We start from the raw sequence: 72,089 nt of genomic DNA on the forward strand, positions 1-72,089 counted from the left end.
GCCAGAGTGTTCTTAGTTTATTGGATTTAGATTAATGATCGTAAAGTTCACTTTATTCAATAACAATTTATTACTGAATAAACATCAATAATAACTTTATTGAAAATAGAATATATCTTTGTTTACAAACTATGAGTTTTAGGATATAAAACCCAACACGCAGCACTTTCTTTAGATGATGAAAGAGTGGGTCGTAGCTTGACCAATTACTATTGTCCATCACTAGCCAACCATGAGGGTTCTCCAACCTTGACTTTGTGAACATGCTTGTCTAATGGTGAGGACGGCTCAAATCACAGTCATATAATCTTGATAACTACGTGCTGCTACTAAGCTTGAACCTCTCCTCTAAAGTCTATAACAAATTCGTCATCTCTTCTGAACCAAGGATGCTACCCAGAACAAGTACTTTTTGAGACTCTGCAGCTATTTCTATGTGCTCCTATTGTAAATGAAAAAATATTTTGTTATCATGAATTTTAATATTTTGACAACTTTATTTATAAATTACCTTTTTTCCGAGTTCATTGAAAAAGATTGAATCAATTAACGGGTTCTAACAGTTATCATGAGGTGGGGAAGTAATCCTATCAATACCCTGCCAATCTACGATGACAAAACCCTGAAACACAGTGTTAGTGGGTTATCAACTCAACCTCTACTGACATAACGCATGTCACCTCCCTCAACTTGGTTTTTTCACTAAAGTTGTGGAGTTTAATCCATCTTTCCATCAAAATTAATTTTGCATTAATCAGTTAATTATACATAGCAAAAACTCATCCAAAGAAGACTCAAAACTGTAAAACTTACGATTCTTGGCATTCATCGGAACTTCGACTTTCGAACTGATTAACCAATGTTCATAACCTAATTTCTAAAAATTGAAACCTTATTGCTTTTCATCGATTATTAATTGTTTAAGTGATTCAAATGCGCAAAATATTTCTTTATGAGAAGAATCTTTGGCCAAATTCAGACTCTATTGAGTAGGTTCGAGCAATTTTTATTTTTTTCTCCTTTTATTTCTCTCTCTCAAACCCTAACTTCACAACTCTTTCCTTTTTCTTCTTCATCATTTATTATTTTTTTTTTCTCCTTTTCTCCTTCATTGTTAATTAGTTTAGGGTTCTTACCCGTAGAAAAAGGGGTTGAAATGACCATTTTGCCCCTTCGAGATTGACTTTGAGAACTTTTTCTAATTTTCACTATTTTCTTCTGTTTTTTTTAGTTATTAGAATTTTTCTAAGAATTTTTATCTTTTATATCAAATTCGGCTTCTATGGCCATTAATAAACTTCGTCCATTAGAAGTGTTAACGAAAATTGAAAATAAAGATATCCACAAAGGAGACAAGTGAAAAAACTTCGTCCATTTGATCGGCTACTTCGTGATTTTAACTTGTGGCAATTACTCTGTAAGACTTGAGTTCCGAGGCGATTGCAAATAAAGATATTCACAAAGGAGACAAGTCGAGAACATGATATGTGATTTTTAATTCTCGAGTCATTATTAATCATTGAGTAAAGGGGCGGTGTGATGATATGTTTAAAAAATGGCAAAATCATATAGGAAGAGTCCTAAGTTCCATCATAATTTAATTAACATCCCAATCTTTTTAGATTATTATTTTTTAATCATTTGTAGAATAGAAAAGGGTTGAAAGGAGAGTGCAATTGTGTTTATTAAATTGTATAAATTTATAGTTTTTCATAATGCCAATTGTCTCATTTGAAAAGCTCACTTCCTATAATCTCAAATAATAAATGATTGGATGTCCGACCATTTCCTACCCTAATAATCATTGGAATTAAGGTTTGATGTTTCTAATAATTGTCCAAACAAAATGTTTTTTAAAACTCAATCATTTGAAAAATTCGATCAATCCAACTTAACTCTGCACGGTTTTAGTTTGGATTATGAACTTATTTGAGTTAAACTTATTCAAATAAATAAAAAATTTATAGATTGAGTTGGTTCATGTATTCCCTTAGATTAAATTAAACTGAAATATTTTTATAAATATATTTTTTTGTCTATGATAAAATTATATATTATGTTCTTATTTTTATTTTTATTTAATTTCATAATTTTTTTATTATTTATTTTTCGAAAATTCTTTAAAATAATTATTTTTTTAACTATTTGTAAGACAATTTTTCAAAATGTATACATTTTTTTTTTATTTTAATTTGAATTAAATTTGAATAAATGGCTAGAATAACCCAAATCAACCCAACACAAAAAAAAAATTATGATCGGATTGAGCTGAAATATTTATAACTTGAATAGGGTTGGGTATAAAAAACGTTCCAATCCGATTCAACCCAACCCAGGAACGGCTTTATATTTAAGAAAGTTGTGTACATTTTTAAAAAGTTTCTCGAAATTTGACAACTAAGGATAGTTAAGTGTACCTACAAAGTACAAGCTTACACGGACATGAAGTAGTTGAAGTTGATGAATTCTTTTTCAATTTTGTGTCGGTTTGTGTGAAAAGTATGTAGGATTAGGGCTCAATCCACCTTAAGCTATGGATCGAGCCTGTTCTTAAAGCATAGACTCTCGTACCAAATTCTATAAATCAGCCTAGACCTATAATTATAGAGAATATCCAAAATCTTCCTAATGATCAAATCAATTATCAAAGACTCTCTACTAGAAAAGCCTAACCCATACACCAAAAACCCTCCTCTCTCTCTCTCTCTCCCTAAATTATGTCTAATCGCAAGAAGTTCTCCATATCCATTTTCTCTCCGACCGCCGGCTGCGGTGGCTGTGGTAAGCCAAAACTCTCCGATATTGTCGAACCCGACAAGAAGCGCACCGCCGCCTTCTTTAACCCCGACCGCCACCACCCAAAATCCCGATTCTCCTCTTCCAGCTCCGGCGGCCAGAATGGCGGCCTCTCTCTTGACGACGAAGACTGCACCTCCACCACCAGATCCACCGGAATCCAAAGCCCGGTAGCGATCAGCATCCCGAACAGCATCGCAATCGAGAAGAATTCCGACGACCCATACGACGATTTTCGCGAATCGATTCTTGAAATGATAATCGAGAAGAAAATTTACTCCACCAATGGTCTTCAAGAGCTTCTCAATTGCTTCCTCCAACTCAATTCTCCTTATCACCACGAAATCATCGTCCGAGCTTTCACCGAGGTTTCGAATGAATTTACGTCGCATCGCCTCTGAATCTCTAATAATACTGACCGGAAACAGCCGCCCGCCGGTGAAGGTTGATGGGTTGAAGAGATGCCACTTGCAGAAAGCCATGTGAGGGGCATTGAATTGGCCACATGAAGGATGGAGGAGGGCACAACATGGCGAGGGTAAAATGGTCATTTCGTGTAGAGTTAGGTCAATGATTTAATGCTGGTTTTTCTCTGACGATTTTGAATTTTTTTTTAATTCATTTCTATTTTCTATTATCTATTTTTCTATTTGCTGTAAATAGTTTATTTATTTATAATAAAATTATATATTTATTTATTTATTTATAAAAATTTTAATATTCTATTTTATTTAACTCTTTGACCAATGATATTTAATCAAAATTTATTTATCTCGAATCTAGTGCCTGACATAAAATTATTTTCTATGCAATTGTTCAAAAATTAAAATAAAATATTTGAAAATTTAAAAAAAAACGAAAATTAAGTTGGGGTCAATATAAAATATTTAAACAAAATCTAAGTATTAGTATTTGTTTTTTTTTTTTTCTATAAAAAATAAATATTGATTTTTATTTTGTTAATTATTTGTATTCATTTTTTTATTCCTCATAATTATTTGTATTCATTAATTGTTAAGAGTATTAAAAATGTCAACAATAGCTGCCTAGCATTACCAACGTGCTCTCCACATTGGATTTCAAGTAATAAAATTTAAATATTCCCAAATAAAATATAATAAATTCGATAATTTATTCGTAACAAATACTAAACGTCAAAGAAAACCTCAAAAAATAAATTCTTTGTAATACCCTAAAGTAAAGGTAATTGATTCCAATAGGATTTAAGTAGTTCACATCAAAGGATAGAAGGAAAGTAAGGGATAAGCAAGGACAAGACTCCTAAACGAAAGGGACAAAAAAAACGAAAGGGACAAAAATGTCATTTTTTTTTTTCGGAATGTCGTTATCTAAAAAAAATTTCAAGATGGTCAAAGGGATAAGCAAGGACAAGACTCCTAAACGAAAGGGACAAAAATGTCATTTTTTTTTTTTCGGAATGTCGTTATCTAAAAAAAAATTTCAAGATGGTCAAGAAGGGGAAAATGTCCAAAGATGAAGAATGTTTAAAAAAAATTTGGATTTTTTAGAGAAAAATAATAATAAAATATTCTAAAATGACAAATTACCAAAATACTCTTATTACGAAAATACCACGGATCAGAAAATCAAATCCGCTAAAGTGTAATGTCACCAGAAAATCCTTCGGATCTTCTAATCCAACTGTTGGATCTTCACCAAATTTGAATAGGTTCTAGAGAACTCATAGCTCACCACATCGAATGGCTAGAATTAAAATTGGAATTTGATAACTCGTTGATCGAAGAGGATATTTCTGACGGATAATCCAGAAAACTCATTCTCCCAACTACAATGATTCTCGAGACTTCAATATCGGTTTAAGCTTCCTCTATAAGTTTGAAGTTGGGGCATTCATATGGATCAACAATTGAGTTGAGTCGAGCTCCCAATCGCAAGTAATAAGCTTTTAGATTTTGGGTCTCCTACTCTCGAATTTAGAAATTCAAGAGTAATTGTCTACCATTTTTCTTTATACTTGATCCTACAACTTCTAAACAAGATTACCCACAAGTTTTATGAAGGAATCGATTGCTGAAAGAGCACAGAACCTATTCCCCAGTAGTGATAGTCCTTGAAGAACTTCAAATGTGAGCTCAAAATATGAATCTGAGCCTACATGAAAATTCGTTGAGCAAGGATGATCTCATTCGGTTTATGCACCTTCAAAGAGTAATTCCATAGAAGACCTCGAAGAGAAATAACCTCAACAACGTGCCGAGTTGAAGAAAATAAATTTCGGGTAGAGTTTGGGGGTAAGTATCGAACACTTCTTGTAACTAACCTAAATTTCTACTTACCTAGAGTTGCTACTAACATCTCATACTCAACTCATATGCAGAATATTATTCTTAAAAAAGAACATCATTTATAGCAAAATCTTGAGAATTTAAAACAATTACATCTTTGAAAACACTACCATAGTCTTGCGTGTTCAACACATAACAATGAAAAATGCAAATAAAACAAATACAAAATAATTTAAAACATATGAAATGCAAGACAACATATTCTAACCTAAGTTTAGAAAATTAAATATTCTTCTATCCTTATGCACGTGTCATGGTCTCTGCTCGCGATATCGCTTTCATCCGTACATGGGTGCCTTGCTTTTACCTGAAAAATGATGTGACACACGACCTAAGTATTTCGAAGAATACTTAGTAAGTGACCCCACTATAGAGGTCATGTTGAATGCAAACACATGCAAATATGCTTTAGGGACCCATCTATCTCATACTAGGGGTGGCCTCCCGTCCGAACTAACTATGGGTTTGTAATACTTCCTTACACAAGACCCACACATGCGAGTGTGAATCCTCAGGCGGTTCGTACCCCCTGGACCCATCATCGTCAGACCCTTGGGTGTCATGCTCAATATGATCACTGTCATCGTCATACTATGTGAGTCCACACTCATCATCGTAGAGGGGAAGTATCTTGATGCTTATGTGCACACAACATGCATGAGGTCCCTCTAGTTCTCGTCTTAAAACATATTTCTGACACAACACTACTCTCATCTCTATATTACATTTAGTAATACACGCTCATTAGATACTTATGTTAATATCGTTATTCATGTTCTTAGGGTTGTGTCCTAGGTCAATCTCTCGAAATTATGCAACATGGCATTCATCATCATGCAACATGCTTAATATGGCAAACATCATCATATTAAAGTAAATGTCATGCATCATACACATCATAGTCATCATAACGCCATCAAATACATCAAGTACATCATGCATCGTCATATACTCACGTACGTCATCCTACATCATCATACATCATAGCTCATACATCATTACATAATTCAAGTACGACATTATATGTCACAACTCATACATTGCATCATATAATTCACATACGTCATCATACGTCATCAAAAGTCATCATACATCGTAGCTCGTACAATTTTTCTAGCCTATCCTATAGTAAGGTCGCTTACTTGGTTGGCCTTAGCCGACGTTCTCTCTAATTATTATACGTTAGCTCTCGTTCTTCGAGAGCTGCTCCAAATGTCGTCAGGGTTCGTTTCCTATTACACCGTTTGTCACATTTCGTTAGTATTTCACAAATTAATAATAATTCAACTATCATATGTGAAATACGACACTAAAACGGCCTAAATTACCTTAATTGAGGCCAAAAATAGGTCCAAGAGGGTCGGAACAATGGAAATTGAGCTAAAATAGGGGTACCCGAGCCGAATAAGTGGAGGAGCCACGCCGAGCTGTTTTTGCCAAGGGTCGACACATGGTAGACCAGGCGTGAAGCATACCCTAGGTGAACATATGGTGGTCAACAATCTCTTTCATGAAGTGAATCGAGTGATCTGATGTCGGATTTGATCGTTTTGGTTAAGGTTTCTTGGATTTGGATCTCGCCAGAAACATCTTTTTGTTTCCCTCTCTCTCTTCTGTCCTTCTCCTCTCTCGTTTCTCCTTCTTCTGTTTCCTTCCTTGCATGTGGCTTTGAGGACGCGCAGACGTCGTGAGGTGGTCTGGCATGTCGTGGAGCGTGGGTGCGTCCCTCTAGAAGGTCTTTAAATACGATAACCAAAATTGAAATAAAATAAAAACCTATATACTACACATTTAAATGCGTACTAACCTATACTAATAGTTTACGAAGTTTAAGTTGCAAACTACCCTATGTATGTGTCATGATCTTCTAAGTTGCGATGTCACCGTCAGCTGTATAGGAAAGCCTTGCCTTTACTTGGAAAATAAGAGTATAATATGACTTGAGTATTTTAAGAAATACTCAGTAAGTGACTCCGCTATCGATGTTAGATGCAAGCACATATCATAAACATATCGTGTCTTCAACGTATCGTATTTCATGTCAATCATATCATATATTTCATTATGTCAAACATATGTCATATCATAAACATATTGTGTCTTCCAATGTATCGTATCATACATGTTCATATCGTATCCTATATCATATCACAACATGTATCGTATTGTCAATCATATTACACCATAACATATATCATATCACGAACATGTTATCAGGCATATGATATCATATATATCATATCATTCACGTACCATAAACATATCATTTCATAACCTTTCACATATAACAAGCATATGACACGTGCCAAGCCATAAGGCACATTTCATCATACAACATATAATTTCTAACTCCATGAACACAATTGGGGCGTTGGTGAGGCCAAATGACATCATACAAACTCATAGTGACCATACCTTGTTCAAAAGGTTGTCTTCCGTATATCTCCTTCTTTGATCTTAATCTGATGATAACTTATCGAAGGTCTATCTTAGAAAATATCGTCGTATCTCGGAGTTTGTCGAACAAATCTTCGGTGTGAGTGAGTGGGTACTTTTTCTTTACTGTTCTCTTGTTTAACTCCCTATAATCAATACATAGGAGCATCGAGTCATCCTTCTTTTTCACAAACAATACCGACACACCCCAAGGGGATACGCTAGAACGGATGAAACCTTTATCCAGTAAAGCTTATAATTGTACTTTAAGTTCCTTTAGCTTTGTTGGTGTCATGCGGTACAGTGCTTTAGAGATGGGTCCAGATCCTGGTTCGAGTTCTATCCCAAAGTTTACGCCTCGAGTAGAAGGAACTCCTAGTAAATCCTTTGAGAAGACGTTTGGGAATTCATTTACTATTGGTATCGTATCCATAGCCTTCTTTTTCCCTTTTACGTCCACTACACAAGCAAGTATGGCCCACTCTCTTTGTTATACTAGTCTTTTGACTTTCATCATCAACACTATCTTGGGGGTAACGACCGTACAGGTTTTCTTGAACTTGAAGTTGGGTTCGGTTGGCCGCGAGAATACTACCTCCTTCTTGTGACAATCTATACTGACATAATTCTCGACTAGCCAATCCATTCCTAATATGATGTCAAAGTCCGTCATACCTACTACTTTCAGGTCTACGCCTATGGTTCGTTTGACTACTATTACTTGTCTGTCTTTTATCCTATTTTCAGTGACTAGATCTACCCCGCTAAATTACTAACCGTTAACACATGCAATAAGGGTTCTACTTTGAACCCTCCTTGACTAACAAATGGCATGGATATAAAAGAATGCTTAGAACTGGAATCAAACAATGTTAATGTGTAGTGTTCCAGTATGGACAGTGTACCTGTCACCACGATGTCAGATGTACCAGAGTCCCTACTAATAGATGCATAAGCTTTTTCTTGTGAGTGGGTTTTCATAGTTCTCTCACTCCCTCATGAACCTCTAGGCAGCTCAATTGGATTCTTAGTGCAATGACTTGGCAATGTGACCCTCATGACCACATCTAAAACAGGCCCTAGATCCGACCAAACATTTGCCCCAGTGCTAATTCTCGCATTTGCGGCATAGTGGTTTCTCAACCCAACCTCTTGACCCTCTCCTTGTCTCTAGGGTAGATGTCCACATGTCTAGCAGAATGCCTGTCAGCTTATTGAGGCCTTGACGCTGATGGTCGCGGTCTGACTCCCTTGGTTCATATGGTCGTTTCTCTCTATCAATGAGGCAAATTTTGAGTTTCTTTTTTCGGTCTGCAACTCAATCCAGAACGAGTTTTCTCCCCTCTATTGGGCAGCTCGACTTAGGTCGAATTAGGCCTCGATTTCTTCATCAAACATACTCCATTTAGTCCCCTCAAACTATTGGAATCATTAATTTTGGGCATTAAGGACTGTAAGCAAAAAATCAAGTTTTACCCTAAATATTACCCGTTATGAAATTTCTTCGATTACGCACATTTCCAAGTTCGTCTCTATTCGAGACCTTCTTCAATAGTTATCCATAAAGATCAAAGAACTATTTCAAACCATTTTTATTTTACCATATAATTTTTATTAAAAAATATATATATACCAAAATTTAATATAATATTCACAAACAAAAATATAATATAATATTCACTTCTAAAAATCAAATTTCAATATTATAACATATTTATTCAAATATATATATATATATATATATATATATATATATATATATATAAAATTAAATACAAGATTGTAATATATAAATAATAATATTAATTTATAGATTTGGGCATGTTTGCAAAAATAAAAAAAAATGACTGAAATAAAAATTTAGGCTCGTTTATTATAATTTATTATAATTTGTAAAAAAGTGGGGACGGAGAATTGAGTGAGGGTGGAGAATACAATCCCCATCTTTAGGCTCGTTTATGTGACGAGAAGAAATCTCTCCCTATTCCCTGTTTAAACGAAAATTCTCCACTACATTCGGAACGGATCCTCGTAGGCTCCAACCTCATTGGGTAAATTCATCTCTAAATGAGATGTTCTTTTTAAGTCCGCTCGTAAAGTTGGTCTCCAGGCTACTAAGCTAGTGTGAATATGTGCAATTAGTAGAGAAAAATGGTGGGTTGTGGAAGGTCGTATGTATTTCTGTTTTTTTTTTTTTTTTTTTTTAGCATCATTTTGTTACTATAAATGAGATTAGCGAATGACCTGTAACGACCCAAATTTTCTACTAACCTAGAGTAGCTAGTCATATGCCTGACCTAAAATCGCTACCACATGTCTTACGTAACTTCATAAAACAATCTCATGGACTATACGTTTATGAAAAGATCTTAACAACATAAGGAAAAATATTCAAAGGAAAATATTAAAAAAAGTAATGTCTTATACTAACTTAAGATCTATGGAAATAAATGCAATTATCCTATACAGGTTCTATGGTCTTTCGTGTGATGTCGCCGTCAACCGTACAGGGGTGTCTTAACTTTACTTGAAATATAAAAGTAGAATATGACTTAAGTATTTTAAGAAATACTCAATAAGTGACCCACTGTTGTAGTCAAGAAATGCAAACACATGAAATCAATAATAGAGACCTATCATTTAAAATCATAATCTCTTAAGTGGCTTTCAATTCGAACAAATTGGATGTGTAGTACTTTCTTACACACGACCTACACGTGCGAATGTGGGCCCACCAGACAGACTCGCACACACCCTAGGCCTACATGGTTCGGCTATATGGCTGTAGTTAGACAGACGTCTGGAGGTACAATGATCGTCGTGTATCATGTCAAGCATGATAGTAGTCTTCATCATCATAGTATACGCATATGTACTCATCATATAAGGGATAGTATCCCGATGTAAATGAACATATAATATGCCTGAGATTCCTATATTTTTTATCTTAAACATTCATGCGGCACAACTCCACACATTATTCACCTATTATCCTAGGCAACATGCATAATCTTTCATACATTCATCATTCATAATATTACTTACAGTAGTAGTAGTATATCAGTCATACATGTCGTAGCATGTCATATAATAGTGCAACATGACATCTTATACATATCTATCATCGTAACATGAGATAACGTCATAATATATCATATTGTCATACATCTGATGTCATCATAGCATATTACATCATCATAACATATCATACCATCATAGCATATCACATCATCATAACATATTACATTATCACAATATATCACGACATCATAACATATCACAGTATCATAGTATATCACATCATCATAACATATCATATCATTATACATGACATGTGCAAGGGGCCACTAGCCATGCATCATCATACATAAGATAAGTCTTCGACCGGATCGATAGTAGGGCCACTTAGTTCGCAGAGCGAAACTACTACACCCATTAATGCAAGCTTAACGCTGCTATCTAAAACTTATCATACCCAAGCTAGATCAGCCAAAATGCTCGCCTGAGCTGTCAAAAAATGTATTCTCCGACTAACTTCTCTTTTTTAAAATGGAGTCCAATTTTTTTTTCGTCCTCGTCGTCGTCATGATTACATAACCATCAACATTGAAGGTCAATCACTACAATACCTCAATCACGTTAATGGCATTCGATTATATGCGAGATTGCATCTTCAAAACACACATCTAAAAATGCGTACATTGGAATGCAATCAAGACCTAATTAACTCCACAAAAGTTGAAATATGCTTGAAAATATACCCTAATAAGTATTTTTTTTTATGATATGATCTATTTATTTACTTCATTTTTCCCTACTTTCTCTTGGATTTTGGAGTAGTTTAAAAGGTTGATCTATTCGGGAATCTTCGGATCTACGCTTATTTTCAACTCCTCGAAGCATTTCGTTGTTTACTACACCCTTCCTCGTCTCTGGGTGCCTAGGTATCCACTGTAAGCCTTTCTTTGTTTGAGCCTCGCCCTTAACTTTAAGGCTATGCCATCCTAAAGTGCTGCTAAATGAAAAGATCTTATCAACGTCCATGAATGATAATCCTCATCACTTTTCTTCTCTATTCTTTTGTTCTTTCATTCTCTTCTTTTTGCTCTCTCTCTACTTAACCCACAACCATATTTTGAAATTTTGTACCGTTTGAAAATGACTAAAGTTGAGAATTTGACTTAAAAATATAGAGAGAGAGAGTTTTCGGTCTATCAAATCAACTGTCGAGCAAAAAAAATATATATCTTTCATTATTATCAATTGACATGATTTGAAGATATCTAGTAATATCAAATAGTTTCTTGAACCATGACATAGAATGAATTGAAAAAAAAGTGCTCGAACAAGGAAGCTAAATTAAGAATTAAGAAACGAAGTAAAAGAGTATACATAAAGGTAAAGAAGGTAACTACAATGGGCATGTCGATAAACTCCTCATTTAGCAACGTCGATTGACATGTCAACAAGATTTTTCTTGGATGCTTGATTGGCCAAATTGTGAACATCGAGCAACGTAGTGTTATTACATTTGGGACACTTGAGATCGAACTTCGACGACATGACGTACATGAGGCATTGAGTACATCCCAGTAACACCATGACCGATGTCGTAGCGTCCTCGGTTTTCGAGCTAGATCCTGCCAAAAACAAATCTTGCAGTATCGGTTCTGACTTTGGATGGTTGAAATTTCGACCCATAATTTAGAGTTCTTCAATGGAAAAACGGAGAAAAGAAGAAGAAGAAGGAAGAATTGAAAGATCAAATCTTTGTATCAACAATTGGAAGATGTATATGATTTATAAGAGATGAAAGACGGCCAAACATGGAGTATACAATTCACAATGTCTAAGTTATCATTTAATACAAAGTTTGAACATTGACCTTTGAGTTTTGCCGGTAGGAATATCCAATTTTGTTTTGAAAATCAACTCATTAACTCCTTTGATATGGATACAATATGACTTCTGATTCACAAGTTTATGATATGACTTGTCAACCATATCAAGTTCAGTGACCTACCACCAATCATACCACAAATCAATATCCGAGTTCATCTTATTTAAATAATGTGTTCTTCGCATCTTTTTAAAAAAATTTAAAATATTCAAAATGTTAAAATATCGATTAGTTTGACCCTGAATTTGTTTGAATTTTTCAAAATTGACGTATTTATTGGACATAGTGTAAAATTCAAATTAATTTAAAAAAAATTGAAATTTTCATAAAAGAACGTCCTTCAAATGTGAGGATTTTAGGTGTCTCCAAAAGGCGAACAGCCAACCCCTCCCCCCAAACTAGTCGTATGAGGTGGGGTGGGTAAGCAGGTTTGAATAGTTTCAACCATTACAGCGAGCATCGACTAGCTTTGCGATGGCAATCACTAAAAAAATGGTTAACTATTGATTCATTGGATTCCGAGCCGGATGAATCCAGTGCAAGACTAATCCATTACATAATTGAAAGTTCGAGGACTATAAAACACAGCAACAACAAAAAAATATATTCAAAATGTTCGGAAAGGAAAAAACAAACTACTAGAAACGTATCAAATTCATTTTTTTAGAAAAAAAAATTATATCATTAATTATAAGAAATTAATTGAGTTTGAATTTTTAAAAGTTGTACACAACTCTTTCTCACTCTCCAGAACCAGAAAATGGTTTCATTCATCAACAAACTCGATTAATTTTCATTGTCTTATCAATTTATACATTTAATTTTTCTTGTTTGGTACTAGACTTGTATAGATATGAACATCAACCTCTAGCTTGGACCATTTTAAGAGACGTGGTGTTATTGAACAAGAGCAGAGCATAGCCATAAAGATGCGTGTAAGCATTCCTCATCAAAGCAAAGCTGGTTAGGTGTGTTAATATGCAATTGAGTGGTGTTTGTGGTACGAGTTCGTTGAGGAGCTTCCATATGCTGATGATAAGATCGGAAGATTTGCTTTAAATGATTTGCTCCCTACTTTATTACACCAATTATTGTGCCATTTGGCGTGCTAGGCAGGAATTTATGTCCAATGTCGTGACATCTAAATCACATGTTTCAAAATGACATTCCCTCTACAATAAAACATGTTAGGAGGTTCATGCATCCTAAGTAACCTGAGCTTCCTGTAAATTCTATTGGTTTTAAAGTCTATTTAAGAGATCTAGGATGTCAAATTCAGCATGACCAATAGAATAGGTTCCGAAAATAAAAGATAAAAGACCGAAGTTAATGAGGGTTTGGTTCAAGAGAAAAATGAGATACTCGGAATAAACTAGATATGCATTAAAGGACAATATTGCTTCGAGACTCAAAAATAGGTCACTCATTTGCTCCTATGGCCTATCTTTCTGCAAGGTCAGACCCCTATGGAAAGTTCAGGATTTAAGGCCTAAACGGCCTTCTAGAAGATCTCTTAATTGTTCCAGAGCAACTTGAAAGAGATTCTTTAACCAAAAAGAAATCCGTTCAGATGTGGGATACCTATCCAAAAGCTTCCGAAAACAACCAAAACAACAGTTGGAAAAGAAATCTGCATATATACGTCTTAACAAATGATAACTTGGTTTACTTACTTTCGACAAAGATGCTGCAACTTCGAGCAGCTGCGTCATCAGGCTTCATCCGTTGCTCTCCTTGTTATCTCGACACAAGGATTCTCACATGAACCACGAAACAAAAATGTGATGTCAAAGCCAGAGATCCAAGATGAATTTGACCATTAAGAACATAACTATCAACTATCATCCATACAACAATAACATTTACATATTTGTCCTCAGGTTAATCCATACAGGTCAAGTATTTCACACCTCCTTTGTTCTTTTTCGAGCCAAAAATCGCTCTTTTGCAGCAGCGACAGCATCTTCACTTCTTTTATGGTGATCGCGCTTTGGTTGTTGTTCACCTTGGTCATGTTCGGGCTGTTTCTCAACTGGAGTTTTATTGTGTAATGGAGGGGGGCTAGTACCTCGTACATCAGAAGGTGTTGGTTTGTTTGAATTCGAAAGGTGCTCTTCGAGGTGACGATCCTCTTCTATTGTCTTTGTTGACTGGGAAGGCGAGCTGGGGTATTTCGGTGACTGATGATCATTAACAATATCGGCATTAGCACTCTCTTCATGCTTCTTCAATTTCTGGACTTCAGCCTGCTTCTCTGACTGAAGCTTCTGTGGAGGTTCCCTCGGCTCGACTGCATTACCGGCACCGTAGGCAATATTCTTTTGAAGGTTGAAGTAAAAGTCGCTAATGTCGCTCTTCTTGGTAACCTTCAAATTAGAACAAAAAGAACAATCAGACAATTGGCTGTCAATGAAAAACACACATTAACGAAAGCATAAAGCAATTCTTAAGATAACCCAAGAACAAGATAATGGATTGCTGTAACGACCCTAGCCCACCGCTAACATATATTTCCTCTTTAGACTTTCCCTTCCGGCTTCCCCTCAAGGTTTTTAAAACTCGTCTGCTAGGGAGAGATTTCCACACTATTTTAAAGAATGTTTCAATGTTCCTAACACGGTCCTAAATCATTTTGTGATTATATTAGGACCCTTATTAGTGGTCGCATATTAGGACCCTCATTAGGTTCAATGTTCCTCGTTCAGTCACAAATAAACTATACTCGCTCATTTTGTCACAGAGGGCATTTAGCAAAGTATAATAACTTATAAAACTATAAAACGAAAAGAAAAAGAATCAGCGTGCAAAGTTAAACATACATCGTCTTTCTCCTCTCGAAGTTGTCGGAGACGTTCTTCCTCCATCCACTTAGCTTGTTCTGCAAGTTTCTTTTTGTAGGCACTAGTGACGAATTTGTCCTTACCAGCATAAAGATGATCATCTTTGCTTCTCTCCTTGGCTAGTTTTCTTTCATATATAACCTCCTGTTCTCTCTCTCGCTCTTTTGCCTTCTTCATCAAATTTTGAATATACTTTGGCTGCAATATGAAAAGGCAGTGAGCAAATAAGTAATTTCACCACACTGGCAGAGCATTACATAAGGGTGATACTGTATTTTTACACAAGTTTGGGATCAAATTATAAACATACCTTTCGCTCTTCACGATCATATGCTCGAGGTAGAACAGCCTTTTCTTTCATTTCATCGTAGACTCCATCGTAATCGAAAACCGACGGATCTTCCGCTAGTGCTTTCTTGTGTTGCTCCTCGATCTAAATTGATATTTCAAGGGAGAAAAATAATATTAAGGGTAGCATACGACCATGATATTCGTGTTAATGACAGTCATAGATATATAAGCTAGCTTACATCCTTAAGTGCCTTATTCTTGGAAGCTTGTCGGGATATCTCTCTCTCGACATCATCATCGTCGTCGTCTTGAAATCCAAGAGGAGCAGGAAGGGGCGGTCTTGTAGGCTGTTTCTGCTGTGATGGCTTAACTCTAAGTTGTAGGCCGTACTTGCTCATTTTTAATGTCTTCTAATGTTCCTGTGAAGACTTGAATGTACCTCATTGATGCATAAAACATACAAAATTCTTCCATATGCATAAAACACCAATTCTCTACTAGGAAAGATTAAACAAAATAAAAATACTTTTCAAGGTCCTGAATGATTGTATGAACACAATGGCCTAAATCTTAAACATTGGCTAGAATCCTCGTCAGCTGCTAAATATGGGCAGAAAATGTAAAGCAGCTATGAGGAAAATAAATTGTCAGAATATTGGCCAACAATGAACAAACGGTAAAGTAGCCTTCATGACTTGGTTTACAAGATAAATGGAAAGAAAAAAAAGGTGAATAATCAGCCTAATTGTAACGATTCGGTTTTCCCAAAAATAAATAAATTGTAGCACTTAACTTACCGTGAGTAACTTGGGTCAAGGTCAACCGGACCTCACTGTAGGTGTTAGCTTAGTGTATTGTATGATGGTGCATGCCCTATAACTTTTAATGTACCATAGAAATGTCTAAGTTATGCAATATTTATGTATTCTTGTATTAACAGAGATTTGCTACGTATGCCTGTAATCCATTACCCTATTTTCATGAAATGAATTGAAAAATGTTGTCATGCATACATGTTCCATAAATAAGTTATAATATGAAATAAATGAGTTATAATATGAAATGCTTAAGAGTAATGAAAGGTATTAAGTATTATGTCATGAAATGTAAATCATGGGACCTCATGCATGTTTGTATATCATGTGCATCGAGATACTTCCCCTCTATATTATGATAGTACGGACGCACGTTTGATATTTATGTTTGCAATGAAATCCTGTGGGCCTTTGCTTTTTTGTGGCGTCCAGTGACGTGTAATGCATTGTGCAAACTGTGGTGGACGCATTGCGTTATGATAGTAATGCATTATGATAGTACAGCTGCTCTGGTGGACGCATTGCAAACTGTTATACAAAACCTGACTGCTAATCAACAAGCAAATGACTCATCATCGACCAAGGAAGTAAGGTACTTGCGTGATTTCAAGAGGGGTGACCCACGAACCTTTAAGGGAACTTCTAATGATCCGACTGTGGCACAAATGTGGCTTAGATCTATAGAGACTATGTTTGTGTTGACCAACTATCCTAAAGATCAGAAGGTGGAGTGTGCAGCATTCATGCTGCAAGATGATGCAGAACTATGGTGGCAGTCCACCCGCGAAATTATTAGTCCTGAGGAAGGTGCAATCTCGTGGGCGAAATTCAAGGGTGCTTTTATTGAAGAGTACTATACCGCGAGGACGTTCAACTTCGCAAGCAGCAAGAGTTCACCCAGTTGTGTCAGAGGGGGCATTTTGTTACCACATACGCCTGAGAGTTTTCCAAGTTGAATCATTTCCCCTTGGAGTTGGTGGACACTGACTACAGAATAGTACGGCAGTTTGTGTTGGGGTTAGACAGGGTTGTATGTGCTGATGGGCTACCGTGGGGTACAGTTGGGTTGTGACAATTGGGTTAGTTATTATATTTGGATCGTGGGCTATATCCGGATCTGAATGCCGACCCGATGTTCTTTATTCCTCACCCGAATATGCTGAAAAACCCTAGATATCCTCTTTCCTTTCTTCGACGGAGATGCCAACGACTCCAACGTCGTAACTGCACGTTTATGCCAAAAATTCTGACGCCATAACCGCACGTTTCTGCCACCGTTCGTCCGCCTCTCACTCGTACAACAACTCCACGGTAAACCTCTTCCCTAAACCCCAAAAATCTCACAAACGAAGCTTCTCGATTTCCCTTCTCAAAATCCTTCAATATAGGAAAGATGTGGAATAGATAAAATTTTTAGAACATTTCGAATGGTTATCTTGATTCATTAGAAATTGAACTGGGCAGCAGAGAGAGGAGAAAGAGAAGGGAAAGAATCGAACGACCGTAACGGATGTCGGCTCAATCTCTCTCGACTTCTCGTTTCTTTCACTCTTTTTGGCTCTCGGTGCATGCGTAAACAGCAGAACAAAGGTAATGGGATAGATGGATGAAAAAGGGCTTTTAAGGGATTAAGAAAACATTTCCACTTGCGTTAAACCCTTGTCGAAAATCTCGCAAGATTTCTGGCGGAAATTATTATCATATTTTCCAAATCAGTCCATTACATTTTAAAGGGGTCCACAAGGACTTACCAAGGACTTCCCAAAGTGGTCACCTACTAAGTACTAATCTCGCCCCCAAAGTGGTCACCCACTAAGTACTAATCTCGCCCCCAGCACGCTTAACTGGGATCTGGTGTATTAGCGTTGTTACACTCTCCTCTTTATCTTCATCTCTCTTCTCTTGTGATAGTTGCACATTCGTTGTTGAGGGTACGTCCTCGCAACAGCTCTGTCAAGGAATAATCTTTGCAGCAGCAAAGCCTGACAAACAATGCCTCTTCGCACTAGCATTGTCAGTCATTGCCCCCTCACAACAAAGCCATCAACTATCACCTCCTTGCACCAGATTTGGGTTTGTTCCAGATATGAAATCTGGATTAGCTCACAGGTTTCCGCGGCTTTACCAGATCAATTCGTGAGTATTGTCAAGTCACCGTCAATTGGGAGGAGGAGTGGTTAGAGTCACAAATTTAAGGAATTGTTATCATCAGTGGGTCGTGAAGCCATGGGTGTGCAAGCTATGTTTGTCACCACCAATCAGAGGCTATCGGATTGTCATTATGGTCTGTCGAAAGAGGCAACTAGTTGTGATGATGGTGCACGGCTACGGTAGCCATGGAAGAAGGAGGATGATGTGAGGAGGAGGGAGAAAGAAAAGAGAAGAGAAGGGAGAGAAAAAAGAAAATTAAAATTTGGACGGAAGAACTAAAATGCAACTAAATCCAAAACTCATGGACTAAATTGTTGAGTTTGAAAGCTCAGGTACCTAAATGCACCGAACTTAGCACCAAACTCAAACCTGAGATATCAAAAGTGTATTTTTCTCTCTTAGCTTCAACTTGCTCAGGTTGAGGTCCCTCTAAGTTGCTTTGGAATATTTTCCCTTTTTTCTTTTTTCTTTTTTCTTTTGTTAATCAAGTTTTCAGTACAATTTCTATTTCAATCCTTTGTTCCAATCAAGTTAGCCAGAGAAGTTTGATATGGGTTCAGGGACTAGAAGAACACAGGTGGAATTAGAAAAACACTTGGTGGAGATGATGACTGGACTTGCAAAATCCAAATTGAAGAGAACAGAGAAAATGAAATTGAAATCCAGGGCAATGGGACAAGTGCAAAAAGATAAGAAAAAGAATAATCAAATCGAAGAGATTAAGAACAGAAAAGGATTGCACGCAAAAATGAAGAACATGTGAAACGGAAAACAACCAATAAGATGGAAAGAAATGAGAACTGAAGGAAGTGTAAAATCCGAATCAAGTTGAACACAAAACCAAACGGGATAGAACAAGCATGCTCAAACTCAAATGGGTTTAATCATGAAGGGCATGTTTGAGACTCATTGTAGTATAAGTGATTTTATAAAAAGAGATCTAATTACAATTGGTTTTGTAAAGTGATTTTCATATAGCCATTTGAATGTTTGGTTTGAAGTGATTTACATATAATATTTGCTAAACTTAAATTAACTATTCACACCAGAATTATGATAATATATATATATATAGCTAAATGAACAATTCACAAAAAAACAGAAGCAAAAGTAGAAAGAGAAGTAAGATTATTGATCAGAGGAGGATGAGAAGGAAACAAAATGGTAGAAGATTACTGATCTTATCACAATCAAAACAATGACAACCAAAGAAAAGCTCCCTAGAAATATAATGGTAGCCAAAAGCTTCCAACTAACAAAAAAGCTCCCTAGAAATATAATGGTAGCCAAAAGCTTCCAACTAACAATGCTCCAGCAAGGATTTTCATATACACAATTAACAAAAAAAGCCCCATCAGTACGATCAAAATCGAAAACAGAAAAGCTTCACAAATGAAGGCAAACTCCAACAATGCAATACCACACGAAAAGCACAAACAAAAACACACCATCACACCAAAGAAACAAAACTTACTGCCGTCGAATTCCAGAAATACACCACCCAATCATAAGTAAGAAAAGCAAAAACGGAAAAAATCAAAAACCTAGTTCAAAACGAAACACAAATCAAAACCACCAGTCAAAATTACATAAACAAATTGAAAACCTAGTTCAAAATTAAGAATAATGCAAACAGTTCACAATCAATGTGGAAACCACACGTCCAAAACTCAAACAAGGATGAAGCTAACAACTACCAGCGAAAACCAACGAAATGATCGGCAGAACGAGAGAGAAAGCGGCCGGAGATGAAAGAGTCCTCTGAAGATGCTACAATGGTGAGAGAAAGCGGAAAAAATCGAAAGCAAAGAAATTGTTCAGGGCTGAGAATCGTGTTCTTATATTTATGGGCAAGCTTAATAAAATCCAGGTAAATTTTGGAGCTGATTTCAGGTCAGTCACCCTATCAAAAATCATCTACCAACTAACACTTCCAAAATCAATTTCATCCTCTGCGCAATTGCAAAGGTGATTTTGGCAATTCCAAACAGGCCAGAAGTAAATTGAAGCTGATATTCGAGTGAGAAATCGGATGAACCCATCGAAGAGCAAAATCGGTTGCAATGAAACCAGAAGATTGGATTCAAAATATAGCAAAACAAGAAAGATTGAAAGACAGAGATGGGAATTAAGAAGAATACCTGAGATCCAGAGATGAAAAAGGGAGCAGAACGGCGGTGCCTGATCCGAAGGAGGGGGAGCCGCCGTGAAACTGAGGGTCGAGGGAGGAGTTTTTTCTTTTTCTTTTTATTTTAAATGAAAACAATTTGGGCCGGGCCCAATGGGATACGACGAATTGGGCTTCTAAGGCTTCCTTTATTTCTTTATAGGCGAATATCTAGATATTTGAATTTTAACTATAAATAGAGAACTTTCACGCTCCAACTTTGTCGTACACAAATAAATCTTTTCACGAGAAATAAAAATATTTTTATATTTGTTTTTATTTTTATTTTTTTAATTTTAAAATCTATTCTTATATTTTTTTAGAGGATGTTATAATATTACAATTCTCGCTTGTTGGGACTATATTATAAAAAATAAAAAAATTGTTTATTTGAATAATTATAGATGAATTTGTGTTTGTTTATTAACTTTTAACCAAGACTGTATTGAATGATAACGTACAGTGAATAACTTTTAAAAAAAAAAAAAAAATTTTTTCAACCATCTGAAAATAGAGAATTAGGTTGAGTTGCAAAACAATTTCGAGTTAGGTTAGACTACTAATCCAACCAACCCGAACTTTTAGGTTGGTCCAAAAAGTTCCCTCAATCTATTATGTGTGTATACATATAAAAAGGAGTCGATTTAAAGAATTTAAAACTATAATTCTAATAAATCTCGTTGATCACAAAGACTCATAAAGGTCGTGGAAAAGAAAATACAAGAAGTGGACTCTTGCGACCTTAAATATCGACATAACAACCTTGGACGAACCGAAACTTCATCGCTGGTCCGAATGCAATCCCATTCTTTGGATCGCCGAACTTTATATACGCCGGACAATTCGCGTTCAACCGATACCTGCCTGAGATCCAGCTCCCAACCTTCCACCTAACCTGTTTCGTCGAGACAAAATATATTAATGTTAAGAACAAAAAAAAGATACTGATTACAGCTATACAAAATATATTCTACGAACAAAACCTGTCCATTGATCTTGATATTGAACAGCATAGCTCCAACATTATTATCCTCATTCAAAGCTTCAGCAAACTCGGGCGCCACCGGCACAGCTTCGCCGTACAAAAACGGCGACCAAACGGTGACATCATTGTGGCCTTGGTAAGTCGGTGGCAAGAGCGTCGGGAGAGTGACCTGTTGGCCGCGGTAGGCGGCGTAAACATCCATGATTTGGTAGTAAACACCAATGCGGGAGTTGGGGTTGTGGGAGGAGATGGTGACCTGCATGGTGGTCGAGATGGCAGCCGGTGGCACCGACGAGACGTTCAGGCCGAAAACGGTGACGTCTTGGAGAATGAGGCGGGGCTTGGACGGCCGGAGGATAGCCCAGATGAGGAAGATGACTAGGCTAATCAAGAGGAGGACAGTGAAGATGGCGCAGGCTATTCGGCGGTAGAGACGGCGGCGCTCGCAGTCGTGGTGGTGGTGGTGGTCGCAGTCCTTTACCGTCATTGTTGTGTGAGAGAGGGAGAAAGGGATATATTTTTGGCTTCACAAACAAGATAGTTTTATAGTAGGTGAGAGTGGAAGTACATTATTCAATTATTAGATGATTATTTTTTCGAAAACACATATTATATTATATAACATACTAATAATTTCATTTAGTCGAATGATTATGATCGAATGGTCTATTGATCTAATACAATTCAACTAATCACTACCAGATATTGTTCTCTTTCGTCTTTCTCTTATGGGCTTCTTCTCAAGGCTTTAAAACGTGTTTGATAGGGGAAAGTTTTCACAAATGGTGTTTTGTTCTCCTCTCCAACCAATGTGGGACATCACAATAATGGTATCAGAGCCAGACACCGAACGATGTGCCAGCCTTCTAGCTGTTCCCCGAAGGGGGGTAGACACGAGACGATGTGCCAGTAAGGACGTTGGGCCCCAAATGGGAGTGGATTTGGTGGCGGTCCCACATCGATTGGAGAAAGGAATGAGTGCCAGCGAGGATATTGGACCCCGAAGGGGGTGGATTCTGATGTCCCACATTGGTTGGGGAGGAGAACAAAACACCCTTTATAAAGGGTGTGAAAACCTTCCCCTGCAGACGCGTTTTAAAGCCTTGAGGAGTAGCCCAAAAAGACAATATCTGTTAGCGGTGGATCTGGGTTGTTACAGGTTATGTGGTGCCTAGTAGGTTTGTAACAGTGTCGAGAAGAGGTATGCTTGAAGGGTCTAGTAGAGGTTCGTATCAATGTCGGAAAGCGGTATATTCGGAGGGTCGTTTAGTTATTTTATTTCTTGATCATTGACTATATTTCTTTTCTTAAAGTTAGATATTCCAATTCTCGTACCTTCGTAGTATGAAAACAAGATCTGAATTCGATATTCAATTAGAATTAACGTATAGATAGTTTAAAAATGGAGCGATTTGATTTTGAAATCATGAAGAACGATGACAAGTGAACGGAAACTTAAAAGAGCAATAATATATGAATGGTGGTTATGAGTAGGTGAGTTTGGTAGGGTAAGGGATAGGAGTTGGTTCATTTCCTTGCTTTGAAGGGAAAAAAAGAAGCCTCCTTTGAAGAAATGTGAGTGATGTAATCATATGGTTACAAAAGGAGAATTATTAATGTCATTTCCAACCTCCTTCTTTCTCTCTAACTTCTAAAGTTCTCGTGTGACTTCACTTGTAAACCTAATCATGTATCGGGATTTCGATTTTTATTCCGCTATTATTATGGAAAGCAATTGAAATTACGTTGGAATTTAAAATTGAAACGTTACTATACTATCCTATCAATGGGAACATAAGTTGTGATGTCCCATATTGGTTGGGGAGGAGAACGAACCACCATTTATAAGTGTGTGGAAACCTTCCCTTAGCCGATGCATTTTAAAGCCTTGAGAGGAAGCTCGAAAGGAAAAGCCCAAAGAGGACACTATTTGCTAGCGGTGGATCTGGGTCATTACAAATGGTATCAGAGTCAGACACCGGACGATGTGTCAGCCTTCTCACTGTTTCTCGAACGGGGTAGACACGAGGCGGTGTGCCAGCGAGGACGCTGGGCCCCGAAGGGAGGTGGATTGTGATGTCCCACATTAGTTGGGGAGGAGAACAAACCACCATTTATAAGGGTGTGAAAACCTTCCCTTAGCATACACGAGTCTCACACACGTACACGTAAACCCACTAAGTAAATACTACTTTCTCATAAACCCTACACCGATATTTGGACTGAAATACGGTAGCCTCGGGTACAAGCGGTAGATTTGGAATCCAAGGCTAACTCCGAAGCTGAGCTTCAACAAGCAGACCATTCAGGGCATAGGGTTGGTTCCAAACCTAGCCAGGCTCAGAATCTGCAAGCCCAGCCACGCACCTACGGCCCAAATCGACTCACATGCGGCCCAGCTTGCTTCCAAAGCCTACAGTCCAGCCACCTCACAACTTAGTCGAGTCTTCAACCCAACTCCCAATTTCAGTTCGACCCACTCGACTCAGTTCCGTTCACTCAGCCCTAAGCTGACCCGCAACCGAACCTACCCAAGACCCGCACGTCGACCTGCCTTGTGGTGGCTCGTCCTCGACTCACCCTTCAGCATGCGGCTCCCGCTCTGGCTTGACAGCTCCAATGGCTCCGACTCAATTTATCCAGTTTATTTGGTTGAAGTGGTTCAGAATCACGACTCTTCATAATGGTATGATATTGCCCACTTTGAGCAAGCTCTCATGACTTTGTTTTGGGCTTCTCAGGAGGCGTCATACCAATCGAGTTAGTATTTCACTCCCAAAATCCTTGACACAAGTTGTCCATTTTGAGCCCCTTTGACATCTTTGGTCCTTGTCTTACAATTTTTTTACCCTGTTGGAGCCGATTTTAACGTTTTTAGAGGTGTTTAAGGTTAGTAGGACCATTATTTGGTCAATTTCAATTATTTTTTTTAGCCAAAAGTAGAGTTAATTGATCTTGATTTAAATTGCAAATTACACTTTCAGATTAGCATCAAGAATAAGATATTAACGCCGACTTAAGTCAACTAAGTAAGTGGCTATACTGTTGACTTGCTGGATGACTTATACGACGTATGAATGACACATGCTTTGTGGCCTTACGCATGTCATATTTTGTTATTGTTTGACATATGATATGATATGTTTATGTCATGATATATATTATGCTATAATAGAAGCTATGCTATAAGTTACGTTATGATATGATTATGTTATGTTGTGGAATTATATATATAAAAGTGATCTGGTATGATGCATGAACTTCCGTAAGCCATGCCAAAATTATGTTAACATGGCCACCCTATGCCTATGAGACATTAAGAAGCCATTTATGTAATCATGAAAGACACGACAAATATTATGTATGAATATATCATAGAGACGTTTTTTTATGAAAAGAATGAAGTTATGCTTTGCATCATAGGTTTATGTCATGATTTAAATCTACGAGGACCTCATGTATTTTGTATGTCACATGCATCTGAATACTTCCCCATTATGATGAGTATAAACAGGATATTATGCAACCTTCTTTCCCTTCATGACTTCGGCAACCTGACATGTGTCAGCTAAAGAGCAAGTCTAGGGGGTACGTATAGGCCAACTTGATAGGTCCACATGCGCGTGCACGTGTGTAAAGAAGTATTACAAATCCAATTTTCACCCAAACATAAAAATAAAGTTCAAACCATGATGATTTTATGAAATGATAGATTCGGTCACTTGACCTCAATAGTAAAGTTACTTACTGAATACTTTTAAATACTCAAGTCACGTAATATTTTTTTTTTCTAGGTAAAACTAAAATACTTCTATAGGATGACAGTGTTACTATGAAAGTGAAGTTGTGATAGCTACACTCAGAGTTTATACCCTTTAGGTTAGATCTGAGCGACACTTTATTTTATTTTATTTTATTTTATTTTTTCATAACGATAACAATATTGTTTTATGCATATATTACATCCCTATTTTATTTGGAAATGGGATTGTTACATATAAAATCGATCAAGATTTTCTTCGGATTGTTCATGTTCTTGAGTTGTCCATGCTCTAGTAGACGATAGAGAAGAAGTAACAAAAGATGAAGAACAAAACGATGCATATGAGAGAGAAGAAAAAGATAGAGATGAGAGAGATTTACAAAAGTGTTACCTACGGGAAAGGAATTCCCCATTTCTTAAACCTATTCTTCTCTTAATTCAAACATCTCCCGATTTCTCCACTGATTTCAAGCTTCCGCCATGGTTGATTCGCCGTCTCTTTCCACTTCCCACCGAATTGATGTGTTTTGGCACGAGGGGATGCTCAATCACGACACCGGCAATGGCGTATTCGACACCGGAGAGGATCCAGGTTTTCTCGACGTGTTGGATAAGCACCCAGAAAACTCTGACCGGATTAAGAACATGGTTTCAATTCTCAAAAGAGGACCTATCGCTCCTTTCATCTCTTGGCATTCCGGACGACGCGCACTCCTTCCTGAATTGCTGTCTTTCCACGATCCAGGTGCTTCTTATTTCAATTTATAATTGGGAGATTTTGCTTTCCTGTTGATTCATGGGTTGAAATTTTAGAAAACTCTGTTGTGTTCTTGCATAGTTGTTTAGGTCTGAATGAAATCCTCGATGTCACCTGGAAATTAATTTAACGGAGAGTTTGTTTTTCCCTTTTTTAGATTGAACAGTAGGGTTCTTCAATGCGGAAGAAATTGAAGGATATAACTTACATATATGTTAGGATTGTTGGGAGGGAGTCCCACGTTCCCTAATTTAGGGAATCATCATGTGTTTATAAGTAAGGAATACATCTCCATTGGTATGATGTCTTTTGGGAAAACCAAGAGCAAAACCATGAGAGCTTATACTCAAAGTGGACAAAATCATACCATTGTGGAGAATCGTTATTCCTAACATGGTATTAGAGCCATGCCTTTAAATTAACAATGTCAATAGAATCCTCAAATGTCGAACAAAGAAGTTGTGAGCCTCGAAGGTGTAGTCAAAAGTGACTCAAGTGTCGAACGAAGGGTATATTTTGTTCGAGGGCTCCAAAGAAGGAGTTGAACCTCGATTAAGGAGAGGTTGTTTGAGGGCTCCATAGGCCTTAAGGGAGACTCTATCGTGTACTTTGTTCGAGGGGAGGATTGTTGAAGATTGTTGGGAGGGAAGTCCAACATTGGCTAATTTAGGGAATGGTCATGGGTTTATAAGTAAGGAATACCTCTCCAATGGTATGAGGCTTTTTGGAGAAATCAAAAGCAAAACCATGAGAGCTTATGCTCAAAGTGGACAATATCATACCATTGTGGAGAGTCGTTGTTCCTAACAATATAGGCAGATAATTTCTACCGGTAAATCGAGTAAAAACATTGTTGAATGCTGTGCTTATTGCTTCGCTCATTTTTCCAGACTATGTAAATGAGCTAGTTGAAGCTGATAAAAAAGGAGGGAAGGTTATGTGTTGTGGAACATTTTTGAATCCAGGCTCTTGGGATGCCTCACTTCTTGCTGCTGGTACTACGCTATCAGCAATGAAGCATGTCCTTGACAGGCAGGGGAAGATTGCTTACGCACTGGTTAGGCCTCCTGGACACCATGCTCAGCCAACTCAAGCCGACGGCTATTGCTTCTTGAACAATGCTGGTCTTGCCGTTCAATTAGCCTTAAATTCTGGCTGCGAAAAGGTTGCAGTTGTGGACATTGATGTTCACTATGGAAATGGAACTGCTGAAGGATTTTACACGTCTAACAAAGTTCTGACTATTTCACTTCATATGGATCATGGTTCCTGGGGTCCTTCCCATCCTCAAACTGGATCAATCGATGAGCTAGGTGAAGGACAGGGTTATGGCTACAATTTGAATATACCTCTGCCGAATGGAACAGGGAACTGTGGATATGAATACGCCATGAAAACGTTAGTTGTCCCAGCGGTGCAGAAGTTTGAACCAGACATGATTGTCTTGGTTGCAGGCCAAGATTCAAGTGCTGTAAGTCAGTTCATTTATTTACATTCTTAAGATGATGAATTACTTTGTCAAATTTTTGTGATTATGTACATAAATTTGGGGTCTACTTATTTAATAGACATAATTCCTAGTTCCAGTTGGTGTTGAATGTCTGGTTTAGTTTCCTACTTGAGTTAGGTTGCTCAAGTAACTGAATGATGAATATATAGATGAAGAGTTGATAATTAGCTGTAGAGAACCCCCTTTGGACATTGGAGATAATTTCAATGTGCAAACTGTGAAGATGCATGATTTTTAACCGGTTGTATGTTGAACACAACTCTTTGCGGGAAACACTTGCGCTCTTTATTAACACTAGTCGAAAAAAGATTACAGGACTCTCTATAGAAACTACTACGCTCTAGGAATAAATGGAGCCTCGACTATGAATACCTCTCTACCCTACCTAGGTTTTCATCCCAAGAAATCCAAAGCATAGAGTGCAGTAGTTTCGACAGAGCGTTTTGTAATCTCTTCTCGATTGGTGTTAATAAAGAGTGCGAGTGTTTCCCACATAGAGTTTCAACATTGTGTGAAATTGTGACTGAAATATTGTAGACGGTTGGTGGTAATAACACTAATTATAGATATGGGTTGTGTTGTAAACTAGCTACTTTATAGTACTTTGGTTCTTGGTTCCGTTGGTTCTTGTTTTTCTGGGTTGTGTTGTAAACGAGCTACTCTAATTGTGATCCTACTTATGGTCATGCTTACTTTTTGGTACAAATATTGGCGAAACGAAACAATGATCTATTTGATTGTAGTGAACTGACTTTTTTACTTTCGAATTAGTTCGATCCAAACGGAAGGCAATGCTTGACGATGGATGGTTACCGTAGTATCGGGCAGATCATGTCGGAGCTAGCAAATAAGTACAGCAGCGGAAGCCTCCTTATAGTCCAAGAAGGAGGATACCATGTCACTTATTCAGCTTATTGTCTTAATGCAACACTTGAAGGGATACTCAACCTCTCGCCTCCTTCGATATCGGATCCTATTGGTTGTTACCCAGAAGACGAGGCGTTTTCTGTGAAGGTAATTGATTCCATTAAAAGGTATCAAGATGAAAATGTACCGTTCCTAAAAGTGTAGCATTGTCTTGGTTGATGTTTGTACTGTGGTTGGATAGAGATTTCTAAGTTTAGTTGACATAATCTTCCACATGGCGTCCAATGATCTAGAAAACCAACACATTTTGATGCATCAAAGGCACTTGTACTCTAAATATGATGTAAACAAGGATGAAGAGATGAGCAAATGGTTGAAGGAATGAGTCTTAGTTTGTAATGCACTTTGTTAGATCTTTTTATTAGGACAAATGCTAAAGGGTTAGACGTATGGAAATAAGTTAGTCGTATGGAAATCGTAAGTCACGAACAATTGCGGATGTATGATCGGGTCTTGGTCACGTTTGAGAGAAAGTATTGTTTTAATATGACGAATAAGTTAGTCGTATGGAAATCGTAAGTCACGGATTATTACGGATGTATGATCGGGTCTTGGTCACGTTTGAGAGAAAGTATTTTAGAAAATGTGAGTGAGGAAATGTGTTGAAATAATTTGTAAATAATTTGTAAGAAAACAATGTGATAGGCTAAAAAGTATATAGCTCGGAACAATTGACGACTAATGCATTTTGAGGCATTTTAACCATGATGGGTGTAGACATGATTTTGGTGAACAATCGGTACGGACATGTGACTCTAGACAACATGTCTTGAACAAGCAGAACCGTGACATTAAGCACGAAGCTTGATGCTTTGTTTGGAGAATCATGTTACAAAAACATTTATTGAATATGATCTATTTAAACTATTCCATAATTGATTTTTGTACAACCTAGTTCGTTCGTTCAAAGTATAAGACATTTAACGACATTTAACATTACCTTTTGAGGTTAATGGTTCAAATCTATCCATATTTGTTCACAAATCCACCAAAGTAATAAAGTGGGATATTCTAAGAATAGCCAATTTTATAAATTTTAAATATGGAATTTATAATATGGTATAATCATGTCTAGCTTGAATGATTCTTGTTAATGTTCTTAGAGATTATCAAACTATTTGATTGAGGTAACAATCTGCATGAATTTAGATGGGACGACTCGAAATAACTTCTTGACGACAGAAACCTCCTCCACCTTTTTGCCTAACAAACGGATACTGGTGACGATCATCATTAACTTCATGGCAAAGTCGTCTACCGACCCACCGCCTTTTATACGAATGGCCTCAAACTCACTTTTCAGAGTTTGCACCTTAGCACCATCGACCCATTTTACACCCATATATATTGTTTGGAGCGTCTTCCACGCAACTTTTATCGAATCCTTCTCTGCCAACACAAGAAAAGCATTGTCTGAGACTGGTTAGTAGATAGCAATAGGAGTCATCTTATCCTCACACACCTCGACGTCCTCACCATGCTTGATAGCGTCTCACACATCTTGTGTCTTAAATTACCACACATCTTTTATCAACCATGCTGCATAGTTACTCTTCATGAGTAATGGGTATTAAAGCATTACACTCCCCTCCTTTTTACTCCTTATCATTGTCATATCTCCTCTGCCGACTTTTTGTGGTGACGACATTTGTTTTGGTCTCTTAGCTAAGCAGACAGAACAACTTTAGCGGAGAACTTTTTGTCCCGAACAACTTTAAACATTATGCTTTTCAATTATTTATTTATTTATTTATTTTTATAATAACTACTACTAAATAAAATACACTAATCATTAAAAAAAAAAAAAAAGGCTAAAATAGTATTTTTTTTAAAAAAATAAAAACAAAATCCACAAAACCCTAAAAATTATTTTTCGTATTAAAAACTCATAATAAATGTCAAATATAATAAATTTTAAAATTAACCAAAACAAAATAAACCCAAATCATAAAAGAATTTAAATGAAATATACTAAACATATAATTTTGCATTAAAGTCCATTGAAGGGACAGCTCACACGTGGGAGTGTTTGGCGGCGTGGAATTTGTTTTTCCATTTTATGGATTAAATATATTCCTACGAGGAATAGAATCATCCTCAATTAACGCCGACTTTTTATTTTCCTTATTATTTTATTATCACACGTGGGTCCCACTTTCTTTAAAATAATAACCACTAATTTTAAAATTACATAAAAAATAAAAAATAAAAAAAAGGTAGAATTATCCATTTATTAATAATTGATTAAAAAATTTGTAGATATTGCTTTTGCAATTAAATCATTTTTAAATTTAGATTTTCGAATATCTTTTAAATATTTTTTAAATAAAAGTGCGTAAATCCAGGATAATTATTATATATATGAATGTGATTTTTTAAATAATTAAACATTTATTATAATATTTTATTACACGTCATTTGCCATATATATTTCATAAAATACAAATTTCCACGTGTATATTTCCAAATATGAATGCCAACAAAAATAGTAAAAGTATTTCACTACATATTTAAATTCCATATTTTATTTAAGATGAACTAAGAATCATAAATAATAAAAAATTTAAAATAATATATATAAATATATATATATTTTGTTATAAATTATATAATATTGTAAAATAATAATTTTACAAATTTTTTAAATAAAAATATGTTCACAAATTAATTAATAACTGGACAAATCTGGATTATCCAACCCAAATCGTAGAGATAGGTTAGGCTAAATTTTTTTTCGGTTTGGGTTAAGTCAATTTGGTTTGTGGGTTGACATTCTTTTGGTCGGGTCCCAACGAATCAAAAAATAGGGTTACAACCCAGCTCTACTCTACTCTTAAAAAAAATTAAGAATATTTAACGTTTGTAACTGAGTGTGACTTATAAAGGTTTGATATTTGAATTTTAAGAAAATTTTAATTATTAATATAATATATATCACAGAGAAATATAAAAAGATGTGAATTCTATTTAGGTTGCTCGAATCACCAACTCAATGACACCCATTAACAATAGTTCATATTCAATCCCGTGTTTAATAGACAACTATGACTAATTTTTTTAATTATAAATATATTATAGAATAATGAGACGTTCGAATCCTCCAGTTCTATCTATTGTGGAACTAAAATAATTCATTTTGTATAAGAAAAATACAAAATATTAAACAAAAACTATGTTATTTTTAGAAAAATATTTGATTTTATAACTAAAATCTATGTTCACATGTTTAAATCTTCCTCCTTTGACTTCTTTTTGAAGAAAAAAAAAGTCATCTCCTTTTGACTTTTTTTTTTTTTTTTTTCCACAAAAAAGAAAAGAAAAGAAAAAGAAAATCCGAATTTCAGTGGAAAGGCATAGCTGGATGTTGAGTTTGGGCGTAGTAATTGAGTGTCGGCGAGCTCATCTGTCAGTGGGTGGAGCATGCTACCACTGTTGCTTTAGGTAATAAGGCCAAACGGATGGATGAAAAAGACAAAGGGAACCGAGTTAGGTTCAAAGGAAGAGCACCCGACGATCCAGAAACAGACAGTCGTAAAGGCGCCTTCTCTACTTTGCCCCATCTATCCCTCTCTTTCTTCTTCTTCTTCTTCGCCTCTTATGGAAGCTTTCACTCTCCCTTCTCCTCTTCTTCGTCATTGAGGAAACAGAGCTTCGATTTTCAGGTGTTTTTACCATTTTTCAATGTATTTTCTGATCTGGGTTTTGTTTGTTTCGGCTTGATTCGTTTGAAATTGATGCGATTTTACATTGCATTTGGGTTTATTGTTCTAGTTTTTTGATTACTTGTAGATTGGAAATGGTGGATGAGAAGTTGGGGCTGTGTATCTCTCTGTTTTTGTTGTGCCTATCAAGTGTTTGTTTATATGCCACTGACGTAAATGATGTGAAAATTCTTAATGATTTCAAAAAGGGTTTGGATAATCCAGAGCTTCTCGAATGGCCTGACAATGGAGATGACCCATGTGGGGTTCCTCCATGGCCTCATGTTTACTGTTCAGGTGATAGAGTTTCTCAGATTCAGGTTCAGGGTTTGGGTCTAAAAGGGCCATTGCCTCCCAATTTTAACCATCTCTCTAAGCTCTCCAATTTGGGTCTCCAAAAGAACAAGTTCAATGGGGCATTGCCCTCTTTCAGTGGCTTATCAGAACTGGAATTTGCTTTCTTAAACGACAACGAGTTCGACACGATCCCATCGGATTTCTTCGATGGTTTAAGCAGCATTAGAGAATTGGCTTTGGATTATAACCCTTTGAATGCCACTTCTGGGTGGACTCTTCCTGATGAGCTTGCTAAGTCAGTTCAGCTCACAAATCTTTCACTGATACAGAGTAATCTTGCTGGACCTCTCCCTGAGTTCTTGGGGACATTGCCATCACTGTCAGCTCTCAAGCTTTCCTATAACAGGTTAACAGGTCCAATTCCCAAAAGTTTTGGGCAGTCTTTGATGCAGATTCTGTGGCTGAATGGCCAAGATACAGGAATGATCGGTCCGCTTGATGTAATTCCGTCGATGACTTCGTTGACTCAACTATGGCTTCATGGAAACCAATTCTCAGGAGTGATCCCTGAAAATATTGGGGATCTAGCTTCTTTGTATGAGCTTAATCTCAATAGAAACCAGCTTGTTGGTTTGATTCCTGAGAGCTTGGCCAATATGAATCTGCATAATCTGGTCCTCAATAATAACGTTCTAATGGGTCCAATACCAAAGTTCAAGGCTCTTAATGTTACTTATGATAACAACAATTTTTGTCAATCAAAACCAGGTCTACAATGTGCTCCTGAAGTCACTGCGCTTTTAGATTTTCTTGGCAGTCTGAATTATCCGATACCTCTTGCATCGGAGTGGTCAGGGAACGATCCATGTCAAGGACCATGGTTGGGGATTAGTTGCAATCCCAAGTCCGAGATTTCGATAATCAATCTGCCCAAGCGTGGTCTTCTTGGTACTTTGAGTCCTTCCATATCGAAGTTAGATTCACTGATGGAAATTCGACTTGCTGGAAACAATATTAGTGGTAAAGTTCCTCAGAATTTTACGAGTTTGAAATCTTTGAGGTTGTTGGATTTGACTGGAAACAATTTCGAGCCTCCATTACCAAAATTTCGAGATGGGGTTAGAGTTTTAACCTTGGGGAATCCTCTTTTGGTTTCTAATCACTCTGCAGCACCTCCTTTACCTGTTACACAGCCACCAGGTACCAGTGTGGCACCTCCACCAGAAACATCCTCAGGTGATGCGAAACCACCACCGTCATCAAAAGGGAGTCCGGTTCCAAGATCTCCGGTATCATTAACGAATTCCTCTTCATCTGGGACACAGAAATCTTCAAAGCCAAGAAGAGTTATATACGTGATCGCCACAGTGCTCGTCATATTCATGATATTCCTATCAGTTTTGTTCTGTATCTTCTGCTATAGGAAGAGAAAACGAGCAGATGAATCTCCTACTTTTGTGGTGCACCCAAAAGATCCTTCTTACCCTGAAAATATGTTTAAGATTTCTGTTTTGAATAAGAACCCAGGAAACTTATCCAATAAAACAGGAACTAGCATGACAAGTTCTAGTAGTGGTGGAACTGAAAATTCTCATTTGATTGAGGATGGGAATTTGGTTGTAGCCGTGCAAGTTCTTCGTAAGGCGACCAATGATTTTGCCCCTGAAAATGAGCTCGGACGAGGCGGGTTTGGTACCGTCTATAAAGGTGAGTTGGAGGACGGGTCGAAAATGGCAGTGAAGAGAATGGAGGCTGGATCAATCAGTAATAAAGCATTAGAAGAGTTTCAGTCTGAAATTGCTGTTCTATCCCATGTTAGGCATAGACATCTGGTGTCGCTTTTGGGGTACTCCACAGAAGGAGCTGAAAGGCTTCTTGTGTATGAGTATATGCCTCAAGGTGCTCTTAGCAGGCATCTCTTCCATTGGAAAGCTCTTAAATTGGAGCCGTTATCGTGGATGACTCGGCTCACAATTGCATTGGATGTTGCTCGAGGGATTGAATATCTACATAGTTTGGCCAGACAAACGTTCATACATCGAGATCTTAAATCGTCTAATATTCTTCTGGATGATGATTTTCGAGCAAAAGTTTCGGATTTTGGATTGGTCAAGTTGGCTCCAGATGGAGAAAAGTCAGTGGCGACAAAGCTTGCTGGGACATTCGGGTACCTAGCACCTGAGTATGCAGGTACTTTCTCTATTCTATTTCTCATAATTCATAGCTGTAACATCCCAAGTTCACTACTAGTAGATATTGTTCTCTTTGGGCTTCATTTCGAGCTTCTCCCTCAAAGTTTTTAAAACGCGTATGCTAGGGGGAGGATTCCACACCCTTATAAAGAATGCTTCGTTCTCCTCCCCAACCGATGTGGGATCTCACAATCCACTCTTATTCAGGATCCAGCGTCCTTGCTGGCACTCGTTCCTCTATCCAATCGATATGGGATCTCACAATCCACCCATCTTCGAGGCCCAGCGAGACGCTGGCACTCGTTCCTCTCTCCAATCAATATGGGATCTCACAATTCACCCCCCTTAGAGACCCAACATCCTCATTGGCACACCGGTGTCTAGCTCTGATACCATTTGCAACATCTCAAGCCCACCGCTAGCAAATATTGTTTTCTTTGAGCTTTCCCTTTTGGGCTTTCCCTCAAGGGTTTTAAAACGCGTCTGTGAGGGGAGGTTTCCACACTCTTATAAAAAATGTTTCGTTCTCCTCCCCAACCGATGTGGGATCTCACAATCCACTTCCTTTGGGGTCTAGCGTCCTCGTTGGCACTCGTTCCTATATCCAATCAATGTGGGATCTTACAATAACAACTCAATATAATCGTGCAGATGCAAATTATTTGGTTCGTCTGAACTTTTTCAAGCCATGTTAGAACCTGAATTTGCCCTGCACAGTAACAAAATCCAGTAGATAATGCCTTCAATTGGCTTTAAACTCCAAACTAAGAAACTTTCTGAGATCTAATTCTTCTGCAATGTTTTATTTCATTTCTGATCAAATTCTTTGAATTCAGTGATGGGGAAGATCACTACAAAAGCTGATGTATTCAGCTTTGGGGTGGTGCTGATGGAACTTCTGACTGGAATGATGGCACTCGACGAGGCGCGCCCAGAGGAAAGTCGGTACTTGGCTCAATGGTTTTGGCAAATCAAATCGAACAGAGAAAAGCTAATGTCTGCTATCGATCCATCTCTATCCGTAAACGACGACCTCTTTGAGAGGATCTCCATAATCGCTGAATTGGCAGGACATTGCACAGCTAGAGAGCCAACCCATCGTCCCGATATGGGACATGTCGTGAGCGTGCTTTCACCTTTGGTTGAGAAGTGGAAACCAATTCAAAACGATGCTGAGAGTTTCTCCGGTATCGATTACAGCCTACCACTTCCTCAAATGCTGAAGGTATGGCAGCAATCTGGAAGCCGGGAAACGAGCTTTACGAGCCTTCAAGACAGTAAGGGAAGCATCCCCGCCCGCCCCACCGGATTTGCAGACTCCTTCACCTCCGTTGATGGAAGGTGAGTAAACTCGTTACAACACACAAGGGTGAACGTTCCCTTTTGAACTATTGCCATCTTTGCTGAATATAATATATGATCAATTACAAGTAAAACAGTGCTTTTGATTTCACATTTTTTCCCCATATTTATATCATGTTTCTTTATACCATGGAATTTACGCTGTAAATAATGGTGCCCATTGCAAATATGAACGATATTATCCATTTAAGTTCACGCCCCATGTCAAGGCTATGGGCTCTGGTATTTTTCTACAATATGGCCACGTTACTTGTTTCTCATTTCTAAGAGTGAAGACTATCCCCACAATCAAACACGAGTCATTTCAAGATCTTTTGTATTCACTCAAATGCATATTAGAAAATTGTGACCGAGGTCACGTGACATTAAATTGCTCCAACCAAAATATGTCTCAATCTCGCTCTCATTTAGATATTTACCCATCTTTGGTAACAAGGTACACATTTTACTCCTAGGATTGAAAATCATAATGGATGTATTGTCATCACATCTGAAAATGTAAGCAAACCTCTCGATCGATTAGCGAGTTTTGATTCATAATTCCTGGAAGGCATTACTAACACCATTTGATTGCATAAAACATTTCGAGCAATCTACAAAGTTGATACTAGAACGTAAGCGAGTCAAGTTTGGACAAAATTGATGTCGAAACAAAAATCGAATAGAGGGAAACTTATGAAACCAACCCACTAAGCATATCTTGGCATCATAGTTTATACAATCAGTGTTGCTTCATAAACCGTGTTTGCACCCTATCAGCCACCTCGGCTTTCCCATGAATCCTACAAGCACTCAGCAGGGCGCCCCACAATGCCTCATCAGGCTCAATCTCCATCTCCATAATCAACTTCTCTGCTTCTTCCACTTGTCCCACCCTCCCCAGCAAATCCACCATGCAGGTGTAATGCTCCAACTCGGGCCTCAAATTGAACCCCATTTTCATCATATCAAAATACTCCTTCCCCCTCTCAATCAACCCTCCATGGCTACATGCCGTGAGAAGAGCTGTAAAAGTGAGCTCATCCGGCTTTTGTCCCTCTTCCACCATCCTCCCAAACAATCCAAACACCTCACCAAACATCCCATGAACACCATAACCCGCCATCAGCGCAGACCACGACACCTCATTTCTCTCAGGCATTCCATCGAACACCTTCCGTGCAACACCCAAGTCCCCGCACTTCCCGTACATCGTAATCAACGCATTCAAATTCGGCAAATCGGTTGAGAACCCATTAATCACAACAGCCCCATGAACCTGCCGGCCAAGGCGCAAGGACGACAGCCCCGTACATGACTTGAGCACCGGCGGCAAAGTATGACGGTCAATGGGCTTTCCAGAAACAAGCATATGGCGGAAAATCGAGAGTGATTGGGAGAAGAGACGCAGAGAGGAGTGGGCTCTGATGAGGGCATTAAAGAGGAAGGTGGGGCGGCGAGTGGCGAAGGAAAAGATGGTAGTGGCTTGTGGGAGATGGTGGCAGGCGGCGTAGGTGGAGGCAAGCTTGGTTCGAATGAAATCATGGTGAGAGATTCCGAGTCGGATGGTTAGAGCGTGGATTTGCTTGAGGGTGCGGTGGTTCTTGGTGGAGGAGCATGCTTGGAGGAGAGCGGCGTAGAAGGGGATTATGTCTTGTGGTTTGGGCATTTACCAGATCGAAGAAGATGAAGCTTCAGATCTCTCAGCTGTTTAGTATTGGTAGACCAAGATGAAGGCCAAAAGACGCCTCATGATTAACTTCAAGCATTCCCCTCTTCTCCTCTTAACTTCAACCATTCCCTCAAGCAAGATGGTGAGCAACTCAATCTATGACGAGGAATTCAATCTATCGTTCAAATAAAACACAGAAGGTGATACCATTTCACTAGAAAGTTAGCATAATACAGTAATATGTTTGGCTAAAATAGAGGGTGCAAAGAATCCAAAACAAACACAGTAATATGTTTGGCTAAAATAGAGGGTGCAAAGAATCCAAAACAAATAGTTGAAACAGTTGATATTGGAAAGTTGAGGTTTGAGGTACGGTGCAATGAAGATTGAGAATAAAATTCTTGGTTGACTCGATAAATCTTGTGGGAGATTATTTATTGGGATATGGAGCCTGAGGATGCATAGGATAGAGATATATATATAGTACATATTTCATAATAATTTGGTATATATATATATATATATATATATATATATATATATATATATATATATATATATAATAGATATTTCATAAAGATATAGTATATATTACCGATAATGAAAAGAATACCTATTGTACTGTCTAATAGGATGGATATATATATATATATATATATATATATATATAAAATAGATATTTTGTAAGATTTAGTACAGTTATATATAGTACACTGAATGAAAGAAAAAAAAAAAAAAAAAAAAAAAAAAAAAAAAATATATATATATATATATATATATATATATATATATATATATATATATATATATATATATATATATATATATATCCTGTTAGACAGTATAATAGGTATTTTTTTCATTATCTGTATTTTCTCTCTGTGTACATACCTAAATTCATCAATAAAACATAAGTCAATATTCTTTCTTGAGTTTTCTCTCTCTTGTTCTTTGTGTTCATCTTGATCAAGTGTGTGGGTTGTTGTGCGATCCTAAGAACTAAGGCACAACAAAGATGAAGGTCGTCAATTCGACAGTTTTACCTGGTTTAAGAGTTGCAAAGAGAACTCCGATCAAGCTGAGGACTTGGACTTAACAAACTGACTTTGTGATAGTCAAGATGGATGACTTCAACATCGTGTTAGGGATGAACTTTTTGCTAGAACACAAATTCATTCTCATGCCCCTAGCGAAATGCTTAGTAGTAATAGGGTTAAACTTGACGATTATTCAGACAAACACCTGTCAACCAAGAGGGTGACAATGATGTCGACGCTATAATTGAGAAAGGATCTTAGTCATGAAGAACCTATGATCACTACCATTGCTATATTCGAAAAGAGGAGTTCAAGTGTGCCAACCTCAACAGAAACCTCTTGGCCGCTACAAGAACACCGTGATGCAAATCCTAAAGGACAAACAAAGGATTTATCCCCACTTGGGGAGATAAATCACGAGATTAATTTTATGTTAGGGGCGAGATCGCCTGCCAAAGATGAATGTCATGTTAAAATATCACCACTAGCCCAATAAGGTTAAGCCCGACCATTGTATAATAATTATAATTATGTTAAGAAAATGATTTAGGGATAAATGTAGGAAAATGATTTAGGGATTTTAGGAATAAATTTAGGAAAATGAGTGAGGTATTTTAGAAAAAACGTTATAAATTTTAGCAATAGATTGGCTACTATCCAGTATAAATACCCTCCACCCTACTTAGTTCATCATCCAAAGAAATCCCAACCAACACAAAGTAGTAGTTTCTACAGAGTGTTTTGTAAATCTCTTCTCGATTTGTCTTAATAAAGTGTGCGAGTGTTTCCACAGAGAGTTGTGTTCAACAATCTGGTATCAGAGCGAGGTTAGTGTAGGGTATCTGATCTCTTGGAATTCTTAGTATGCTCTGTGGTTGCAGCTTTGTATGATCTTCCATATGAGAAACGATTTCTTGAGATTAGTAGTGAGTGAGTTTCTTTTGTGTCATGAGTAGTCTGTGACTCTGCAAATCTTGTGTCGAAAGAGCTTGTTTGGTATTACTGAGGTATAGCCAACACGATGGGTGATTTTCAAATGGTTGGAGGAATCAAGAAACTCAACAACAACAGCTACAACACGTGGGCAACATGTATGATGTTCTATTTACAAGGACATGATCTTTGGGAGATCGTTGACGGGTGCGAAACTACGCCGCCAGAGGATGATTCTAATGGCGCCTTGCGCAAATGGAGAATCAAAGCAGGCAAAACAATGTTTGCCCTGAAGACCACAATCAAAGAAGGGATGTTAGAGCATATTTGGGATGACAAGACACCGAAAGAAGCATGGGACACGTTCATGATGTTCTCAAGGAAGAATGATACGAGACTACAACTTCTGGAGAACGAGTTGTTGTCAATTTCACAATGTGACATGACAATTGCTCAGTACTTCCACAAGGTCAAGTCGATCTGTCGAGAGATTACTGAACTAGACCCAAAGTTCGCAATTGGAGAAGATTGAATGAAGAGAATCATAATCCACGGATTGCGACCAGACTATCGAAGCTTCATTATTGCTGTACAAGGATGACCCACTCAACCATCACTTCTAGAATTCGAAAATTTGTTAGCCAGCCAAGAAGCCATGGCTAAACAAATAGGAGGCATCACATTGAAGGGTGAAGAAGAGCACTCTACACAAGTGAAAGCCGGAGCAATAATAGGTCGTCTACCAAACGTAGATATAATGGTGACAAAAGAAGAAGACTGTGCAACCAAGAAAAGCTCAGAAGAATGATAACAATAACTCTTAAGGGAAGAGATTTGAAGGCTTAGGGGCGTTACATTTCACATCTCGTTCATCATTCATATCATATCGTTTCTCATTCTTCAGTTCTCATATCATACATAATTCTAACCGGGTTATATTTCATGTCATTTGTCGTGATTTCATGTCATTCATATCATACAATATACACACAATTTAGGAGACATAACATTTCATCATATACATATCATAGCATAACATATTGCATCACATTATCTCATATCATAAACATGTCAATTTATCACATATCTCATACCATAACATTTTTCATATCATATGACAACATGTATATATCTGTCATTCACATGTCGTATCATAACCATATCATATCGTAAACACTTCGTGGTTATATCGTTTCCTAACTTATCATAGTCTTAACATTTTTATACCTTTCACAGTCATGTCATTACATGAACGTACCTTAGTCATATCATCACAGGAACATATCCTAACGCTATCGTTTTATCAATCTACACCTGTCACTTTCTACCCATAATCTAACTGTATTCTTTTATCAATCTCTCATATCCATAGCACTTCAGTATGTAACTTAACTTTAAGGTTTCATGAACATATCTTACTCCTATCGTTACATTTTGTTTTGTGCATCATTCTCATATCCTATCTCAAGCATATCATTGAACACATCGTATTGTAATTATTATCATACAATTCACATATTATAACATATCATAAACATATGGATCCATAAACAATTCACACCTATCAATTCACATATTTACTTTTCTCCCAAGTTTTTAATTCATGGATCTTTTATTTATTTATTTATTTATTTATTTATTTACTCCCTTGTCTTTTAATTTTGTTCACCTGTCTTCAAATTTTTAGTAGATCCCTATTTTCAAATCTCTCCATATTTCCTTTTCTCTCTTTCGGTTAACACTTCAACTCTATTTACAAATTTGAATAGCCATTTTATTTTTAATTTATTCATTTATTTACTGATATAAATTTACTGATCTAATATTACTAATATCATGTTATTTACTCTGATTCATAAATGATTGACATCTAGTTTCTAACTCAGAGCTAAATAATTGTAATGATGCAATGAGATCTAACTATAAGCAGATTTAATATGATTTAATATATATTTATCTTCACTTAAATCACGTTAATTTTTTGGTAAAAGGTCATTCTCATTCTTTTCCTCAAATTAAATTTGGCAATGTTATTTTTCATTTTTTTTTTCTTCTTTTTACAAACTGTGATTTTTTTAGTTTGAGAGGTGGGTTGAGGAGAGATAACTGGGGAAGGGATAGAAGTAAGTGGAGAGAATTGGGGGAGAGTTTTTAGTAATTTTTTTAGTTTAATGGGTTGGTTGAGTAGAGATAATTGGGGAAGGGATGAGAGGTCAGTGGAGAGAATTGAAAGAGGGTTGTTGGTTATTTATTTATTTATTATTTAATGATTTATTATATTTTTTTAACTAATTTTTTTTATAATTATTTTTATTTGTTTATTTATAATTTTTTTTTGTGGGCTGTTGGTTATTTATTTATTTATTATTTAATGATTTATTATATTTTTTTAACTAATTTTTTTTATAATTATTTTTATTTGTTTATTTATAATTTTTTTTGTGGGCTGTTACACTTTTATCTATCTGGTTAGCACAATTTTCAATCAACGGTAAAGTTATTATTCTAAAACAAACTCGTAACACGAGAATAATATATTCATTTTATTATATTATAATTACCCTCCATTCTATTTGAAAATAGGCTAACAGAGAGTATCTATAATTGACCGTAGATGTGTCTATAACCATAAATAGATTTGTATGAACGTCTATTCAAATGGTCATGTCATCTTATGTTGTCAATAGATTATTAATTGTAGTACATGTATTTGTGCAAGAATCATTTTTAAACTCAATCCAATAATTTTCTTTTAACGTTAAATAATAAACTTAATGAGGCTAGGTTGGGTTGAGCTGTTCTAGTCCTTTATACATTTGTTTAAGTTTATACATTTGTTTAAGATTTACAACTCAACAATATATAGTTCTATGGTAAGCACATATGTTTTTTTTTTTTTTTTTTTTTTTTTTTTTTTTTGCCATATTTATAAAATTTTCATTTACTTAGTTCAATACAAATTAAATAAGTTGGTAATCTAATCCAAGTTGTACATTCTGAATTGGAATGATTAGGTTTTTTTTGTTAGATTATCGAATTTCTTTTAACGAACTTGAAAATTTATGAAAGAGTAATCGCAGTTGACAGGAGTATCATGGATTTATAGATAAATAACACTATCTCTAGTAAAATTAAAATAGAGTGACCTGAGCTAAATAAAGTGACCAGAGCTCAGGTTCAAAATAGACAATATAGGATTGTGATTCAAAATAGACAATATAGGGTTGTGATTTGTAATGTGGTATAAAGTCAGCATTACAATTTTCTTTTTGATTTTTAGAAATTATATTTATTTTCTCCTAATTTTCATTTAAATATTTAAAATAAGTACTCATTTAATTTACAAATAAAATATTTTCAAAACCAAGCATTTAACTTATTATTTAATTTGCAAATAAATTTTTTCAAAATTGAGCATTTAACTTATTTGTCCACTAACATATATTTTAATATTTTTGAAATAAATTACTGGTAATCGATCAAATTAAAATAATTATAAAAAAAAAAACCGTGAAAATACCTAAAAGTTAAAACGTATTAAATAAAGCAAAAAAATAATAATTGAAAAAAAATTCAAAACTAATATTTAAAATGAGATTTAAAATTCAGTCAATTTTTTTTTTCCTATTTTTGAAAAATGAGTACAAATAGATCTCATATCTATTTAATATTTAAAATTAGAAAATAAGTTTCAATCATATCCCTAATTTTTCTCAGTATTTAACAAAAAAAAAAAATTCTTTAAATTCTTTATAAATAGGAGTAATGACAATTTTTTTTAACATAGCAGAAGGATAATTAAGTTGGAGTGAAAGTGACAATTACATAGCAGACAATTACATAGCAGAGGATAATTAAGTTGGAGTGGAAGAGGTGGAAAGATGAATTTTACTAATTTCATCCTTATTTTATTCTGGTTTGTTCCGTTAATATCACCTGCCATTGCAGTAAAAAAGGTAATGCCATTTGTTTCATAGTAAAACTAGTAATGTCATTGCTTGATACTAAAACTAGTAATGTCATTGCTTGATACTAAAACTAAATGTCATTTGCTTGATATTAAAACTAGTAATGCCATTTGCTTGATACTAAAACTAGTAATGCCATTTGCTTGATACTAAAACTAGTAATGTCATTTGCTTGATATAGTTTTTTTTTTATTCGACAGTGTGTTCTTCTTATGTTTACAAAGTATTATTATACGAACTCTAATTTTATTTTTTTGGATTTCAGTCCTATATTGTATTATTAGGTCTCACTCACATGGGTTAGAGGTATCGGCAATAGATGTTCAAAGAGTGGTTGATTCCCATCACAAATTGCTTGGATCCTTCTTGGGGAGGTTTGAAGTTCGATTTTTTTTTATTTTTATTTGAAAATATAGTTAATATTATATTATTTTGAATTAATAAAAATTGAAAAATTTCAGTTCTGAGAAGGCAAAAGATGCCATTTTTTACTCGTATAAGAACCATATAAATGGGTTTGCAGCCATTCTAGATGAGGAGGAGGCAACCAACCTTGCAAGTAATACCAAACTATTTTAATTTTAATATATAAATAAATATATATATATATATATATATATATATATATATATATATATATATATATATATATTTAAATAATAATTAATAATAATTTATGGGACAGAGCACCCAGAAGTCGCAACAGTGTTGCCAAACAAAGCCAAAGAGTTACACACAACTCATTCATGGGAGTTCATGCATTTGGAGAAGAATGGTTTTATTTTCCCTTTTTCTCCTTGGAGGAAGGCTAGATTTGGAAAAGATGTTATTATTGCCAATCTCGACACGGGTATATATATATTATCTTTTACTTATTCATATATATTATCTTTTACTTATTCATATAACTCGATCAGATTAACATGAAATATCTAATTTAGATCATAAAGGTTGAATTTGATTAAATATATATTATCTTGTGGATTTTATTCTGGTACCATTTACCTAAATTAGATCCTAATGATTAGTTAAGATGGTGGATTTTATTTTGGTTATTTGGGTAAATTAAAAATTTAGGTAAATTTAATGTTTTTTTTTTTTTTGCTAAAAAAAAGGTGTATGGCCGGAGTCCAAGAGTTTTGGAGAACAGGGCATAGCTGGAGGTGTGCCTTCGAGGTGGAAAGGAGGCTGCACGGATAAAACCCCTGATGCAGTGCCTTGTAACAAGTACCATTGTTAATCATATTTTGATATTTTATTATTATTTTTAATTCCGAGGGTGATTAACTGCATTAATTATGATTAACCCAGGAAATTAATCGGAGCAAAGTATTTCAATCAGGGGGTAATCGCGTACTTGAAATCCCACAATTTAACGGATGAACTCCCATTGATCGTCAACTCCACGCGCGACTACGTAGGTCATGGAACCCACACGCTATCGACGGCCGGCGGCAGCTATGTCTCCGGCGTCAGCGTATTTGGGTCCGGTATCGGAACTGCCAAGGGCGGCTCTCCCAAGGCCCGCGTCGCTGCCTATAAGGTCTGCTGGCCGTTCCTCAACAGTGGCGGCTGCTACGACGCCGACATTTTTGACGGATTTGATCAAGCCATCTACGACGGCGTCGATGTCCTTTCGCTTTCCATCGGCAGTCCACCAGAAGAATACTATGATGATACCATCGCCATTGCTTCCTTTCATGCACTGAAGAAAGGAATCCCCGTGGTGTGCTCTGCCGGCAACTCCGGCCCGAGCATGGCGACTGCTACTAATATTGCTCCGTGGATTTTGACGGTCGGGGCTAGCACTTTGGACCGTGAATTTCAAGCCCCCATTGAGCTTGGAAACGGGCAACGCTTCTGGGTTTGTTTAAGAATATTTAGTCATGAATTATAATTTCACATATATATTATATTTGATTTTTATAAGCAAATATCCCTTCCATTACTGCTTAACCTATGTATCATATTTGTCCTCGTTTGGTTGAACATAAAAATTGTTCCTGCTGATTAGGGGTTGAGCCTTTCGAGACCATTAGCAAGAAGAAAGCTATACCCATTGATAACCGGAGCTCAGGCGAAAGCAACGACCGCCTCTGCCGACGATGCCATGCTCTGCAAGCCGAAAACTTTGGATCATTCTAAAGTGAATGGGAAGATCTTGGTTTGCTTGACAGGGGGCTCTTCGAGAATTGACAAAGGAATGCAAGCCGTCCTCGCCGGTGCTGTCGGAATGATTCTCTGCAACGATAGGTTTAGTGGATTTAAAATCATCGCTGATCTCCATGTTCTTCCAGCTTCCCATATCAGTTACAACGACGGTCAAGCTGTTTCCTCGTACATTAATTCCAGGAAGTAAACAAATTACAATTTCTTTACTTCTTTATGAATCTTTGTTGGAATGTTTCTCTGATTGTTGTTGTTTTTGACAGAAATCCGATGGGATATTTGTTCCCACCGTCGTCCAAAGTTAATACCAAACCTTCTCCGACCATGGCGGCTTTCTCATCCAGAGGACCCAACATAGTTTCTCCGGAAATTATCAAGGTTTGGTTATGAATTACGACACCCATTTGAGATTATCAAGAACAGAGCTCATGAGTTTCTAATTCTTTGCAGCCGGACGTGACAGCGCCGGGAGTGGACATAATCGCGGCATTCTCCGGCGCCGTGAGCCCAACAGGGGAGCCATTCGACAACAGAACAGTTCCATACATAACAATGTCAGGGACTTCCATGTCCTGTCCCCATGTCTCCGGCATTGTCGGCCTCCTCAAAGCTCTCCACCCCGAATGGAGCCCTGCCGCCATCAAATCCGCCATAATGACCTCTGCCACAATTAGCGACAACACAATGAACCTCATCCTCGACGGCGGCTCCCCTTTCTTCGCTCCAGCCACCCCCTTCATATATGGGTCAGGGCACATCCACCCCACTGGCGCCATCGACCCCGGCCTCGTCTACGACCTCTCCCCCAACGATTACTTAGAATTCCTCTGCGCCAGCGGCTACACGGAGAAGAATATGCGAGTATTCGCCGAGGAAAATTTCAAGTGCCCTGTTTCTGGTTCTATTTTAAACTTTAATTACCCTTCCATTGGGGTTCAGAACTTGACTGGATGTGTCACCCTTACTAGAAGGCTGAAGAATGTTGGCAGGCCGGGAGTTTATAGAGTCAGAGTTCGACGGCCGGAAGGAGTTAAGGTTTTAGTGAAGCCAAGAGTTCTGAAGTTTCGGAAGATTGGGGAGGAGAAGAGGTTTGAATTGACGATGATCGGAGCTGTGGCGGAGGGTCAAATTGGTTATGGTACGCTAATTTGGACCGACGGCAAACACTTTGTTAAGAGTCCAATTGTGGTTTCTTCTGGCTTTTTCTGAACCCATTTTGTTAGGAGGGGTTACTAGATTTCAAGTTTTGATCCATTTTGTTAGGAGGGGTTACTAGATTTCAAGTTTTGATCCATTTTGTTAGGAGAGGTTACTAGATTTCAAGTTTTGATCCATTTTGTTAGGAGGGAGTACTAGATTTCAAGTTTTGATATCGGTTACTAAAATCATATAGTTTTTTTTTTTTTCTTTTCCTGATATGAACTAGTTCTTAGGAATTCTTTCTTTTTATTTTAAACATTTTCCGGTCTTCGTTTTTAGTTTAATGAATTGTGTTAGTTTAACAAATTATTGAAACAAACAATTTCTTTTCATCTCTCTATTTTACCTAGACTCTCTTCGAAACAGTGCCCAGATTTTTATGCCTTTCGTGCAGGAAACTTACCTGACAAGAAATTTTGCTACTTCGGATCGTTATAATTTCACCAGGGTTTCGATCGCTAGCTCACTTGTTATCAGGTCACCAACTTCCTTGACCTTCTTACATTGGGTAGGCGTCAGTTTTCATAATTGTCTATGGGTGATGTTTTTTCTACTACCACCACCATGTTAAGGCCCTTTTGATCTCATTGGTATTTTTTTAAAAGCATGAGTGGCATGGCAGGTAGCACACTTGACAAGAGATAGATACACGTGATAGGAAAAAAGAGGCAAACCCCTAATTCAAAATATAGTGTGAGAGGGGCCGAGCTTGGACCAAGTTTCCATTTCCAAGTATGATTCTCCGCCTCAAGGTGTCTTTTTCTTCTCTCATCTCAGCACAATTTTCAATCAACTAGGTTATTTATCCTAAAACTTGTAATTTTTTAAACCCAAATAAGTTAAATAATAAACTCAATTTTGGGTTGGGTTGATTTGAGTGGTTCATTTATTCAATTTATTGTTTTTTTAATAGAAGTAAAATGTTATTCTGTAAAACGTCAATTTATTTTGAAAAAGTTACTTCCAAATGATTCAAAATTATTTTAAAGAGTTGTTGGAAAATAAATCATAATAAAACAATGATGAAATTAAATAAAAATAAAATAAATATAAGTATATAGAATTGTATCGGGAGCAAAAATGTATCATGGGTTTATATGTAAGGAACATTATCTCCATTGTTACGAGACATTTTGTGAAAACCAAAAGCAAGCAAAGTCATGAAAGTTTATGTTCAACGGCCAATATCATATCATTGTGGAGGTTTTTGGTTACTAATTTGGTATTAGAGCCACATAGCAATTTCTTTATGCTTATGAAAAATTGATCTTTGGTGGAGACAGTTCGTTAATATGCTTATGGAAAATTCTTCTTCGCTCAAATGAGTATTGTATGATAGCCTTTGGTGGAGATTATTCCAACATAGACGCTCCCAAGCAAATTTGGGACACTATGAAGCCTCAAAGGAATATTGTACGACAATTGAAAATTAGTTGGAAATTGGTGTTTATTAGAAACTTCGAATATAGACTCTTGAAATTATTGGTTTTTAGTGGAGATTATTCCAATATAGAAGCTGTCAAACAAATTTGGGATAGTATGAAGGGAACAAATTAGCACAGCTCAAATTCTCCTTTTAGGAAGGAATACCAGAGTTCTTTCAAATTAGTACCACCTTCTTCCCGCAATTGTAGCAAAGATCTTAAAATTTATTTATTTGAGAACTCTTGTTGTTCTTCTTCTCCAAGGTTGTGCAGTTCGTTAGTGACTTCTTTCTTTGACAACATTTGCTCTCCAAGGTTGGGCAGTTTTTTAGTGACTTCTTTCTTTGTCAACATTTATGTATCCATGTGTCTTATTGTTACTCCGACTTTTACTTGTGTAAAATACTTCGTTTTCACTCTTCAGGGTGATACCTCTCATTTGCTTAGCTATAGGTTCTTGGCTGGCTGGCTGGCAACTTCTTTTTCACTCTTCGGCGAGATACCTCTCATTTGCTTAGTAATGGCTTCTTGGCTGGCTTGCTAGCAACTTCTTTTTCACTCTTTGGCGTGATACCCCTCATTTGCTTTATTATGGCTTCTTGGCTGGTTGGCTGGCAAATTTTCAAACTCTACAAGTCATAGTTGAGCATGAAATTCTTGTTCAGTTATCTCCAAGCAGATCGACTTGATCTTGTGGAAGTATTGAGTCAACGTCATGTCACGTTGTGAAATTGATAACAGCTCGTTCTCCAAAAGTTGTAGTTTCATATTGTTCTTCTTTGAGAACAATATCATGAATATGTCTCATGCTTCTTTCAACGTCTTGTCATCCCAAATGTGCTCAACATCTCTTTTGTTCGGTTGTGGTTTTCAAGACAAACATTGCTTCTCTCTAGGACTAGGATAGTGTCAAGATCTTTACATATAAACTAGTTCTTAGGAATTTTTTCTTTTTATTTGAAACGTTTCCCCCTTTTTCCTTTTTAGTTTAATCAACTGTTTTAGTTTAACCCGTTGTTTAAACAAACAATTTCTTTTCATATGTCTATTTCGACAAGCCTCTCTCTAGGACTAGCACAGTGTCCAGATCTTTACATCTTTCGTGTTGGTTGGAGTTTACCCGACAAGGAATTTCACTACCTTAGGACCGTTATAATTATGGCCACCATTCACTAGGGCTGATCGCCTGCTCCTCTGATTTTCCAGCACTGGCAGGCGTCAGCCTCCATACATGGTCTTAAGGTGGTGATTTTTCTTACCACCATGATAACCCTTTTGAGCTTATTCGTATTATGATCGAAGAGAGGTCAGTTTGACCCAGAGATAGATGGTGAAAAAAAAAAAAAAAAAAAAAAAGTCCCTAATTCAAAATATAGTGTGAGAGGGGCCAAGCTTCGACTCAAAATTTTCTACTTAATTTAAGATCGCTGCTGTATGCATATCATAAACATTGAATGCAGAAATACTTAATTTAAATTGTCATAAAACATAACCTTCAGCTAAAAACATAGCTACAGACTTACGTGTTTCGAACGATAAATAAAATAAATAAACGTTTAAATTAAAAACATCCTATCCTAGTCTAAGTCTAAGAAAATAAATACAACCACCTTATGCATGTGCCATAGTCTCGAGTTGCGATGCTGTCGTGAATGCCTTGCCTCAACCTGAAATAAAAGTAGCACGTGACTTGAGTATTTTAAGAACATGTGAATGCAATGACGGGACCTATCATATCAGTCTATTTTTCCTACGGCACTATTCTAATGGGAAGCTTGAATGTGTATCATATACTCTACACACATCCCATATGTGCGAGTATGGGCTCACCAGACAATTTGCACACCGTTGGGCCCCTTTTCTTATCGGACGAGCCTTCTCTGGTAGCTTAACTTTTGCTGGATACCCATTAGAATTAGTAATCGTCACGGCAGCATTATGTAAAACATAACGATACTTCGCCTGCCTAATGGATGTACGCATCCATACCCTCGTGATGAAATAGGGGTATCCCCCAATGCATGAGCACACATAATGCATGAGGTCCCAACCTTTTTCTGTTTTTATTATCATTTAATACAACCCCGCTAGTGTTCTGTACATATCATATCGTTTTTCATATCATTTCACGTATCGTTCATCATTCATTTCATATCGTTTCTCATTCTTCAGTTCTCATATCATACATAATTCTAACGGGGTTATATTTCATGCCATTTATCGTGATTTCATGTCATTCATATCATGCAATATACACATAATTTAGGAGACATAACATTTCATGATATGGAATCAAATCAAGGAAAGTATGAAACGGATTACCTTGATGATCTAGATCAAGAGTAAAGAAAACTTGTTTCTAAACTTGTGATTTGAATCACTCCACAAGAGGTTTGATCGATACCACTTGAATGACTCTAGCATGCAAGTTCTAAACACAAGAATTTGCAAAGAATATCTTAGCTCTCAACAAAGCTAAAAAAAATAGAAATTATATTCTTTCTTAATCCCAAAATGTGATGTCTCTAATAAAAGAAAAGAAAGTAGTGTTTACAACCTTAACCTAGACACAACCTTAAACTTAACTTCTATATGAAAAAACAAATAAATATTTAAATTATAATTAAATAGTGCAATGAATGAAATGTGCTTATTAGTCATCTTTGGACTAGTTCCATAAATTTAGAGTTCATTAAATGCAACTTAAAGTGCATTTAATGCATCTCTTTCTTGAAACACAACTTTGCACAACATATAATGGAGGTTTCCAACGTCTTCTAGAAGATGAGCTCACCATAGCTTGAATACAAGTGTACAAGGTTTGTTCTAGCTTCTTGGCTCTCGTCCTTGTAATTGGACCTTGAGGTATGGAAATTCCTTGGTCGTGGTTCATATCATTCTCCCCTTCTTGAGAAGGATTCGTCCTTGAATCCCAGCCATCACCTACATCAAAAGGACTCAAATCAACAACATTAAAAGTTGCACTATTACCATACTTACCTGATATCAATTTTATAAGCATTGTCGTTGATATGCTCAAGAACTTAAAATGGTCTATCTCCTCGTGGTAAAAGCTTAGATTTTCTTTGAGTAGGAAATCTTTCTTTTCATAAATGCACCTAAACCCAATCTCCTGGCTTGAAGATGACAATCTTGCGTCCTTTATTAATTTGGGTGGCAACCTTAGAATTTTGCTTCTCAATTTGTTCTTTTACTTGGTTGTGCAGGTTATGAACAAACTCAACCTTGGCATTTGCATCAAAATTCACAAACTATTTTGACGGCATAGGTAACAAGTCAATGGGGGTTAAAGAATTAAAGCCATAAACAACTTCAAAAGGTGTGCATTTAGTAGTGCTATGAGCAACCCTATTTGAAACCACCCGCTCATCGACAACGCGACTTACAGGAGTTACCATCCACACCAATAACAAACTCCGACAACCAACCATAAATTTAGAAACATTTCCAAAACATTTCTATAAACATCTAATAAAACATTTAAAACAAGTACTATTTAAAACATTAAACAACCAACATAACTTTTAAACAACGAAAAGCAAACTACATAAACAGACCGATACATGGATTCCCAGTGGTCCCTAGCCCGTTGGTCTCGTCCTCGGTTGACCTGCATCTTCTAAATCTGGAAAAAAAAGTTATAATAATTTTTATAGTAATTAAATTACCTAGTAAGTAGCTAACTTATCTTTCACGAGTTATAACTAATCTTTCCCCAAGTGTTTTTAAGTTTTATTCGCCATTGACTCCTAGTTTCTCTTACCAGAGTCACCTGTTCATTAATGCGGTATCTCAGCTACCTCCAGCTTAGGTTACTGACTCTCTCTCTATATGCTTATCTAAAATTTTCGGACTCATATGCAAGACTCGCTCTCGGTCAAATACGGCCCATCTACTAATTTCTCTGGCGGCCTGTTCATCTCATATACCAAAGGTCAGGACTACTCTCATTCTCTCTGACTTAGCACTCTGCGCGTTGGTCAGGAACTCCGCAGGAATTAGTAAACTACAATACTCATATATATAAGTCATGGCTCAACAACCAATAAGCATATCCTAGAGTCATAACCTTTCCATTAACATGCATAACATACTCACGTCCAATGCATGTTTTGATACATTTATAATGTTTGACACAAAACATTCCGGTAATCATTAATAACATGCTTACATCACAAGCAAACAGTCACAATATACAATAGACATTAAATATCATCACAGCTCATATTAACATATTAAGCTCTTAATCATGTAAACAACATACTCACAAGTTGTAAAACAAGTTAAGAGCTAGTTTAAAGAACGATATGCTACTTACTTGGTTTCGAATCCTGTTTTCCCTTGGAGGTACGTTTAATAGGGTATTTCAACCCAATTCCTTCCTATTAGACCTATATTTCACAATTTTCAAGATAAGTATAGACCAATCTTGATAGGACAGGTCAGAAGGAGTCGAACGGGACAATCCGGGAGCCAAAACAATGACGCACGCGCTCCCACTCTCTCTATCAACAGAATTCACACGCCCTTTCTTCTTCCTTGCAATTTCCTGCAATTTTCCCACTTTTACATTAATTCCCATTAAGTCCCGAGGCCATACTCCAACCCTACAACTCGTATTTCGTCCCAACTTCTTCTATAACTTTATAGATCTCTTTATTACGATTCTAACAAGTCCTATTTCATTACCTATTACTCAACATACACCAAGATATCAAGTTTTAAATGTTCGGTAATATGGGTTTTGCGTTACCTTCGTATAAACGTTCGATTCAGCTCAAAATTGCCCTTTGTCCTTAAAGAACTTCTCGGCAACAACCTCCCTCTTCTGATTCCTGAGTAGTAACTGAGTGTAATCAAGCTAAACCACACCAAATCCGAAATCCCCAATATTTCTACTCTATTTTTGGTGTTCCCCTTCTCTCGTGTTCTTCATTTTTAAATCCAAACCTACTCCCCATCTTGCTTCCACCACTAACTCACAAATCATCCAATCACAGTACAAATATACATATTATTATTATTATTTTTAGATTATTACAATTCTACCCTCTTTTTAGAAACTTTCGTCCTCGAAAGTTTCTAACTCTACAAACAAGTGCGGATATTCTCGTTTAAACACCTCTTCTCATTCCCAAGTAGCTTCACTAGCTTGGTGATTCTTCCATAAATTTTTAACAAAGGGAATATCTTTGCTACGCAAGGATCTCACTTTCCACGCCAAAATTTTAATAGGTCGTTCTTCATAGCTTAAGTCCTCCTTTAACTCCAAGTCTTCATAACAAAGAATATGCATAGGATCTGCAACATACTTCCTCAATATCGAAACGTAAAAAACGTTATGTATAGTATTCAACAAACTTGTAGGCTACTGGGCCAATTCTTTCGAGGATCTTGAAAGGTCCAATAAAACACGGGCTAAGCTTTCCCGTCTTACCAAATTGCAAAACACCACGAACTGGTACAACTTTCAAGAACACATGGTCCCCCACCTCGAACTCTAGGTCCTTCCTCCTAACATTAGCATAACTTTTCTGACAACTTTGAGCGGTTAGAATTCTCTTCCTAATCTTCTGTATCGCCTCATTGGTCGTCCGTAGCAAATCTGGTCCTAACAGCTGTTTACTACCTACTTCCTCCCAATAAATTGGAGTTCGACACCGTCGTCCATAAAGTGCCTCAAAAGAAGCCATCTGAATGGTTGCCTGATAACTATTGTTATAGGCAAATTCCACCAAATATAGGTAGGTGTCTCAACTGCTAGCAAAATCAAGTACACATGCACACAACATATCCTCGAGAAATTGATTTAATCTCTCTGTTTGTCCATCTGTCTGAGGATGGAAAGTTGTACTAAACTTCAGTTATGTACTAAGGGCTTCTTGAAGACTCTTCCAGAATCGAGAGGTAAACCGTGCATCCCTATCTGACACAACAGAAACTGGTACACCATGCAACCTTACAATCTCCTTTAAATACAATTGTGCCAACTTGTCAACTGAATACGAAACGTTCCCTGGTATAAAATGAGATGTCTTAGTTAATCTATCCACAACAACCCATATCACTGTAAACCTTGACTGGGTTCTAGGTAGTTCTGTAATGAAATCCATGGTCACCTCTTCCTACTTCCACTGGGCACATTTAGAGGTTGCAATAATCCAGCAGGTTTTTGTCTAGGTGCCTTAACTTGTTGACAAGTTAAACACCTACTCACATATTCAGCAACATCTTTCTTCATCCCAGGCCATTTCCAAGTATGTTTTCAAATCCTGATACATCTTTTTGGCACCTGGATGTACGGTATAGGGAGACTCATGTGCCTCAGATAAGATCTTCCTCTTGATCTCCACATCGTTTGGAACACAAGTTCGATTCTGTCACTTCAAACATCCATCGCCTGTCATCAAGAAATCCTTGACTCGTTCAGTCTCAAGTTGCTTCACGACTTTTGCAAAATAAGGGCACCTCTACTTACCCTGAGTAATTTGTTGCTGCAACGTCGGGCAGATAATCATAAGAGCTAGCTAAGTTGTCGCTTCCCTGACCAACACAACTATCTGAGCTTGTTCAATCTCCATCTGAATGTTGGGTTGTGTCGTCAACATTGCAGATGAGTGAGCTGTCTTACGACTCAAGGCATCAGCTACCACATTAGCTTTATCAGGGAGATGTAGAATCTCCATATCATAATCTTTCACTAACTCCAACCATCGACGCTGCCTCATGTTAAGCTCTTTTTGGGTGAACCGATATTTGAGACTCTTATGATCGGTATATATTTGTATCTTCACACCATACAGATAATGTCTCCATATTTTCAGAGCAAACACCACAGCAACTAACTCTCCCATTCTGCATAAGTACGCAACTCAACCCATTCTTAGAGGCATCACTATAAGTTACTAGATTCCCAGTACCGTCGAGTACAGTAAGTACTGGGGCTGACGCTAGTCTTTCCTTGAGTTCCTGAAAACTCCTTTCACAAGCTCGACTCCACTCAAATTTCTTTCCTTTACGAGTTAACTGAGTCAGTGGCGCTACAATCTTTGCGAAGTCCTTAAAAAATCGCCTGTAGTATCTTGCTAAACCCAGGAAACTTCTCACCTCAGTAACTGTAATTGGTCGAGCCCAACCTATAACTGCCTTCACCTTTGCTGGATCAACGGCTATACCATCCTTGGATACCACATGACCAAGGAATACTACTTTCTAAAGCCAAAACTCATATTTTGAGAATTTGGCATATTATCTTTGTTCTGCATGTTCATCTTTTGTCTTGGAATAAACCAAGATATCATCAATGAACACAATGACAAAAGATTCCAGAAAATCCTGGAATACCCGACTCATCAGCTCCATAAATACTGCAAGGGCATTAGTCAAGCCAAAAGACATTACAACAAACTCATGGTGCCCATAACGGTACAAAAAAGCCGTCTTCGGTATGTCCTCTTCCTTGACTCTTATCTGGTGATAACCAAAACTAAGATCAATCATCGAAAATACTGCTACCCCTTGAAGCTGGTCAAACAAGTCGTCAACTCGCAGCAAGGGTTACTTATTTTTCATGGTCACCTTATTCAGCTCCCTATAATCAATGTAGAGATGGAGTGTACCGTCCTTCTTCTTCACAAACAACACCGGAGCTCCCCACGGTGACACACTAGGTCGTATGAATCCCTGGTTCAACAACTTCTACAGTTGCCATTTCAACTCTTTCAATTCTGCAGGGGCCATCCTATAAGGAGCTTTAGAGATAGGTGTCGTCCCTGGTTCAAGTTCAATGCCAAAGTTGACTTCCCGCTCTCGTGGCAAGCCAGGCATCAGGGAAGACATCCAGGAACTCATTCACCACAAGTACAGCTGATACATCTGTATCAACTCATCTCACTTCTAACCACACTAGCCAGGAATGCCACAGCACCGTGACTAATCAACTTCCTAGCCTTTAAAGTAGTTATTCTTGGGAACACTTCTCGGCTTCGTACCCTGAAACCAGAAGCTCTTTCCGATTGGGGGGGGGGGGTGAAAAACTATCTCCTTCTTATAATAGTTGACACTGACATGATGAGCAGATAGCCAACCATGCCCAAAATAATATCGTAATCATACATATCTAGCACCATTAACAACACGCCTAATGGTTGGCCAGATACTTCTACCTTATCCAGTTTCACCCTTTCACGAGTCATCAATATGACTCCTGAAGGTGTAGAGACCAGAACCTCATAACTTCGGGGGTCACCACAACAACAGACCCCGATCCTCAGTCAAACCACATGCAAGGAAGAAAACAAAAAACGTAGAGTTTGAGGAAGACACCGACGACGCTCCGGCTAAGCCAAACCATATGAAATCGACTTTGAAACCTTTGATCTCCCCACGAAAACAATTCCAAAGACCTTTACACACCAGGGATAGATTTCGACATTGCTTACACGTCGTACACCATCGAGAAAGGAAGACAGAATATCGGGTTTTCGAAGTCTCTCAGATCTAGGAGTCTCAGACCTTGTCGAGCCAAAATAACACATAAACGGGTTTAGGGGGAAGAGGGGACTCAGGAACGAAAGGAAAACGAGGAAAATGGACATCGAAAATGGCGTTACCGTGTGGAGAGAGGGATCGCCAAAAAAATTTGAATAACCGGACGAAGAAGACGAAGTTCGACCCGAGGTTCGGACCTCGCGACCCAAACTGAGTCCAACCCACTTCAGTCCAAACCTCGGCCGATGACACCCCCACGGCACAGATGCCTCAGCCCAAACCAGAAAGCCCAATTACGGCCTAACCCATTAGCTGTGACCTGAGACCAAAAAACCAACCGACCCGAGACCCGCAAGCCCAATCCAATACCCGACGCTGACAGCCCAACCCACCTGTAACCGTTTCCTTTCAACCCAGGTCCGGTCCACCACTCGCGGTCAGCCTAGACCCGCGACTGCAACCCGTAAACCAGCGCCTTGGCCCGACTTCGGCTACCACACAAGGATGCTTCTAGTAGTGCCACGTGGCAGCAACTGGCGCAAAACTCCCCTCGGCTCAAGCGGCTTATTCTGCTCGGGAATCCTTTTTTCGACCTGTTCGACATTGTTTTGACCCTCCCAAACTTGATTTCGACCCCATTTAAGGTAAAATAGATCATTTTAAGGTCGTATTTCACAAATTCAAGTTGAAAATTAATTATGTTTGTGAAATACTAACGAAGGTATCGAAAGAACCAATAGGAACCAACCAACAACTGAAGCGTAGGACATATACGAAGTAAGTGGCTCACCCTTCGTAAGTTACGCGTTGTATGTTGTATGTTGTCACGTGCCCGTGGATTCGCACGTGTCATTAAATTGTATGCTAGACTGTTATGCTTGAATACGTAAACTTGGAAATGTGAATGTATGCTCTTTAGTATGATGTGATGTGTTGTGCTTATGACGTTTATGATATTTCTGGATGATTCTCGTATGAACGGTACTATAATTTTGAATGTAAACAACATGAAATGTATGACATGTAATCACGATAAATAACATGAAATGTAACCCCATTAGGATTATGAATGATATGTAGACTGAAAAATGAGAAACGATATGACATGCATGAAAAATGATAGCGGAGTTATATTTAATAATGTTGAAAATGGAAAAATGTTGGGACCTCATGCATTATGTGTGCTCATGCACTAGGGGGATACCCCTATTCCATCACGAGGGCACGGACGCGTACATCCATTAGGCAGGCGAAGTGTCGTTATGTTTTAAATAATGCTGTCGTGACGGTTACGAATTCTAATGGTTGTCCAGCAAAAGTTGAGCTACCAGAGAAGGCTCGCCAGACAATTAAAGGGGCCCAGCCGTGTGCGAACTAATTGGTGATCCCATACTCACACGTATGGGCTGTATAGAGTATATGGTACATATCCAAGCTGCCCAATTAGAATAAGTGTCGTAGGAAGAAAAATAGACTAATAGGTCTTGTCATAGCATTTTGCATGTTCTTGTTGCATAACCTTGATAGGGGGTCACTTACTGAGTATTCTAAAAATACTCAAGCCTCGTGCTATTACATTTTCAGATAAAGGCAAGGCACCCATGTGAGACCGACGACAGCATCGCACATCCCGGGATCGTGGCACATGCATAGGATAGTTGTTTTCTATTTATAGTATAGGTTAGTATAGGTTGAATTTCATTTGTATTCGTAGAATAGGTTAGTATAGGTTTAATTCCCGTTGGCATAATTAGTATAGGCTAGTATAGGTTGAATTGTAATTACATTAATAAATCATAGGTTAGTATAGAACATTTAGTTCGGAGTTGTTTTTTTTTTTTTTTTTTTTTTTCCTTTCTTTCCCTTGTATTAGTTGTTCATGAGTTAATAAATGACAGATTGATGTTGCATTTATAATAAGAGTCCATTTAAAGTAAATTCAGCATTAAATGTAGAAGCATTAAGATAAATTTCTCATTTAAAATATAGTAACGACCTTAGATTGAATAGAAAAATCTTAGGGGCGTTACATTTCACATATCGTTCATCATTCATATCATATCGTTTCTCATTCTTCAGTTCTCATATCATACATAATTCTAACGGGGTTATATTTCATGTCATTTGTTGTGATTTCATGTCATTTATATCATGCAATATACACACAATTTAGGAGACATAACATTTCATCATATACATATCATAGCATAACATATTGCATCACAATATCTCATATCATAAATATGTCAGTTTATACCTTATCAGACTTATCTTCACTTAAATCACGTTAATCTCTGGGTAAGAGGTCATTCTCATTTTTTTTTTCTCAAATTAAATTTGGCAATGTTATTTTTCATTTTTTCTTTTCTTTTTACAAACTGTGATTTTTTTAACTTAAGGAGTGGGTTGAGGTGGGAAAAGGATGAGAGGTTGGTGGAGAGAATGAGTGAGAGTTGTTTGTTTTATTTATTTATTTATTTATTGATTTATTATATTTTTTTAACTAATTTTTTTTATTTGTTTATTTATGATTGGCTGTTACACTTTTATCTCAGTAGCACAATTTTCATGTTGGTGACAACAGAAAACTGGAGTGAGATTGAGAGGAGGAGTGATTTGAATGATGGGGAGGGAGGTTCTTTTATAGGGGGATTCCCGAAGTTGGTTGGGATTTTTGTGGATGAAATTGAATTCACCTCCTCCTTCTCTTCCGTAGTAACTAATTCAAACTTCTATGATTACCTTCAACACCCTCCTTTAAACTGAATTATGTGGAAATCAGTTTACGACTTCACTTCATCTTTTTGATATACATCTTGGATTCTGCACATCCACATCTTTCTTCTAACCTTCTCGAACAATGGTTGTTTCAAGGGCTTTGTGAATAGGTCTGCGATTTGTTCATCACTTCGGCAAAAGTTGAGTTCAATAATGCCTTCTTTACACAAATCACACAAGAAATGAAATCGAACATCGATGTGCTTGCTTCTTCCATGCAACACAGAATTTTTAGACAACTTAATAGTTGACATATTATCACAATATATAACCGTCGTACCTGGTTGCTTCTGATTAAGAATTTCAAGCATTTTTCTTAACCAAATTGCTTGGCACGAGCATGCTGCTGCTGCCACAAATTCTGCTTCTGTAGTTGAGAGTGTTACAATAGGTTGCTTCTTTGAAGACCGGCAAATAGCTCCTGAACTCATCATGAAAATACTTCCTGGAGTACTTTTACGATCATCTATATCACCTGCATAGTCGCCATCTGTATAGCCAACCATCTTCGGATCATCTCCTTTCTTGTAGAATACCCCCAAACCGAAGGTTCCTCTCACATAACGAAGTATCCTTCTTGTTGCATTGAGATGTTTTTCCGTTGGATGCTCCATGTAACGACTTATCATACTAACTGCATACATGATATCTGGTCTTGTTGAAGTTAGGTACATCAAACTTCCCACAATTTGTTTGAAGTACCTATTATCAACCTCTCGCCCGTCAATATCCTTGTGCAACTTTAAACCCAATTCTGATGGAGTTCCAAATGTGCGCTCATCCAATTTAAATCTTTCAAGTAATTCTTGAGCATACTTCTTCTGACAGATAAAGTTACCTGCGGGAGTTTGAGTAACTTCTACTCCAAGAAAATATCTCATCAAGCCAAGATCTGTCATTTCAAATTCCTTCATCATGCTCTTCTTAAAAAATTCAAACATTTCTTCATTATTGCGAGTAAATATTAAATCATCAACGTATAAGCAAATAATGATAATGTTACCTCCCTTTTCAGTTTTCACATACAACGTATGTTCATACGGGCATTTAGTGAATCCCATCTTTTCAAAATGAGAATCAATGCGACTGTACCATGCCCTCGAAGCTTGCTTCAAACCGTACAAAGCTTTCTTCAACTTGTATACTTGTTCCTCTTTGCCATTTTGAACAAAACCTTCTGGTTGCTCCACATATACTTCTTCTTGAAGCTCTCCGTGTAAGAAGGCCGATTTCACATCAAGTTGATAAATAGGCCAAGATTTCTGTGCTGCAATAGAAATTATGAACCTGACAGTGTCTTGACGTGCCACTGGTGCAAATACCTCCTTATAATCAATTCCATACTTTTGCTTGTATTCTTTTGCAACAAGTCGCGCCTTGTACTTATCCACCTCACCATTTTCATTCAACTTGGTTTTGAAAACCCATTTTACTCCGATTGTTTTCTACCCTCTAGGAAGATCAATGAGCTCCCAAGTCTTGTTCTTCTCTATGGATTTGATTTCACTGTCCATAGCTTCCTTCCATTTCTTCTTCTTTACTGCTCCTTCATAGACAGTTGGATCACTATCCATAAAGAATGCAAAATAACCACTATCACTTGATTCATAGTCCATCTCATAATCAATCATCCAGTTTGGTCTCTTTCTTGTTCTTTGATGTCTTTGATTATGAATATGATCTTCTTCTACTGGTTCTTATTGTTGAGCTTGTGATGAGCTCTCTCCATGCTCATAGTGAGGCTGAATAGGGGCTTTCAGTTTGTTCTTCTTCAAGATCTACAAGAATCTGCTGATTCACAATGATCTTTTCTTCCCATGTCCAAGTCTTCTTTTCGTCAAAGACTACATCACGACTTACCACCACCTTCTTTGTCAAAGGATCATAGAGCCTGTACGCCTTAGAGGTCTCGCTTACTCCAAGGAACACACACTTCAAACTCTTGTCCTCAAGTTTCTTCCTTTTCTCATCAGGAACGTGTGCATATGCTATGCACCCAAAGATTCTAAAGTGGTCTACTGCAGGTTTTCTTCCGCTCCATGCTTCTTGTGGAGTCATATCTCTAACAGAAAAAGTAGGGCTCCGGTTGAGAATGTGAACGGACCACACAACAGCTTCTGGCCAGAATTCCTTCGGGACTTCTCCTTTATTTAGTAAACTTCGAACCATGTTGGGAATGGTCCTGTTTTTCCTTTCGGCCACACCATTTTGTTGTGGTGTATATGCTGTTGTTAACTGCCTCCGTATGCCCATTCTCTTCACAAAATTTAATAAACTCGTTCGAGCAGAACTCTCCACCTCTATCAGTTCTTAAAGCCTTGACTCTTCTTCCAGTTTTCGCCTTCATAGTAGCAAAATTTTTTTTTGAAGCAATCAAAGGCTTTTGATTTGGCGTGCAAGAAATAAGTCCACGTTTTTCGACTAAAATCATCGATGAGGGTCATGAAATATTTCTTGTTACCATTTGATGCCGGAGAGATGAGACCACATATGTCTGAATGAATCAACTCCAAAATTGCTTGAGCTCTTCTTGATTTTCCAGATGGAAAAGAGTTTCTTTCATGTTTTGCTACTACACAGCTCTCGCAAATTTCCGTTGGTGGAGTAATATCTGGCAACCCAGTTACCATCTTCTTTGAGGACAACGTCTTTAATCCTTTGAAGTGTAGATGACCATACCTAAAATGCCGAAGCCAGGTGGTATCTTCTTTCTTCACCATCAAACTTTTGGCAACGATATTTAACGTCAACGGATATAGGCGATTGGTCGTCATCTTAGCAATCGATCCTCTTTTGGAGTCACAAATCTCACATTCATCATTTTGAAATGTGATCACATACTCCTTTTCTTGTAACTGACCGATACTAAGTAAGTTGGCCTTCAGATCAGGAATGTAGAATACATTAGAAATAGACTCTACAAAGCCATTTCTAGTCTTGATATCTACGGTTCCTTTTCCCATCACTTGGAGAGTTGAATTGTTGCCAAGAGAAACCGTAGTATGAAAATTTTCATCCAGAGTTGAGAAGAATTCCTTACAACCTGTCATATGGTTGCTGCATCCAGAGTCTACGACCCATACACCTTGATCTGCAACCTTCATAGCATGGAATGACATTAACAATGTTTCTTCTTCTCTTCTCTCCACAAAATTGGATTGATCTCTTTTTTCCTTTTGGAGCCTAGTATAGCATTCATTTTTGTAATGTCCAAGGCGTTCACATCTGTAACATTCCACCTTAGACTTGTCAAAGTGTCTCTTGCCTTTGTTGTCATAATCGTTTCTGACTAGGTCTGCTGACCTGCCAACATCTCCACTTCTTTCTCGACTGCCTCTCCCACGACCACTACCTCTTCTTTGCCCTCTACCTCTAGAGCTTGAAGGTTCACTTGGTGTGGATATCTTTAAGGCTGTCATCTCCTCTATTACACTTGTACGATTGAGTCTCTGCTCATGTACTAATAGGGAGCTTTGGAGTTCATCTATTTGCATCTATTCGACATTGTTTGCTTCTTCGATAGAACATACAATGTAATCGAACTTTGGAGTTAGTGGTCGCAAAATCTTTTCTACGACCGCAACATCCGTGATTGAACCACCATGCATCCTCATTTTACTTGCAAGACTTATAACATTGCCAATATAATCATTCACCGTTTCTCCCTTTTACATTTGGAGAATTTCAAAGTCTCTTCTAACTGCTTGAAGTTGAGCATGCTCTACTCTCGTTGAGCCTTGATACTTCCTCCTCATAGAATCCCAAATTTCCTTGGATGTCTTCTTTTGAAGCATTGTTTCCAAGATAGTCCTATCAATGGACTGAAATAAATAGTTCTTGACCTTCAGGTCCTTCAACTTCGATGCTGCCAACAGTTGCTATTGACCAGCTGAGAGTATCTCATCTTCATTTGGTTCTTCATAACCCGTCTCCACCATATCAAAGAACTCCTTTGATCTGAGAAAATTTTCCATCAACATTGCCCAATGATCATAGTGACCATCGAACCTTGGGATGGCGGGCTGAACGTAGCTCTCAACTTGTTTTTCTACTGCCATTTTTTTTGCTGCTGCAAGATTGCTCTGATACCAGTTGTTGGTGACAACAGAAAACTGAAGTGAGATTGAGAGGAGTGATTTGAATGATGGGGAGGGAGGTCCTTTTACAGGGAGGATTCCCGGAGTTGGTTGGGATTTTTGTGGATGAAATTGAATTCACCTCCTCCTCTTCCGTAGTAACTAATTCAAACTTCTATGCTTAGCTTCAACATTTCAATCAACCGAAAAAGTTATTTATTCTAAAATTCCTAGCACGAGAATAATATATTCATTTTATTATATTATAATTACACTCCATTTTATTTGAAAATATGCTAACATAACAATAAATGGAGAGTATCTATAATTTACGGGAAATGTGTCTATAACCATAAATGAGATTTGTATGAACATCTATTCAAATGGTCATGTCATCCATTAATTATGTTGTTAATAGATTATTAATTGTAGTACATATATTTTGTGCATCAGGTTAGAATAATTTTTAAACTCAACCCAATTATTCACGTTGTAATTTTTTTTTATCTAAATAAGTGAAATAATAAACTCAATTATGAGGCTGAGTTGGTTTGAGCTGTTCTAGTAGTTTATTCAATTTATTGTTTTTAATAAAAGTAAAATTTTAATGGGTAAAAGGTTAATTTATTTGTTTCAAACATTTGTTTAAGATTTACAACTCAACAGTATATAATTGTATGTGAGCAGATACGTCTTTTTTTTTATAAGAACTCATAAACCAACCGTATTTATAAAATTTTTATTTATTTAATTCAATACAAATTAGATAAGTTCTTAATCTAATCCAAATTGTACAATGTGAATTGGATTGATCACGTTTTTTTTGTTAGATTATCGAATTTCTTTTAACGAACTTGAAAATTTATGAAAGAGTAATCGCAGTTCACATGAGGATCATGGGTTTATAGATAAATAACACTTATCTCCATCTACTGGAAAAACTAAAATAGAGTGACCAGAGCTCATGTTCAAAATAAACAATATAGGGTTGTGGTTTGTAATCTGGGATAGAGTCAGCATTACAATTTTATTTTCGATTTTTAGAAATTATATTTATTTTCCCCTAATTTTCATTTAAATATTTAAAATAAGTACTCATTTAATTTACAAATAAAATATTTTCAAAACCAAGCATTTAACTTATTATTTAATTTGCAAATAAAATTTTTCAAAATTGAGCATTTAACTTATTTATCCACTAACATTTATTTTAATATTTTTGAAATAAATTACCAGTAATTGATCAAATTAAAATAATTATAAAAAAAAAACCGTGAAAATACTCCTAAAAGTTAAAACGTATTAAATAAAGCAAAAAATAATAATTGAAAAAAAATTCAAAACTAATATTTAAAATGAGATTTAAAATTCAGTCAAATTTTTTTTTTCCTATTTTTGAGAAATGAGTACAAATAGATCCCATATCTATTTAATATTTAAAATTAGAAAATAAGTTTCAATCATATCCCTAATTTTTCTCAGTATTTAACAAAAAAAATTCTTTAAATTCTTTATAAATAGGAGTAATGACAATTTAAGTTGGAGTGAAAGTGACAATTACATAGCAGACAATTACATAGCAGAGGATAATTAAGTTGGAGTGGAAGAGGTGGAAAGATGAATCTTACTAATTTCATCCTTATTTTATTCTGGTTTCTTCCGTTAATATCACCTGCCATTGCAGTAAAAAAGGTAATGACATTTGTTTCATAGTAAAACTAGTAATGTCATTGCTTGATACTAAAACTAGTAATGTCATTGCTTGATACTAAAACTTACTAAAACTAGTAATGCCATTTGCTTGATACTAAAACTAGTAATGCCATTTGCTTGATACTAAAACTAGTAATGTCATTTGCTTGATATAGTTTTTTTTTTATTCGACAGTGTGTTCTTCTTATGTTTACAAAGTATTATTATACGAACTCTAATTTTATTTTTTTGGATTTCAGTCCTATATTGTATTATTAGGATCTCACTCACATGGGTTAGAGGTATCGGCAATAGATGTTCAAAGAGTGGTTGATTCCCATCACAAATTGCTTGGATCCTTCTTGGGGAGGTTTGAAGTTCGATTTTTTTTTATTTTTATTTGAAAATATAGTTAATATTATATTATTTTGAATTAATAAAAATTGAAAAATTTCAGTTCTGAGAAGGCAAAAGATGCCATTTTTTACTCGTATAAGAACCATATAAATGGGTTTGCAGCCATTCTAGATGAGGAGGAGGCAACCAACCTTGCAAGTAATACCAAACTATTTTAATTTTAATATATAAATAAATATATATATATATATATATATATATATATATATATATATATATATATATATATATATATATATATATTTAAATAATAATTAATAATAATTTATGGGACAGAGCACCCAGAAGTCGCAACAGTGTTGCCAAACAAAGCCAAAGAGTTACACACAACTCATTCATGGGAGTTCATGCATTTGGAGAAGAATGGTTTTATTTTCCCTTTTTCTCCTTGGAGGAAGGCTAGATTTGGAAAAGATGTTATTATTGCCAATCTCGACACGGGTATATATATATTATCTTTTACTTATTCATATATATTATCTTTTACTTATTCATATAACTCGATCAGATTAACATGAAATATCTAATTTAGATCATAAAGGTTGAATTTGATTAAATATATATTATCTTGTGGATTTTATTCTGGTACCATTTACCTAAATTAGATCTAATGATTAGTTAAGATCGTGGATTTTATTTTGGTTATTTGGGTAAATTAAAAATTTAGGTAAATTTAATGTTTTTTTTTTTTTTTTTTTGCTAACAAAAAAGGTGTATGGCCGGAGTCCAAGAGTTTTGGAGAACAGGGCATAGCTGGAGGTGTGCCTTCGAGGTGGAAAGGAGGCTGCACGGATAAAACCCCTGATGCAGTGCCTTGTAACAAGTACCATTGTTAATCATATTTTGATATTTTATTATTATTTTTAATTCCGAGGGTGATTAACTGCATTAATTATGATTAACCCAGGAAATTAATCGGAGCAAAGTATTTCAATCAGGGGGTAATCGCGTACTTGAAATCCCACAATTTAACGGATGAACTCCCATTGATCGTCAACTCCACGCGCGACTACGTAGGTCATGGAACCCACACGCTATCGACGGCCGGCGGCAGCTATGTCTCCGGCGTCAGCGTATTTGGGTCCGGTATCGGAACTGCCAAGGGCGGCTCTCCCAAGGCCCGCGTCGCTGCCTATAAGGTCTGCTGGCCGTTCCTCAACAGTGGCGGCTGCTACGACGCCGACATTTTTGACGGATTTGATCAAGCCATCTACGACGGTGTCGATGTCCTTTCGCTTTCCATCGGCAGTCCACCAGAAGAATACTATGATGATACCATCGCCATTGCTTCCTTTCATGCACTGAAGAAAGGAATCCCCGTGGTGTGCTCTGCCGGCAACTCCGGCCCGAGCATGGCGACTGCTACTAATATTGCTCCGTGGATTTTGACGGTCGGGGCTAGCACTTTGGACCGTGAATTTCAAGCCCCCATTGAGCTTGGAAACGGGCAACGCTTCTGGGTTTGTTTAAGAATATTTAGTCATGAATTATAATTTCACATATATATTATATTTGATTTTTATAAGCAAATATCCCTTCCATTACTGCTTAACCTATGTATCATATTTGTCCTCGTTTGGTTGAACATAAAAATTGTTCCTGCTGATTAGGGGTTGAGCCTTTCGAGACCATTAGCAAGAAGAAAGCTATACCCATTGATAACCGGAGCTCAGGCGAAAGCAACGACCGCCTCTGCCGACGATGCCATGCTCTGCAAGCCGAAAACTTTGGATCATTCTAAAGTGAATGGGAAGATCTTGGTTTGCTTGACAGGGGGCTCTTCGAGAATTGACAAAGGAATGCAAGCCGTCCTCGCCGGTGCTGTCGGAATGATTCTCTGCAACGATAGGTTTAGTGGATTTAAAATCATCGCTGATCTCCATGTTCTTCCAGCTTCCCATATCAGTTACAACGACGGTCAAGCTGTTTCCTCGTACATTAATTCCAGGAAGTAAACAAATTACAATTTCTTTACTTCTTTATGAATCTTTGTTGGAATGTTTCTCTGATTGTTGTTGTTTTTGACAGAAATCCGATGGGATATTTGTTCCCACCGTCGTCCAAAGTTAATACCAAACCTTCTCCGACCATGGCGGCTTTCTCATCCAGAGGACCCAACATAGTTTCTCCGGAAATTATCAAGGTTTGGTTATGAATTACGACACCCATTTGAGATTATCAAGAACAGAGCTCATGAGTTTCTAATTCTTTGCAGCCGGACGTGACAGCGCCGGGAGTGGACATAATCGCGGCATTCTCCGGCGCCGTGAGCCCAACAGGGGAGCCATTCGACAACAGAACAGTTCCATACATAACAATGTCAGGGACTTCCATGTCCTGTCCCCATGTCTCCGGCATTGTCGGCCTCCTCAAAGCTCTCCACCCCGAATGGAGCCCTGCCGCCATCAAATCCGCCATAATGACCTCTGCCACAATTAGCGACAACACAATGAACCTCATCCTCGACGGCGGCTCCCCTTTCTTCGCTCCAGCCACCCCCTTCATATATGGGTCAGGGCACATCCACCCCACTGGCGCCATCGACCCCGGCCTCGTCTACGACCTCTCCCCCAACGATTACTTAGAATTCCTCTGCGCCAGCGGCTACACGGAGAAGAATATGCGAGTATTCGCCGAGGAAAATTTCAAGTGCCCTGTTTCTGGTTCTATTTTAAACTTTAATTACCCTTCCATTGGGGTTCAGAACTTGACTGGATGTGTCACCCTTACTAGAAGGCTGAAGAATGTTGGCAGGCCGGGAGTTTATAGAGTCAGAGTTCGACGGCCGGAAGGAGTTAAGGTTTTAGTGAAGCCAAGAGTTCTGAAGTTTCGGAAGATTGGGGAGGAGAAGAGGTTTGAATTGACGATGATCGGAGCTGTGGCGGAGGGTCAAATTGGTTATGGTACGCTAATTTGGACCGACGGCAAACACTTTGTTAAGAGTCCAATTGTGGTTTCTTCTGGCTTTTTCTGAACCCATTTTGTTAGGAGGGGTTACTAGATTTCAAGTTTTGATCCATTTTGTTAGGAGGGGTTACTAGATTTCAAGTTTTGATCCATTTTGTTAGGAGAGGTTACTAGATTTCAAGTTTTGATCCATTTTGTTAGGAGGGAGTACTAGATTTCAAGTTTTGATATCGGTTACTAAAATCATATAGTTTTTTTTTTTTCTTTTCCTGATATGAACTAGTTCTTAGGAATTCTTTCTTTTTATTTTAAACATTTTCCGGTCTTCGTTTTTAGTTTAATGAATTGTGTTAGTTTAACAAATTATTGAAACAAACAATTTCTTTTCATCTCTCTATTTTACCTAGACTCTCTTCGAAACAGTGCCCAGATTTTTATGCCTTTCGTGCAGGAAACTTACCTGACAAGAAATTTTGCTACTTCGGATCGTTATAATTTCACCAGGGTTTCGATCGCTAGCTCACTTGTTATCAGGTCACCAACTTCCTTGACCTTCTTACATTGGGTAGGCGTCAGTTTTCATAATTGTCTATGGGTGATGTTTTTTCTACTACCACCACCATGTTAAGGCCCTTTTGATCTCATTGGTATTTTTTTAAAAGCATGAGTGGCATGGCAGGTAGCACACTTGACAAGAGATAGATACACGTGATAGGAAAAAAGAGGCAAACCCCTAATTCAAAATATAGTGTGAGAGGGGCCGAGCTTGGACCAAGTTTCCATTTCCAAGTATGATTCTCCGCCTCAAGGTGTCTTTTTCTTCTCTCATCTCAGCACAATTTTCAATCAACTAGGTTATTTATCCTAAAACTTGTAATTTTTTAAACCCAAATAAGTTAAATAATAAACTCAATTTTGGGTTGGGTTGATTTGAGTGGTTCATTTATTCAATTTATTGTTTTTTTAATAGAAGTAAAATGTTATTCTGTAAAACGTCAATTTATTTTGAAAAAGTTACTTCCAAATGATTCAAAATTATTTTAAAGAGTTGTTGGAAAATAAATCATAATAAAACAATGATGAAATTAAATAAAAATAAAATAAATATAAGTATATAGAATTGTATCGGGAGCAAAAATGTATCATGGGTTTATATGTAAGGAACATTATCTCCATTGTTACGAGACATTTTGTGAAAACCAAAAGCAAGCAAAGTCATGAAAGTTTATGTTCAACGGCCAATATCATATCATTGTGGAGGTTTTTGGTTACTAATTTGGTATTAGAGCCACATAGCAATTTCTTTATGCTTATGAAAAATTGATCTTTGGTGGAGACAGTTCGTTAATATGCTTATGGAAAATTCTTCTTCGCTCAAATGAGTATTGTATGATAGCCTTTGGTGGAGATTATTCCAACATAGACGCTCCCAAGAAAATTTGGGACACTATGAAGCCTCAAAGGAATATTGTATGACAGTTGAAAATTAGTTGGAAATTGGTGTTTATTAGAAACTTCGAATATAGACTCTTGAAATTATTGGTTTTTAGTGGAGATTATTCCAATATAGACGCTGTCAAACAAATTTGGGATAGTATGAAGCGAACAAATTAGCACAGCTCAAATTCTCCTTTTAGGAAGGAATACCAGAGTTCTTTCAAATTAGTACCACCTTCTTCCCGCAATTGTAGCAAAGATCTTAAAATTTATTTATTTGAGAACTCTTGTTGTTCTTCTTCTCCAAGGTTGTGCAGTTGGTTAGTGACTTCTTTCTTTGACAACATTTGCTCTCCAAGGTTGGACAGTTTTTTAGTGACTTCTTTCTTTGTCAACATTTATGTATCCATGTGTCTTATTGTTACTCCGACTTTTACTTGTGTAAAATACTTCGTTTTCACTCTTCAGCGTGATACCTCTCATTTGCTTAGCTATAGGTTCTTGGCTGGCTGGCTGGCAACTTCTTTTTCACTCTTCGGCGAGATACCTCTCATTTGCTTAGTAATGGCTTCTTGGCTGGCTTGCTAGCAACTTCTTTTTCACTCTTTGGCGTGATACCCCTCATTTGCTTTATTATGGCTTCTTGGCTGGTTGGCTGGCAAATTTTCAAACTCTACAAGTCATAGTTGAGCATGAAATTCTTGTTCAGTTATCTCCAAGCAGATCGACTTGATCTTGTGGAAGTATTGAGTCAACGTCATGTCACGTTGTGAAATTGATAACAGCTCGTTCTCCAAAAGTTGTAGTTTCATATTGTTCTTCTTTGAGAACAATATCATGAATATGTCTCATGCTTCTTTCAACGTCTTGTCATCCCAAATGTGCTCAACATCTCTTTTGTTCGGTTGTGGTTTTCAAGACAAACATTGCTTCTCTCTAGGACTAGGATAGTGTCAAGATCTTTACATATAAACTAGTTCTTAGGAATTTTTTCTTTTTATTTGAAACGTTTCCCCCTTTTTCCTTTTTAGTTTAATCAACTGTTTTAGTTTAACCCGTTGTTTAAACAAACAATTTCTTTTCATATGTCTATTTCGACAAGCCTCTCTCTAGGACTAGCACAGTGTCCAGATCTTTACATCTTTCGTGTTGGTTGGAGTTTACCCGACAAGGAATTTCACTACCTTAGGACCGTTATAATTATGGCCACCATTCACTAGGGCTGATCGCCTGCTCCTCTGATTTTCCAGCACTGGCAGGCGTCAGCCTCCATACATGGTCTTAAGGTGGTGATTTTTCTTACCACCATGATAACCCTTTTGAGCTTATTCGTATTATGATCGAAGAGAGGTCAGTTTGACCCAGAGATAGATGGTGAAAAAAAAAAAAAAAAAAAAAAAGTCCCTAATTCAAAATATAGTGTGAGAGGGGCCAAGCTTCGACTCAAAATTTTCTACTTAATTTAAGATCGCTGCTGTATGCATATCATAAACATTGAATGCAGAAATACTTAATTTAAATTGTCATAAAACATAACCTTCAGCTAAAAACATAGCTACAGACTTACGTGTTTCGAACGATAAATAAAATAAATAAACGTTTAAATTAAAAACATCCTATCCTAGTCTAAGTCTAAGAAAATAAATACAACCACCTTATGCATGTGCCATAG

General features: G+C 37.0%; 7 protein-coding genes and 1 pseudogene across 7 annotated transcripts; 5 read left to right on the forward strand and 3 right to left on the reverse strand.

Moving 5' to 3' along the window:
* The first annotated feature begins 2,459 nt into the window (after positions 1-2,459).
* Positions 2,460-3,513, forward strand: OFP10 (Ovate family protein). Its single transcript, XM_087120808.1, is given in 1 exon segment — positions 2,460-3,513. A coding segment is annotated over 1 exon segment (528 nt). The 5' UTR covers positions 2,460-2,717; the 3' UTR covers positions 3,246-3,513.
* A 10,728-nt stretch (positions 3,514-14,241) lies between these two features.
* On the reverse strand, positions 14,242-20,811 carry LOC111784100 (uncharacterized). The gene is made up of 5 exons (XM_023664926.2): positions 20,698-20,811; positions 15,830-16,009; positions 15,610-15,732; positions 15,279-15,497; positions 14,242-14,825 (listed from the first exon to the last, which is right to left on the reverse strand). The coding sequence occupies exons 2-5, from the start codon at positions 15,986-15,988 to the stop codon at positions 14,364-14,366; spliced, it is 963 nt and encodes a 320-aa protein (XP_023520694.2). The 5' UTR covers positions 15,989-16,009; positions 20,698-20,811; the 3' UTR covers positions 14,242-14,363.
* Positions 20,812-21,366: 555 nt separating this feature from the next.
* On the reverse strand, positions 21,367-22,229 carry LOC111784112 (NDR1/HIN1-like protein 1). The gene is made up of 2 exons (XM_023664943.2): positions 21,707-22,229; positions 21,367-21,618 (listed from the first exon to the last, which is right to left on the reverse strand). The coding sequence occupies exons 1-2, from the start codon at positions 22,193-22,195 to the stop codon at positions 21,466-21,468; spliced, it is 642 nt and encodes a 213-aa protein (XP_023520711.2). The 5' UTR covers positions 22,196-22,229; the 3' UTR covers positions 21,367-21,465.
* A 3,502-nt stretch (positions 22,230-25,731) lies between these two features.
* On the forward strand, positions 25,732-29,026 carry HDA08 (histone deacetylase 8). The gene is made up of 3 exons (XM_023664922.2): positions 25,732-26,216; positions 27,119-27,699; positions 28,510-29,026. The coding sequence occupies exons 1-3, from the start codon at positions 25,952-25,954 to the stop codon at positions 28,807-28,809; spliced, it is 1,146 nt and encodes a 381-aa protein (XP_023520690.2). The 5' UTR covers positions 25,732-25,951; the 3' UTR covers positions 28,810-29,026.
* Positions 29,027-32,073: 3,047 nt separating this feature from the next.
* On the forward strand, positions 32,074-36,308 carry LOC111784110 (receptor-like kinase TMK3). The gene is made up of 3 exons (XM_023664941.2): positions 32,074-32,327; positions 32,455-34,853; positions 35,692-36,308. The coding sequence occupies exons 2-3, from the start codon at positions 32,462-32,464 to the stop codon at positions 36,198-36,200; spliced, it is 2,901 nt and encodes a 966-aa protein (XP_023520709.2). The 5' UTR covers positions 32,074-32,327; positions 32,455-32,461; the 3' UTR covers positions 36,201-36,308.
* A 436-nt stretch (positions 36,309-36,744) lies between these two features.
* Positions 36,745-38,005, reverse strand: LOC111784106 (pentatricopeptide repeat-containing protein CRR2, chloroplastic). Its single transcript, XM_023664937.2, has one exon. The coding sequence runs from the start codon at positions 37,863-37,865 to the stop codon at positions 36,939-36,941; it is 927 nt and encodes a 308-aa protein (XP_023520705.2). The 5' UTR covers positions 37,866-38,005; the 3' UTR covers positions 36,745-36,938.
* A 1,921-nt stretch (positions 38,006-39,926) lies between these two features.
* LOC147786413 (subtilisin-like protease SBT5.4) lies at positions 39,927-47,468 on the forward strand (annotated as a pseudogene).
* Positions 47,469-65,531: 18,063 nt separating this feature from the next.
* LOC147786414 (subtilisin-like protease SBT5.4) lies at positions 65,532-69,298 on the forward strand. Its single transcript, XM_087120770.1, has 9 exons — positions 65,532-65,656; positions 65,917-66,026; positions 66,114-66,211; positions 66,350-66,514; positions 66,785-66,896; positions 66,981-67,533; positions 67,684-68,024; positions 68,102-68,216; positions 68,289-69,298. The coding sequence occupies exons 1-9, from the start codon at positions 65,582-65,584 to the stop codon at positions 69,045-69,047; spliced, it is 2,328 nt and encodes a 775-aa protein (XP_086976896.1). The 5' UTR covers positions 65,532-65,581; the 3' UTR covers positions 69,048-69,298.
* Positions 69,299-72,089: the final 2,791 nt, after the last annotated feature.

Source organism: Cucurbita pepo, chromosome 20, assembly GCF_057944985.1.
Source record: "Cucurbita pepo subsp. pepo isolate OVF chromosome 20, ASM5794498v1, whole genome shotgun sequence".
Lineage (NCBI taxonomy): Eukaryota > Viridiplantae > Streptophyta > Magnoliopsida > Cucurbitales > Cucurbitaceae > Cucurbita > Cucurbita pepo.

Coding starts and splice junctions, on each gene's coding strand:
- LOC111784100 (XM_023664926.2), bottom strand. CDS start 15,988: ATGAGCAAGTACGGCCTACAACTTAGAGTTAAGCCATCACAGCAGAAA. Junction 15,733..15,829: donor AGAATAAGGCACTTAAGGAT/GTAAGCTAGCTT, acceptor ATATCAATTTAG/ATCGAGGAGCAACACAAGAA. Junction 14,826..15,278: donor TTCGAGAGGAGAAAGACGAT/GTATGTTTAACT, acceptor TCTAATTTGAAG/GTTACCAAGAAGAGCGACAT.
- LOC111784112 (XM_023664943.2), bottom strand. CDS start 22,195: ATGACGGTAAAGGACTGCGACCACCACCACCACCACGACTGCGAGCGC. Junction 21,619..21,706: donor ATATCAAGATCAATGGACAG/GTTTTGTTCGTA, acceptor TCGACGAAACAG/GTTAGGTGGAAGGTTGGGAG.
- HDA08 (XM_023664922.2), top strand. CDS start 25,952: ATGGTTGATTCGCCGTCTCTTTCCACTTCCCACCGAATTGATGTGTTT. Junction 26,217..27,118: donor GCTGTCTTTCCACGATCCAG/GTGCTTCTTATT, acceptor TCATTTTTCCAG/ACTATGTAAATGAGCTAGTT. Junction 27,700..28,509: donor CAGGCCAAGATTCAAGTGCT/GTAAGTCAGTTC, acceptor CTTTCGAATTAG/TTCGATCCAAACGGAAGGCA.
- LOC111784110 (XM_023664941.2), top strand. CDS start 32,462: ATGGTGGATGAGAAGTTGGGGCTGTGTATCTCTCTGTTTTTGTTGTGC. Junction 34,854..35,691: donor CCTAGCACCTGAGTATGCAG/GTACTTTCTCTA, acceptor CTTTGAATTCAG/TGATGGGGAAGATCACTACA.
- LOC111784106 (XM_023664937.2), bottom strand. CDS start 37,865: ATGCCCAAACCACAAGACATAATCCCCTTCTACGCCGCTCTCCTCCAA.
- LOC147786414 (XM_087120770.1), top strand. CDS start 65,582: ATGAATCTTACTAATTTCATCCTTATTTTATTCTGGTTTCTTCCGTTA. Junction 67,534..67,683: donor GAAACGGGCAACGCTTCTGG/GTTTGTTTAAGA, acceptor CCTGCTGATTAG/GGGTTGAGCCTTTCGAGACC. Junction 68,217..68,288: donor TTTCTCCGGAAATTATCAAG/GTTTGGTTATGA, acceptor AATTCTTTGCAG/CCGGACGTGACAGCGCCGGG.